Source organism: Atractosteus spatula, chromosome 3, assembly GCF_055471065.1.
Source record: "Atractosteus spatula isolate fAtrSpa1 chromosome 3, fAtrSpa1.hap1, whole genome shotgun sequence".
In the NCBI taxonomy this organism is placed as follows: domain Eukaryota; kingdom Metazoa; phylum Chordata; class Actinopteri; order Semionotiformes; family Lepisosteidae; genus Atractosteus; species Atractosteus spatula.
In genome coordinates this window covers 17,052,563-17,124,651 of record NC_142708.1, presented here as the reverse complement: position 1 = coordinate 17,124,651, position 72,089 = coordinate 17,052,563, and the positions used below count along the sequence as shown (strand labels likewise).

The window sequence follows — 72,089 nt, the reverse complement described above, 5'->3', positions numbered from 1 at the left end:
TTCCTATGTTGAAGCGCTTGACACAATGCTCAATCTAAGATCAAAGGTCTAAAATAATGGGAAAAAAATGTTAACAAGCAGTTCGGCAACAGTTTAAATCCTATGTGGTCTGGGTTTCATTCTGGCAAGGATTTCTTACATGAGCCATACAAATTCTCAATTCTCTCTCAATACAAACTACACTTGGTGAAGCTATTTGTCTAAGGCTTTTAATACCATAGCTAACTGAATACTTCTGAAAAAGCTGTGTGTCTGTGGTCCAGACATGATTGTCCTTCCATGGTTTCAGTTTTACTTACAAAACCTCAAAGAGAAGGTTCTGCCTAATAATAAATCCTCCCCACTCTGTGCTTGTGCTGTGTGGTGTGCTTTGATCTGGTGAGGCAGTTTGTCTCTTTCCCACCTGATCTCTTATGTAGTGGGTCAGCACTTCAGTGGTTGATAAAATACTGTAGGTCCCCAACTATTTGTAAAGAGTTTGGGGATGAAATGCACTGTAATTTGTGCAATTAAATCATGTTAATAACACATTTTAATAAAACAATAACATACTAACATGCTCATCAACTTAGATGATATTACTGGTTTCTTTTACTTTTGATTTTGAATTATCACTGGTATACATAACACGCTGTACCTTTGACGTGTATAAGAATGCACGTCAAATTTTAAAAAAAAATCAATAGGTATAATGTTATATCATTGGATAACTTCAGTTTACACGCAGGTGGAGCCACCCATAGGAGGAAACAAAACTTTGCTATAATAGCGTAACGACTGCAGTATTTTCAGTACTGCTCTGTAGGTGACAACATGTTGAGGTCCAACGAATCCCAAGCAGAGAAGGTGTTCAGAGGGACGTTCGTGCACTCTACACAGAATGAAGCGGTACAAATTCTGGAAGACACTGTCTTGGGTGTCGACAAAGAGGGAAAGGTGCGTATTATCATTAATTAGACAAAAAAAAAACTAATCAGTAGCATTTCACTGCTTCAGAGATAGATATTGATCAAGAGCATAACCTTCTATTCTTTTTTTAATGTAACACCGATTACTAAAATTCTTCTTTCATTCAGTTTCAAGTTTAAAATCGATACACATCAAATGGATAGTACTTCTCGTTGTTTTTTAGAATTTACGATTATTTCCACTATACGTGGATACTTTAAGACAGGTTATTGTTTCAGACTCCTACTCCTTTCACTTCTATACTACGTCTTTCAAACTACTATGCCAAATACGCTATGCCAAGAAAAAAAGCATTAGCATTGTTAAGCATTAAAACTGGATCATATTTTTTTCTTTAATTATACAGTCGGTTTCTTCGTGTGATTATTGGGGTTCTGTATTTGGCAAAAACTTTTTTCTCTTATGAAACATAATTTATGTTTATAGTTACAGAAAAAAAAAGAAAATTACAACACAGAAGAGGTATTTTGTTTCAAGAATATTTAATGAGATCGTGTAAAAGATGTTCATCAAGGAAAGATCATTTGAATAATAAAGAAATTATACTAATACACCTGGATACTAATACATGCTTGTTAGAATATAAATTCTGCTTTAACTCACCCTACGAAACATAGGATGTTTGTGTCGTAAAAGAATAAATCAAAGTTAAAGGGGGAAAACGGAAGCAATTGATCTGTTTGCATTTTTATTTGTTCTAGGAGAACAACCGAATCTCCTATTTTGTGCAACAATTCAGCAGTCTTTATATCTTCCTCATTTATACTAATTTGCTCAATTATTATTTTAGTAAATTCCTGAAACGCCCGACCTGTTTAACGTAAAAATAGAACTTACCAGTCCTTCATTTTCCATCAGTAGCTCTTTGGGCGCTCTGTGTAATTTACATTTTTTTAAATGAATAATAATAATGTTGATGGACTGATATTGTTACTTCGTAAAAATACTGAGATCAAGTATATTTAATAGCACCACCTCATTTTATATAATTTGTGTTGAGTTCCTCATTAAGAATCTTAACCATACTCTGCTTGAGTAATGAATATTGTCTTGTTGCTATTGGCATGACAGGAGGCAGCATTTATGGAAATGTTAATAAAAATTATCAGCATGCTTGAAGGGCATGCAAAGGTAACACTGACAGTCAAAACATGAATTTGCATCATCTGTAGGTTAGAGAACATCAGGTGACAGCAGAGAGAATGGTGGAGTGTTTCATTCACCAGTCAATGCTGCTGTGCTCTTGATAAACCCGATGAAATGCAATGAGTGTGGAGACATCATGTAAGCATTACGGAGTCTTTGTTCTAGCAGTGGAAGCGAGATGCTCAGAGGAATTTACTTTAAAACAAGGTTGCACCTAGTGCAGATTGAGGGCAGCCTTACTGTTCAGCCATATGTTAAAAAGTCATTGAGGCTACAGATTTTCCAGCAGGATGATGCAAGATCTGTTAGGTGCTAGGATTGGAAAGACATGACTTCAAGAAAGCCATGTTGAACTCTTGCTGTGGTCGACATTTTCTCCGGGACAGACCGACCAAGGCCGTCCACAAGAGACTCTCAGAAGCAGCTAAAGTTTGGGATGATGGCTCATCCCACAGCAGTCTGTCAGGAGGCTGACCAGGTGCATGAGTGAATGCTGCCTGTGTTAATACACATGGAGGCCACACCTGATACTAACTTCGTAATGTTTCCATTTTGACGGAGTATTTTAATCCCAATAAAAAAACATGACTCTCTGAGCTATACACATTACATTTATAATTCTAATATATTTTGATATACTCACACATCTGCCATAGCTTTGTTCATATTTTGTTGTAAATCAGTTGGATTGAAATATTTGATTAAGCCCATTAGGTGTGTTTTTCTGTTTTTGCAACAGTTTGTCCCAAATGAGAAACATTTTAAGGTAGTTCCACATAAAGACAGTTGAGAATTATACAGTATAGACAACTTCTACAACATATAACATACTTTTCTCAAAACAATTGAATGAGAAGCAGGATATGAATTATTCTTGTGGATATGGGGTTAAATGTATTAATCCACCTTTTGCCTGAATACATTTGTGTACAAATAAGTATGCAGCAGGAATGTATAATATTTCTTTCCTTAGCAACTAAGTGCACACAGCAAATTACTTGCTATTGCTAGTTTGGACAGGAGAATAAGACTAAACCACACCTTTTCTGGTCTGAGCTCAAATCATAGCACTCATGAATCCTTTCTAATCCTCTGAATATTCTATTTCCAAACCAGCATTACCATTAAAACATGTACATAGAGAGGTTGTATATTTTGTACAAGTTTGAAAGGTACTGATTTGGGAATTGTGTAACTGCTGTCATTTATATTTACTGTTATAAGTAGCTGCTTAAAACACTTGTGTTGTTAAGGTTAAGTTGCTCTGTGTTATGATCATTGTTTTGTGTTCTATTTGAAGTTTCCCGTGTTCTCTAGAGAGGACATAGTTTGAATGGAGAGGGGACATGCAGAAAAGGGAACAACAGAACAAACTGAAAGCTTATATGCCTGTAAAGTGAACATGACTGTATAGGTACAGTAGCTAAAGTACACAAGTTCAGTTTTGGCTATGTCACACTGGCAGCAAGGAGACACTTTGTACAAATGCTTACCAGGTAATCTTCAGTGTTATCCTTTATGAAAAAAAGTTAAGATGTATTTCAATATACAGTATATTTCCGAATGACAATGCATGCAATAAAATACTAATGTTTCTTGAAATATAGTTGACCTATGTTTGCAATATACTATTAGTTGCAACATTATATGTGCGGTAAAAAGAGAGGAGGAGGGCTAGCAGTGTTTGTGAGTAACAGATGGTGTAACTGTAATCATATAACTGTAAAAGAACAGCTCTGCACTCTGGACATTGAGCTACTAGCAGTTAGCCTGCGGCCATATTACCTACCTAGGGAGTTCTCGCAGGTTATTGTTGTGCTGGTATATGTCCCGCCCTCTGCCGACGCAGCCTCAGCGTGTGACGTCATACACACTGTTACAGCCGGACTACAGACTCGTCACCCACAAGCTATGTTCTTGATAACTGGCGATTTTAATCATGTTTCGCTCTCCTCTACCCTGCCTACTTTTAGTCAGTTTGTTAAATGCCCTACTAGAGATAACAAGACTTTGGACTTGCTGTATGCTAATGTCAAGAATGCCTACAGCTCCACATCACTCCCCCCCCTTGGCAGATCTGACCACAACCTTGTTCACCTCCTATCTCTGTACAAGCCTCTTGTACTACAGCAACCAGTAACCACCAGGACAGTGAGGAGATGGTCAGCTGAGGCTAATGATGCACTGATGGACTGTTTTGAAACAACGGACTGGGAGATACTCTGTGAGCCTTATGGAGATGACATTGATGACATTGATGGTCTTACCCACTGCATCACTGACTACATAAACTTCTGTGTTGACAGTGCAGTGCCCACCAGGAAAGTGCGCTGCTTCTCCAATAATAAACCCTGGGTCACCAGTGATCTGAAGGCCATCCTAAATAGGAAAAAGAGGGCTTTCCAGGCAGGGGACAAGGAGGAGCTGAAGCGAGCACAGAAAGAGCTGAAGGTGAGAGTTAGGGAGAGCAAGGTGGCTTATGGGAGGAAAATGGAGGGCAGGCTGAGGGAGAGCAATGTGAGAGAAGTGTGGAATGGCATGAGGAAGATCTCCGGATACAAGTTGTCCGGCGGCCAACAGAGTGAGGGAGGCCTGGAGAGGGCCAATGAGCTGAATCTTTTCTTTAACAGATTCGATACAGGGTCCACTGTCCATTCACCTCACAGGCCTTCACCCCAGACACCCTCTTCATGTCCTCAGTCTCCCCATCATGTGATCCCTCCTACTCCATCTTCCCCTGCCCTCCTCGGCCTATCCATCACAGTTGACCAGGTCAGAAGGGAGTTGAGGAGACTCCATGCAGGGAAGGCAGCGGGTCCTGATGGTGTCAGCTCCAGGGTGCTAAAGATCTGTGCGGACCAACTGGGTTCAGTGCTACAGTACATCTTCAACCTCAGCCTGAGATTAGAAAAGGTTTCGATGCTCTGGAAAACATCTTGCCTGGTGCCAGTACCCAAAAAGGGGCACCCTAAAGTCTTGAATGACTATAGACCAGTGGCACTGACATCACACCTAATGAAAACTCTGGAAAGGCTTGTACTGGACCACCTCAGAACCCTGGTGAGTACAGCACTGGACCCCCTGCAGTTCGCCTACCGGTCACACTTGGGAGTGAAGGATGCAGTCATCTATCTGCTACACAGAACTAACTCTCACCTGGAGAAGATGGGGAGCATTGTGAGAGTTGTGTTATTTGACTTCTCCAGTGCCTTTAACACCATCCATCCACCTTTACTGAGAGATAAGCTAAGGGCGGCGCAGGTGGACACTCCCCTGCTGTCCTGGATTATAGACTATCTGACCTGCAGGCCACAGTATGTACAGCTACACAGCTGTGTGTCCGAACAGATTGTTAGCAGTACTGGGGCTCCACAGGGGACTGTCCTTGCTCCATTCCTGTTCACCTTTTACACCTCTGACTTCAGGTACAACTCTGAGACATGTCATCTGCAGAAGTTTTCGGATGTCTCTACAATTGTGGGGTGTATTAGAGAGGGGAGGGAGGAGGAATATAGGAGCTTGATTACCAATTTTGTGGAGTGGTGTCATCTTAACCATCTCAAGCTTAACACCAGCAAGACCAAAGAAATGATCTTCGGCTTTCGAAGGAATAAGTCTCCGCTGAACCCTGTTTCCATCCAGGGTGAGGACATAGAGGGCGTACATTCCTACAAGTACTTAGGGGTACACCTGGATGATAAGCTGGAGTGGTCTGGTAACACTGACGCCCTGCACAAGAAAGGTCAGAGCCAACTCTATTTTCTTAGGAGACTCAGGTCCTTTGGTGTGTGTGGAACACTGCTACACATTTTTTATGAATCAGTGGTGGCGGCGGCCATCTTCTACGCTGTTGTGTGCTGGGGCAGCAGCATCATGACAAAAGATGCAAATAGGCTCAATAAACTTATCAAGAAGGCTGGCACTGTGTTGGGGATGAGCCTTGACCCCATGGAGGTGGTGGCTGAGAGGAGAATGCTGACCAAGCTCACAGCCATTATGAACAACACCTCTCATCCGCTTCATGGGACTGTTACTGGGCAGCAGAGCACTTTTAGCAACAGACTGCTCCAGCTACGGTGTTCAAGGGAACGTTTCTGCAGGTCTGTCAGGGTGTATAACGCTACCCAAGGCAAGGACTGTTAGCCCTTCATTTGCTCGTCTATGGACAGCATGTTTACTCCATTGTACTTTTTGGACAATCAGTCTGTATAAACCTATGCACATTTTGCACATATTTTATTGTTTTTACAGTGACTATGATCAGCACATTTTGCACACACCTGTGTATTTATTTATTTTTTTTTATTTTGTTGTTTTTTGTTTTATAACTATTCTGATGTCTGTTTTGCTTGTCCTGGGCTGGACTGCTGTAACACATCAATTTCCCTACGGGATTAATAAAGTATTATCTATCTATGATTATTTTGTGGCTTTTATGAAAACTGTTAAATAGCCATTAAATTATGAATGTTACATTTTTCCAGACAATGCATTACATAAAATATTAAAAATACCTCAGCAGATGTGTGAGTATATCAAAATCTATTAGAATTACCAATGTAATGTGTATGTTCATTCAGTTTGAGTGCTTGGGACCTTTACCTAGTGGTGTCAGTGATAGCAGCAACTCAAAAACGGTAAAAACTTTTCTTCTTAACAAAAAGAGAATTAAAGCACATTGAAAAGCATCTGACAATAGTAGTGTCACTGTTAAAGGACAAATTCCCCCCAGAAGAAAGAAAATCTTGTTTGTACAATGTTTTTGTGGAAGTATGAAGAGGGCCCGTTGTGCTAATACATACTAATATTTTAAGCAAACTTGTTATTATATGATTTTTTAATGCAAACTTTTATATGTCATATGCTTTAAATAGCTTTTTGTGTCTGCAACAGAGTAAGAAGTGTTTACCCTTTGTGGCGTGTGGCTATGATGTACAGTAAAGGTTCCAAACACTGTTAATTCATTGGTATTGGAACAAAATGTTAAAATTGAGGGGAGAATTAAACAAATACATTCTAAATTCTGAGGCTGTCCCTTTGTGCCTCTTGTTTTGCTTAGCACCACTTGTTTGTACTTTAAAATGTTTTGCTGGATTTCAAAATTATTTTTCTTCTGTCTTCACATCCTAACGGTGGATCGTATGATTATTTTTCCTTTGTCATGGCTACCTTTCAGTTAAGAGACTTTAAGAATAAATATATTAGTGAACGTTTTTCCAAAGGAGAAACGTGAAAAGGACCGGACTATTACAGCAGCTGCAAGCTGTGTCTGTTTCAGGCTGATGTGTGGATGTGTTCCAGATTTCCTTCCTTGGGCGGGCTGATGAAGTGAAGCAGCTTTCTGAGATGTGGGAATTCCAATTATTGGACATCAGACAACTCAAACAAGGGTAAGTTTTTTGGTTACATTTTGCTTCATTATGCAAATGTTTAACTAAATTAATAGTCTTTGAAGACTGGTACAGTATGTCGGTAGATTTCACATCACCCTAAATTAGCTCATTATCGGCTTCATTCCAACAATTTACCAATAAATGATTTCTCTCGGCACTTTGAGTGCTTTTACTTTGAAGAGACCTGGAAAAGCTTCAGATACAGTGGCCTGCAGGACTCAGATGACTTCAGATTATCATCATAAAATTTGTTTCTGTCAGTAAATGATCCCATTACTGGCATTTGCAGTGAGTGGTGGACTTGTTAACCAATCACATCTTTACAGAGGCAGTCTGATCCATTCTGCTTGCGTTTAGCTGAGACAGGTTATGGAGCATATTGATTTCCCCCAGTTCTGTTTTGCAGGGAGTTCTTCATGCCCGGGATGGTCGATACCCATATTCATGCACCACAGTACAGCTACGCAGGGACTGCTCTTGATCTGCCTCTCCTGCAGTGGCTAAACAAGTACACCTTCCCAGTTGAAAAGCAGTACAGAAATGCCAAGTTTGCAGAAGACACCTACACTAAAGTTGTGGTAAGCTATTCATCAAACAGGAATTGTTTTTTTGTACCAGTGGTGGCCAGCACTGGTTCTGGGGGACCCTGAGTCATTGCTCATTGATGCCTTTGATTGAGCTGCTTGTTCAGACTTTGCGTGTTTGTTTATCAGCCCTTAGTTTAAAAAACACAGCACATAAAGCAAATTTCCAGTTTGTTAGTGTAGTATGTCATGCAGTCTTGTTAAACTGGCTTGTTAAGAGTTTGTATTTCTGTCTAAACAGCTCTTAACAAGTGCTTTAAGATGAACAAACAGAGGTGGGAATGACAGAGTGTCAAACACTCCCACATTTTTTTTCTTCTGCACACCTGAACAGAAGGGAGTTCTGAAACTCACAAATTGTTAAAAATATGAGGTCAAAGATATTTTGTGGGTTTCAAAAAGAACCGGATCACTTTAGGTTTTATATAGCTCATTTGTGTGCTATATGCCTGTGTCTTACTGACAGCTTGGGTAGCAAAATCAGTATGCCAGTGAAAAAGTTTTAAAAATTGATTATATTTATGTGTTGTAATGTAACATAAATACTACCAGCAAGAGCAAAAGCATGTCTATGTTTTGTGTTTGTAGAATAGATCACAGATTACCCTAGTATCCTAAATTTAGTTCTGTGGAAATATTCAATTTTGATTTCTGGCAGTCAATGTCCTTAGTATGTTTTTCTGTCTTTCAGGAGACTCAGGATGCATACATGAAGTTAGGAGCACTCTTGTGACTCAGTCATATTCCTGTTTTATTTCTAATTAAAAGACTGCTCTTTAAAAATAATTGATCAATTTGAATATACGTATTTAGTGCAGTTAATATTACAGGCAAAATAAGATTTTTTTTCGTTTGTTGTAAAGTATGATGAAAAAAGAGCAAGAACCAACACTAATTTTTGGCATACTTAAGCTTTGATTCATTTGGTTAATATTGTAATAGCTGCTTAGCTGATGGGAAGAAAGAAAGAAAGATTTGCTTATGACTCCTAGGTTATTTCAAATAATGTGTTTTAAATAAAGGCATTTCTAGATTTTAAAATTAAATTAAAAGGACTAGTAGAAGATTGGTATATAACCTGATTAATATGTAATGTTCCAGAAAAGAACCCTGAAAAATGGCACTACTACTGCTTGTTACTTTGCAACCATTCACACAGATACATCTTTGCTGCTTGGAGAAATTGCAGGTAAGTTATAATTCTCTATGATGCTTATACATTTCCTTGAAAATCATCATATCTTGTTAAATAGCTGAAATGTGTTATATTAATTAAAAACATTAAAGATATCAATGGACAATTTTTTATGAATTGTAGTAGAAATATTTTAAAAAACACAAAAGCTGAGTGCATTTATTAAATTCAGTGGTTATCATTTTTCCTGTGGAAGAACTGTGGATAAATTGGCTGCTATATCATTTTGTAGGCATATTCTGGAAATTAATTTCAACCTAGGAAATCAGAAAAGTAATTTCATTTTTACATTTTTATTTATTTAATGTCTGTACAAGAAGTAGGATTTGCTTTTATTTTTGCAGAAATGAACAAATACGTGTGTTACATACATGCTTACTGCTAAATAGTTTGTGGGGAAGCACAATTAATGTACTGGAGTATAAACTGTACCTGTTCTGGGCACAAAGATGAATGATCTCTATAAATATGTCTGATAATAAGGTTAGGTTGTGCTGTGACAGTGTTGTTGTGAATTAACAGGAACATTCAATACAGAAGTACTGTTTAATGTTCAGTGAAGGTGTCACAGCTTTGAGGCAAAATGTGTGTTGTTTTTTTTGTTATTTAGATAGGCTTGGGCAGAGAGCTCTAGTGGGTAAAGTTTGTATGGACAGGAATGAAGCGGTGATTGACTACAAAGAGAGCACAGAAGAGTCTGTGAGGGAAACTAAACGGTAGGTGGGTTTATGCAATTTTTTCCTGTGTCTTTTGTCGGGGGCGAGGTTGCGGTTGTTTGCTGTTGAGGATGTGAGAATGTTACAAAAAGTCAATTTCAGCAAGTAAAAAGTGTTCTGGTTCGGCTCCTGGGGTTGGAAACCTTAAATGTGCGAGTCCCCATTTGTCGCTTAATTCATCTACAGTATAACCTGGATTCTCATCATAATCTAACAATCTATTCTTAACATCCCATCCTGTCAGCTGTCAAAGACAAAGTTCTCCAAACCCTTTTGCATTATGCTGGTAGAATGAATCTTACAAAGTTTTACAACGATTCATGCATAAATTTAAGATCTGCTTTCTCACGGATTTGGCTTCTGTGTGATCACACAGCTAGATTTGATCTGAAGCAGTGCAATATAGGTGCTACTACACTGTGGGTGTACTGAACTAAGTACCATACCAAAATGCATATCCGCAACAGTCATAGTGAAACGTATAGACCATGCAGTTTAAAACAGCCAAATTAACAAAAGGGGGCAGAACAGTGTCCTCTCATGTGCCTCTTTAATTATTTCTTCTGCTTTTTGTTTTTTTCCTCTGTAAATTGTCATAGTAACTTACTAGTAACTTAGTAAATTGTTATATTAACTTTTATTCTTGAGCTTCATTTTTAATTGAATGTCATATTCTAAAATATTATCAATTATTCACTTGCTCGCATCAAATCAAAAGTTTATTAAAAATGCTATTTTTAACTAAGGATTGAAATTTCATGGTTTCAATGTCATTAATTGAAGCAGATGTCAAAGACAAACTACATACTGTAGTTCACTTTAAAACAACAGTCCATAATTTGCCATTCTAAATACTTGTAATTATAGCCTATGCAGAAATTTCCCAACCTTCTATTTTAATAAAGGGTTGAGCCAGTAGATTGCAGTGTATGTTTATCACAAAAGAGTAAAGTATTAAGGTGGGATTAGATTGCAAAAACTTAAAGACATAGGATCCTATGGATCCTCAATCTCACTTCGGGATCAATAGTCTTATCTATCTATCTATATTCAAAAGCCAATGGTGGTTTTTGTGCCCAAGTGTTTTGAAAAAGGATTGATAAGACTTAGTACAAGTTGATTTTTTCCAATAGTAGCACATCACTATCGTGTTGTAAAACCTTGTTGTTTATGATTTGCAGGTTTATTTATGAGCTTTTAAAAAGGAAGGTAAGTGATTTTGATTAAAGCTAACAGTAAAACTTTAAAAAGAAGCTCTTGGCTCTTTGATGGGTGTTTCAAGAAGTAGTGTCAAAATGCTGTGGTTTGAAGTGATTCCAAAATGTGCAGTTTTTATTTTGTTACACATTACCTCACATTTTCGAACACCATATAGGACTTGTAGAGAATGTGCTTTATGTCACATCAGTAAAATAGGATCATAAGATATTTGTAAATTGTCTTTAATTCTTTAATTTTTACAAATGAATTCAAAGGTACCTAAGGTTATATGGCAAACTCATGTCAGATGTTCTCCTGTTGAAGTATCCACAGGTAAAGCCCATCATCACTCCTCGCTTTGCACCTTCATGTTCTGAAGAACTCCTGCACAGTCTGGGTCAGATAGCAAAGAGCAATGACTTGCACATTCAGGTACGATTTTCATCACGGACATTGCCACAGAATTATAGTGAATTCACACAGGCACGTCAAATGTCAAATGAGGTCAAATGTTTTTGGCAATTATCAGTTGGCATAGTTTTGATGTGTCTATTAACTTGAATTTTGTTGTATAAATGTTCTCTTCCTCTGATTGTGTTGATCAAATGCCCTAACCCCAGCCCCAACTTAAGTAAGGTGGTGTGAGGGGTCAGACCAACAGTGACTTAAGAACTACAGTGAAGTACAGAAAACCTGCAAAGATATACACACTGGAAAATGCATCTTCCATCTAACACCGTGAGGCCCTCTACATTTCCATGTTCCAGAGTTCACACCCATGTGAGAATGTGCTCTCAAACCCTTCACTAGTTATATAATTCATTTACTTACCACACCCCAGTGTGTCTGTTTACAGTAATAGAGGTGTTTAACACCCTCTACTGACAACTTATTCATAGTAATTCCTCAATGGAAAAACATATCCCTGCATGTTAAATGTGGAATATCATTTTGTGTGTTGTTTTCTTATAAAAGAGAAAAGGCTTTTCATTTTCATATTCTCTTTTTTTGTAGAGTCACATTAGTGAAAACAGAGAAGAGGTGGCACTGGTAAAAAATATGTTTCCTGCCTGCAGCTCGTACACAGATGTGTACAGGGAGTACAACCTTCTGACGAGCAAAGTGAGCAGCCAGAAGTGTCTCTTTTACTGTTCAACCTTTCCCCACAGTGATTTTAAGATGAATCATTATGCAATTAGTTATTCAGTACATTCAGCATGCAGATAGAATGTCCTTCTCCCTACATGACAGCAATTTAATTAATTAGAAAATGTGAATTTGGTGTCAAAACTGTGAGGAGAGCTGTTCTTACTTTTAGACAATACCTAGAGACAGCTGGAGGCAGGAGGGTGTCTGCTACCAGTGATGACAGACTAGATCTCCAGAACCACCTATTATAGGTTAGAGGATTAAGCTACATTATTGAGGAAACACCAGAAAGACAACAGATCATGTCCTCCAATTTGTATACTTTTTGTTTTTCTTATTATTCCTACTTGGATCATTTTCAGTGTGCTAGAAGTTTTAGATCACGTGTGCAGCAATCATAAATTACCTTTTATAATCATGGTTTGCTATGTGGTACAACCTAATGTGTAGAAAGCAAGACTTTGAATTATAAATAATTATTATTATCTGGCATCCACAGCACACTCAAATACAGAAAAAATATTACCAACAGATGTTGTGTAATTTACATCACTTTTGCAGCATTAAAAACATCCATAACAATATGAATATTTAAAATTATGTTTACCATTAGAAACCCACATTCATAATAACAGACAAATAATATTTCCACTAATAAAATTCTATAATGTGTATTACTGGTCCCAGCATATCAAATATTAGATGTGTACATAATATTGCTTACTTTATTGTCTTATTAATTCTGAGTTTTAATTAGCTCAATTTCTTATTGATCCTCACGGTAGAATACTGGATTGTTACTCATGTGATGACCTGGGTAAGACTGGAACTTAGGGACATAGTATAATGATGTCCATTGTCTTAAATTGTATGAAGTTACAGTTTTGACAGAGGCAACAGTTCTTAAAGGTGAAATCAGGTGCGGTGAGTAACTGTTTCATTAACTTTAAACAGCAAGAATGCTGCCTTTTTATGACACTCTTTCTGTACTCTGAGCTGGGCACCTTAACCAGACTGCTCCATAACCAACGCATCAGTGTAAATAAGCCACTTTGGATAAAACCATTATCTAGACAAAAATTGTAAGGAATTTCCTGTACTTCCTCTTGTACAACTAGAGGTTCCAAGTGAAAACTAAATACAAGTTTATTTCTGCAGACAGTGATGGCACATGGCTGTCATCTCACTGATAAGGAGCTGGAGATGTTTAAAACCAGTGGCGCTGCAATTTCTCACTGTCCCAATTCCAATATCTCGTGAGTATCGGAAAATGCTATGGTAAATTGCTTTTGTTTGACTATTTGAGAATCAAGCAGATTGACACACATAAACTATGTTATGAAATGTTTTGGCACAAGTGGTCCAGTTTTTGCTACGTGCAGCATAAAGGATGTGTATGGTAACCCACAACTCATTATAGCCATTATATTTTCCAGCCATGCGGTATAAGAGCAGGCAGTGTTGCAATGTGCACTAATTGTTATTACAGCTCTCGTTTACCTATTGAGATTTATAACTTCCCAAACTCCTCTATGAGTAACATTATAAAGAGCACAATGTTGTGGAACATCCCAAAGTGGACATGCCTGGCAGCCCCTGTTGTACAAGGGTTATAGTGTAAAAACAAATCACGTATTTGTTCTTAAAGCCATCACAAAAGAGATCAAAGACAGGTATGTAAATGAGCCAGTGTGTGTACTATGTGTAGGAAATGATTGCATTTACATGTTATAGCACAGCTGATGATCATGTGTGTGAGTGCACAGAAATAGGTACAAAGCAATAAAGTAATAATTAAGGGGGAGGGATGAGTGATGAGTCCTGCTATTGTGCTTCCAGTAGGAAAGTCTGGGTGTCACGGCAGCCTAGAGAATATTCCCCTCTATAATTCACTGGCCTTGGCAGTTTAGTATGTAGGTGTATTGGTTTGGGTGTGTTCCTCACTGGTGTTTCTAAAACACTGTGACTGTGAACGTTTTTGGAAAACAGTACACTTCACATCATAAACATCCATGGGACAATGGAGTTTAATGAGTAGTGCACTGTTTTCCAAAATGACACAATCCATACTGGCAGTACAGAAATCTGCACTTAACGAAGAATGGGAAAAATAGAGCTCTAAATTACTTAACATGACCAATAAAACTATCTCCTACATGAGTAATATAAAATATGGGGGAAAAAAGAGAAAATGAATAGAGGATCCCTATACAAGGAACAAATGGATCAAAAGAATTTGTTCCCCGGTGGCTCTCTTGTCCACCTTTTCAGTCCCTTTTGAATTTTAATGTAGACTCTAAACAAAGTAGTCTTAATCCATCCCTCCATTATCAGAAACCTGCTCATCCTGGTGAGAATATTAGTAAGACTGTAAGAGTCCTTCTTGGAAGTTCAGTGTGGAGCTGTGTGGATGGGATTATGAGCACATGACTGCTTTCCCTCTGGACAGGACACCAGCCCATCACAGGGGCAGAGAGAGAAGAACAGTTTCGAACAGCCACTCAAACACTCTGTTACCATTATCACTACCACCTCCCTTCTCTGTGGTCAGTCAATCTACAGACACAATTGCCTAATCAGGCTGCCTGCCACTCTTGCAGTTTGATAAACCAAACAGAAATACAGATCCAAATTATTCCAGCTAATAATTTCTCCAGACTTTGTGGTAATATCAGAGAGGACATCAACTGACCAAACTCTTGGGAGGAAGAAGTCTCTCGTTATCCAATTGTCAATCTAAGGTGACTGCATCCAAGGTTAAAGAGATATTTACTGTGAATAGGTTAAAATATAATCAATTCCTGTTATACACACTTTAACAAAACCACAAATTTCAAGGAATATTTCAGTTTGGAATTCAAAGAATATCTGAAAACATGTTCATTTCGAAAAAAAAACTTTTACCACACGTACAGAAAACACATATGCAGACACACAGATGTAGTAAACATCTACAGTAGACAGCAGGCACTGTAGATTGATGAAGACGGATTTTCTTAAAAATAAACATAGAGACCAAAACAGGAATCAGGTCAGTCTTCAAAACTGAAAATAAAAATGAAATGCACCATTCTGTTTAAATGGTGTGGTGGGCACATCGGGCAGGTAATTGACTGATATTCCCCAGCTGTTGAGCAGCCTGTTAAACCAACCTGAGTGGTCATTATATTATTCACTAATGCGTTACATGTGTTTAGCCTCAAGTATTTAGGAATCCAATGATCTTTATATGTTATGTTAAAAATAACCTCCCGACTCGTGCCTGTTTTGCAGGCTTTGCAGTGGGATGTTAGATGTCCGTCGAGTTCTGAAACACAATGTGAAACTGGGACTAGGCACAGGTAAAAAAGGCGCTATTCATTTATGGAAATGCATAATTCAAGACGGCGATTCTGAAAAAAAAAAAAACATTCCTGAAAAAGAGCAAAGTATAATCCTTTCTGGCAAAACCTGTAATGTATTGCACAACTTTATCTTCAGCAATTAACGAGTAAAACATCAGATAATGTGATGAATGTCTAAACCCTGCAGATCTCTGCTGCCTTGTTTCTCTGATTTAGCTGAAGATAATTTATCCAGTATCTGCTATAGTCTTTATCTGTTGCATGCAATGTGAAAATAAGATGATTACAAATGTTTTTTATAGACGTTGCTGGTGGTTACTCACCCTCAATGCTTGACGCTATCAGAAGAGCTCTTGATACATCCAAAGCACTCAAGATCCAAAATCCTGGATATGAAACTGTCTCCTACAAGGAATTCTTCAGGCTGTCTACTCTAGGGGGAAGTCAAGGTGGGCATGAGGGACACTGCAATACTGGAAGACTGCATTTGTGTTACTGATTGCTGCAGACACTTACACTATTGTTGGTGTGGTGTGCTACTGTATGTAAGAACCTTTAACCACATATGTTTAACACACTGGTATATAAGGTTTTCAGCTTAACTCATTAATAGGGTCGCAGTTTATTTTTTCCAGCAAAGCACCCTGAAGGCTTTATACATTTCATTATAAGAAAAGAATGACGCTAACATGTTACTACATGAGCATTTAACAACAGAAAAAAAACCTATGCTGAGCATGGCAGTCAGACATCACAATCATGAACAACCACTTTAACGAGTATTATTTATATATAGTTCAGGTGGGTAGCTGCGTCAGCATGCATAGGCCGAAACGCTGTGTTCTCTTTCTTCTTTTTTTTCAGCATGGAATAAACCTATTACTTGTTCCTTATTTATATATACAGTGCTTCATTGGGGTATAGTTGTCATTAACACTTTTCTGGGCTTCAGGGGTGGTTCAGAATAATAAAATCTTTGCTCTTGTGAAGGGTAATTAGTGAAAATATTTTGATGTTTATTCTTTTATGTTTTGGACTAGATTAGATACAGCCCTTTACTGTGTGACCCCACCATGTTGTTTGAGTTATCACCACTTCTTTTAAGAAACAGGTAGAAATGATAATCGGATCAGTCATCTGCGAGTAGCAACACGAGCTGGATGGAACACATGACCTCTTCTCTTCTTTCTTATTATTTCCTGATGAGCTGTTATAGCAACTCACTCCTGAAAAAATATCTTTTAATAGGTAGCTTTTTTAATATAATAATATACCTTGAAGAATCTTCTTAAACCAGATGCTCTTGATCCTTAGATTTAAAGAATAATGTTTTCACAGCCTTGTCTTTGGATGACACAATTGGAAATTTTGAAGTGGGCAAGGATTTTGATGCTGTTCTAATCAGTCCATCAGTTCCAGACAGTCCTTTTGATGTTTTTGAAAGTGACACAACTGAGGTATTTATGAATTTCTTCATGAGATCAATACTTTTGATGACAATTTTATAACCTAAAAAAAGTAATCAGATTTCGGAGTTGTTTTGTGAAGTATAAATAAGAAAAGCTGAAGATGAAATGTGGCCATAAATACTTTTACAAAAACAGAAGTCTGGAAGGAAATTTAGATCCTAATCTTACCTTGTCTGCTTTCTTATGTATACTGTATATCGTGCCTTCTGAACTTACCTTCTAGCATCCCTCTCGCACCCTTCCACCACCCAATCTTCACCCCTGTAGCAGTTCCCTGGCTCATTCCTCACAAAAGTGAGGTGGAGTTCGGTCAGCCTCATCCTTGCACTCAGGGTGCTGTTTCCTCAGCTAGGCAAGTTAAGCCAAATAACGTTAAATCCATTCATCACAATCACATACATTAGGATCTAAGTGAACTACTGGAATGGATGCTTTTAAACATTAAATCTTTTCCCTATTGTTACAAAACTAACTTACTATGACATGTCATGTCTTTTCAGAACATTCTGGAAAAGTTCCTGAATTTAGGTAAGCAATAAATGTAATAGTAGGTAGGTGATAAATCTTAACTGAACCATGATTTGTCATAACAAAACCTGAAACACAAATGAAAAACCTACACATTGAATATTAGGTAATAACATGCAACATCAACTGAATATAAAAACGATGTGGATGATTCATGGCAATACAATCTGATGTGTACAGTCTGCATTCCTGTAAATTAAAAGACAGAAGGAAATGAAGATCAACACACACTCCTGTCCTGACATATTTTCATTTAATTGTTCTCAGCTGCATGAATGTGGAAAATCTTATGTAAAGTAATGAAAAGTTAAAAAAATACTTAACTGAAGAATGGTGTAAATATAATATTTACATCTTCCTTTTCAGGTGATGACAGAAATATCGTGGAAGTTTATGTGGCCGGAAACAGAGTGGTTCCTTTTGGAAAGTCTGCTTGAGTTAATGCCTTCTCTATAAAGTATTCTCTTTTTACTCGGTGTTTCTTTGTATGCAGAAAAACAATTGGTTGGTGATCATCTACCAGAATTTTGTTTTAAGGTAACAGTTCTGATATATAACAGTTATATTGGTGGAGGCCTTAAGTAACTTTCGAATGCTTATAACAAGGTTATATTTTAAATCCAGTTAATGTCTAGAATGGCTAACACAACTGCATTGTATTGTATGGATTTGCTTAACATTGCATTTTAATATTGTATAAGAAATACAGTGTATTACTGAAATACTTCTATTTTATCTGCCAGCTAATCTCTCATTTAGAATATTTTGGACTGTTAAGGTGGCTTTATGAAGGATCACCACTTATCTTTGTTAGCTATTCCTATAGTGTGTAAGAAACATTAACTATATTGATTTATTAAGTCCCAAAGTTCAAGTTGAAAAGTAAGCTGTTAAGATTGCTGTTGGTGTCCCATCCAGGGTATAGTCCTGCCTTGTGCCGTTTTTTCCAGTTTACAGTATATTCTGGGCTGAAACTGCCCTTCTGAGGAATAAGTATTTATGACATTTGAAGTGTTGTGCTATGTTTAAAAAAGTTAATATTTACTGTACTTTGACAAGTACTTGAAGAAAAGAGAAATTGCACTGCATTGGTCTTTAGCTTATGCAGTATTAGATCATCAAAGCATCTTTGGTGATTTACATCACAAGACACTAGATGTTTATTTATTTATTTTCTCTAGTGCTTTTTCGAGATGTAGCTGTATCACGATAGTATAAAAAAATAGCACTCCTTATTTTATACAGTACAATGCTATAAAAAGTGCAAAATCACACAAAACACAAACCTAGTTTGCTTCAAGCGCTACCTTTCAGTACTGTCTCTATGAATACAGCCAGGCAACTAAAGACCTTGCCACCTCAAAAACAAATACTCTTCTGAACTCTTTTCACAACACACGAGGGAAGTTTGTCAGTCATCATCAGTCAGTCACCTCCATGCCTTCCTCTTCTTGTGATGTAGCGCATCTCGGAGACTCTGCTCTCTTCCTCAACAACAGAACTTGGTGGCCCCAGGAAACCTCCTAGTTATTAAAGGTCTTCTCTAATTGGTTTGGAGGCTGAGGGAATGTGCAATCTAGCACCCTCTTAGAAAGGACAAGTAGAGTCTTTGTTTCCTTCCACTTGATGTCTGTTCTTCTCCACTGACATATACTGTATCTGAAAAGGTTTTTAGGAGGTTTTGTCATTATTTTGGCAGAAAGGATTTTAAAGGTTCCATTAGGTGACAGTGACACAATTTTCTTCACAATAACACCTTTAAAATAAAAAATATGAAGATGGAGTGAATTATTTCACAGCAATGTAATTCAATTCATATCCATACCTTGCAAGTGTCACCTCCACTTCAGAATTGGCAAGGCTTTAAATTTCAAGCACATGGAATAGCAAAACTTAGCTAAGAGAGTCCTCTCATGTAAACATGTGTCCACAGACTTAGCACTGGGTCAACATGGTAACTGGTGAGGTCATTCACCTGCTGTAGGCCTTGGTTAAATAATAAAAAAACAAATGCTGAATTAAGTGGTGATTCCAAAAATATATTCTGTGCTCAATAACAGACTGTATGAATGAGAATTACTAATGTCATCCATGCTGTATATAAACATATGGATAAAAAAGTAGCATTGCAAACTATTTACCCCCTTAGTATTTCACTAGTGTAGCTGGGGATCCGTTCCAGTGTTAGGTCCAGGCTGTGCATAAGAAACCAGATAATTATTAGGTTATGGTGAATATTGGAATTCCCTGATGAGATGCATATCATCTCCCACAAATACTTGTGAAATGGTCAATGCCTTGTAGACTTCAAGTGTGTGTCAGGGCACAAGGCCATTGCAATATCAGTGACTCCTGCATGTTTTCATGACATTTGCTATGGCATAGCCAATCCATAGCAACGCAGACTGTGGTTGTTTCCTCTCATCCTGCTTGATGCATTGATAAACTAAATCTATCGATCTATAAATTTGCCAGATTAACCTTCACAGCCATAAAACAATTTTCACTCACAACATTGCATTTTCACTGTTTATTTCCAAAGAGTTTTAAGCTTTCATTAACCATTAAGAAGATTATGTTCAGTATGATAGGCATATGAAAAACAACGCCAGTCTAGTGGAAATCTTGAGTTTAACTAAAGTGGTCAAAATGTCCATTGCAGATGTAACCTTTTAAAGTAACCTGTGTCAGGACCATATGGAAAAGGATCACTTTTTCCACAGGTGTATGAGACACTTATCCATTCCTAATGTACCCAATGAGCATTTTAAATAAGGGAATATTCATGATTTCAAACATGTTATAATTATGACTATGTTTGATATTTATATTCTGTAATCCACAGACTGCTAATGTGTGGGTATCAAATCATGAAGCTTCTATATGTTGCAAGCTTTTTTGTGATAAAGCTGTCAAATTGTGTTACAAGTTTCAGTATCAATATAAAATGTGTAGTTTAACCCCAATGGAATGTGCTTGCTGAATTTTGGTCTTTGGAAAATGTTTTAAAATCCCCACCAAATCTTGTTAGGTCAGATTACATGTTAAAACAGAAAATTATACAAGATATGCTTTAAACAACAACAGAAAGCAAAAAAAAAACTGGTTTTCCTAGTTCCACTAAATTCATAACAGATAGATCTAATTTCTGTCTACCCACCCTTGGGGAAAATGACTTTATTCTGCACATATTGTCATCATCTAGTGACTTGCTGAAGAGTCATACATAATCTGACACTTATCTTACCATTTGTCATGTTGTCTGGCAGATTCTTTGATTTGTTAAAAAATGCTACACCCTCTTTGTTGCGATAAACAACTGAGCTCTTCACCTCAGTAAACAGCCCCAGTCTTTAAAACAGTCCACAATCCAAAGGCGGGGGGTCCTTATATTCAGCATTTGAAGACTGCAGATACATTTACTTTTTTAGAAGATCATATGTTTCGGGCAGAATGGTGATGCAGCGCTTAGTATTGCTGCCTTGCAGCTTTGGGGCCCTGGGTTTAATTTCTGGGATGCTATCTGTGTGGAGTTTGTGTGTGTTTCCTCTGGGTGTTTGCTGTCCCCCCTTAGTCCAAAGACATACTGGTAGGTTAATTGGCTTCTGGGAAAATTGGTCCTGGTGTGAGTGTGTGTTTACGTCTGTGCGTGTCCTGCGCGAGACTGGCATCCAGTCCAGGGAGTATCCTGCCTTGCACCTGTTGCTTACCAGGATAGGCTCTGGCTCCCCCCCATGAAAACGAGAAATATTACAAACAACAGGAGGCCATTTGGCCCACCTAGCCTGTTTGAATTTCATCTTGGCTCTTTGGAGCCTTATCAAAATAATTGCTTAATTGAACCAGTTTAACAATTTCCCTAAATCATTTTTTAGATTAGTAGATAGAAAATCTGTAATACTTGTTGGACATTGGGTCACATGGACTAAAGCAGAAGTCACAGTCTGCCTCAGGGTTTGTTTTTCTTGCAGGAGTTCCCAATTCTGGGGCTGGGGACACAACACCTTTGCTGGTTTTTGTTACCACGTGAGCACTCAGTTAAATAACTGAATGCATATTAGACTTAATTATACAGTTAATCTGAACTTTTTAATTGTTTTCAGTTCCTACGCCTGTAGGCGGTCACCTTCCCACATCTGAATTTCTTAAGTGACTTCAAATCTCCGGTAGCAACTTTGTTGGTTTGATTAAGGATTTATTTAGGTAAAATGCTCAGCAGCAATAAAACTCAGCAGATGTGTGGGTCCCCAGAACCAGAAATGTAACCCCAGGTTTACACTGAAAAACATCAAGATAGAAATGACATGAGCCACTTATACCAAGCAAAACCACAAGGTGGGGTTCCTGAGTCTCTGACATACTTCAATATCTCAAATATCTTTGATCTCACATGGGCACTTGGGAGGTTTAATGTTGTACTGAATTCAAGTATGTAGAACATAGATGGTTCCTATCTGAGATGTTAAAATAATGCTAGAACGTTTCAATTGGAAGGCTACTGTATCAGTTAAAAAACTTGCAAAAGCAAACCCTACACTTTTGCCTTCAAATTAGATCTTAGATCTAAGTTAAACTGAAAGGATAATTCTAAGCTCTACTGAGAATTTTAATTTAACAGCTTTTAATTCTATAAGTGCTGCAAAATAATACTAATTGTGCAACAATATAGGTAGATGTCTATAGCTGGATGATGCCATTGCACTAACTGTAACAATTACACCTAACCAGCTCTGCCTGTGGTGCTTTAGCTCACAATGACATCGATAGCTAGTTGTGAAACTCCAAACTGATCACTAGTGAACAGAACCAGCCTTGCTTGTACAGAAAAATCATCAAAGAACATAAATGGATCTTGGATGCTTTCTGAGAATGCTTCTGCTTTGATCTGTGGCAGAAAATTATTTTCTTAAGACATTTCAGATGATCTTTCATGCAGACTCTCCCTCTTAGTTTTAACTAGTTGGATTCTCTACAACTGCTTACACGTAACACGTTAGTACTTTAGTAACCTTATGTTCACTGTGTTTAGAGTAAGATGGCTTGAAAGTATTCCATGTTCCTGTCGAACTTTAAGAAACATTTCTTACCATGGAGCAATCCTTGCTGACAAGTTATAATTAAACCCACTGAAACGATCTCCCTGTCTCCTTAAATGCGAGAGTGACTCATGCTGGTAGCTCTTATCTCCCGGGGCTTATGACTCACAGGATTACATGATTTTTTAGAAAGGGTCTGTGTCTGGAACAGTCAACTACTGCAGTAAAATATACAGTATTTACACATACTCTCAAGGCAAATGAGCCATCCTATGTGCAGCATCAACTTACTCAGTGTCTGTCAGCCACAGGATCTGGCTGCGTGCCAGCTGTCTCAGTCATGAGTTGATTTCAAGCTGGGTTTAGAGGTACTATGGGCCACCAGTTAGAGTTCAGGCAGACGTACAATACATCTTAATGACTGTGAGGTCTGCCAAAATTCTCATTGGAAACACATAAAAAAGGCAAGGACAGCCCGATGAAAACAGAACGATTAAATTTGATTCTTCTTCGGGTGTGTCTTCAGTAAAATGTCCAGCTGTAAACGCGTCCACCCCATAATAATAAAATGAAGGCAGAAAACAGAAAGTGGAACCCTTTTCTTATTTAAATAATGAAGCGATGAACAGAGAGACTTTCACACAGAGACAGACTCCGTTATTGCTATACAACTGCTGAATAAGCCTTAAAGACAAAACTGGATTGTTTGCCTTAATGGGGATGGCCTACGCACACAGAAGGCACCGCCAGCACTGTGACGCAATGCATAAGTGAATGCATTAATAAGTGCATTATTACAGCCATGTTCTGTAATAATGAGCCTTATCATTGACTCTTGTCAATGAGAATAAGATCACAGGCTGGATTTTCCTTCCAAAACCGTATACTGGTTTGGTTAGAAATATCAGTATCAAAGAATGACTTAAGAAGGAGATCACAAGAAATCAAAACTATGACATGTTACCATATGTATGTTTTCTTTCACTCACTTTCAGCAGGGGAGAAATAAATCTTACAAATATTTTTATCACGAAACTGAAGACAAAGTAGTTCTGCTCTAGAAGGCTTGTACTCAAGAGCTTATTTTCTCTGACATTTTTCTAAGTCTATGTACAGATGCTTCACCTAAAACTAACCATTTGTGTCAGATTCATACACAACAGCATTACCTGATTTAGATTCTATACTAGACCTATACTAGTTTGATAAAACAGTTAATTCATTGATTTAAATAAAGACCATTCAGTTCCTTATTTAGAAATAATATACGGAGACTCCTTAGTAAGAGACCACTCTTACTAAGATCACTTTAATGCCTTTCATTGTGCCATTGTAACTATATTAAAAATTGAAACAGATATACAATAAGATATCAAAAGTAAACAGGAAGGACTCAAGAACAAAAGAACAGTTTCAAATGAGAGGAGACCATTCAGTTTATCTAGCCTATTTGGTAGTTAGTAACTAACTGATCTAAAGATCTCATCCAGTTGTTTCTTGAAAGAAGTAAGGTCTCAGATTTAATAACATGGCTGAGTATCTTGTTACATACTCCCACAACTCTTTGGATAAAGAAGTGCCCCCTTTTCTCAGTTTTAAATGCACTTCCATATAGTTTCAACATGTGCCCTCTTGTTTGTGTTTTGCTGATATTTCTGAAGAAATTTGTTTGGCTGACTGTCAGTGTCCTTGAGGATTTTGAATAGTGTGAAGTTCTCTCACAATCTTCTCTGTTCAAGAATAAAAAGGTTCTGTTCCATCAGTGTAGGAGAGTAAAGTGAGACCCAGTATCTATCCGGTTGCTCCCCTCTGGACAGACTCTAGAATAGCAATATCTTTTCTATAACATGGTGAGCAAAATTGTACACAACATTCTAAATAAGGCCATAACATACCCATAACAAATACTGTACAATTCTAAATAAGGCCATAACAATTTTACATTTCAAACTGTATATTAGCCATCCTTGACATTTCGGACACCAGTGATTCTGCATGTTAATGTTTTTTTATCAGAATAGACTGCTGGTGTGTGAAAAATCTTGAGATGACAAATTCCCAAAGAACTTAAAATCAGTGGCATTGTAATGAGCAATATATATAGTAAACATGTTCTTATTAATTTTAGGTACAACATTTCCCCAACCAATCAGTGGTATACCCTCTGTTGGAGCGTCTAAGCAAATAATTCCAACAGTGAAATCATTCATAAGTGATTGACGTACAGCATGATAAATGTGTCAGCTGCAGTGTTCCAGGCCTCAACAGAAATCTGGACTGGAGAAAGCTTCATATAAATAATTCCTGGTATGGCCAGGTTCCAGTTACACCAGGGTAGGTGACTGCAGTGAAGTCAGGCAACAAAATTAATTTCTGTTGCTGTGAGAGATCAAGATTGGAGTCATCATTTAAAAGGAATATCAGGAGCATGTAAGGAATTATCCTGTCTGGAAAACAGTAGAAAGAGTCTCAAAAACAGTCACATCCAGATCCTCCCAGAACATGTGTTAAAAAGAGGAATTATTTTTCACACCTGCAGTTTTCAAATCCCTATTCCAAATAGTAACAGCAGCTAAAGGTCTATAAGAAGACTCTTAAAGAAGACAAGTATTTTGTTTGCTTCTAAAGTTAAAATACTTTTGTTATGTAAATATCACTGCCTCCAAGCGGACATCATAAGCACACATCTTTTTTCTTTGCAGATGTAAACAAAAAAAGAAAGAAAAGACGGGTAACATATATTGAGATTGCAAGGCCATCTTCATTACAAGTGTTTGTTGGAATGTGTATACCTTTGTTCCTCCAATGTGGAAACAAGAGATAAAGTTCTATAATTATGAAAAATAGAAATGTTGTTGTGTCTTGAGAAGTTTTTTATGATTTTAAGCAATTCAATTTTATATTGTCTAAGAAGAAAACTCTTTATCCTTTCAGAAAGAAAGGGATTCCGAAGGCTTTTGAAAAAATGTGGCTATTTAAAAAGTTTTTTTGAGGTTATGCAGCCATAGACTGTATGATCTTTTCAACCAAAAGTATGCATAGCCCTTCTGTGCAGAAGGACTAAGAAGAAGCCAGGGATTTTCATTCCTGTGGTTAATTGATGACAGACAATAAAAAACTATCTTTAGAACGTTAAAATGTTTTGGATAATTATTTACTAAGACTTTTCTTGTAATACTTAACACAATATTGCAGAGTTATAATAAAGTTGAAGGTTCGGATAATTTGGTTTATCACCAGTAAATAGAATATCTTTTAGTTTTATTTTTGTATTTATTGTACATAGCTAATTTCCTATTTTAAAACTTTAAAAGTATACTGATACCAAATGTATCAGTTAAAGAAAAAGAAATAGAACCATTTGCTATTGCAATGGTAAAAGGCTTTATTTTACTTTTGACTTTATTAATGCTTATTTGAATGCTGCTTTCCTCTAATATGTGAAAAAGCAACATTTAATTTCACTTTGTTTTATATGCCACCACCAATTGCCAGTAAGTCACACCCTGGTCTTCATTCCAACTGAGCACTCAGTTGCTTAATTGTCACCTTTGCTCAATCAGACACTGGCATCATTATTTTCAGATGAAAACAATTAAAAAGGTCTGTCTTAGCACATCATTACTACAGCTAAGGTGTTGATTAGGTAACTTACAGCTCAGATGGATCAAACCCCCGAAGGCACAGTAGCTCAGAGACATGGACTCATTGGACTGTCTCTTCTTTCATCACTGCATATCTGGAACAGACATAACACAGGCAGGTGTCCCCAAACAGACCCATTGTCCAGCATAGCTGGGCTTCACAAGCAGAGGACGACAAAGCAGAGAACCTCAGGGGGTTGACTAATGTTGTATTGTCAGAGGGACTCAAAGCCACAGCAAGTGTAATGACTGTTAATAGGCTGGATTTAAAACCACTTTGTTCAGGTTATAGAACACATTTTTCACTCTAGGTATTGACTTTTCCTATTTCTTTATACCTGGAAGAGATTCCCCTTATAATGCTTTGCAAATATTCATTCATTCATTTTTGTTCTTGTAACAAATTTGGAATGAACCAGGACTGAAAAAAGTTAAAAGACAATTTGCTGATTTATTTTTTCCCCTCTGTGAACTGCTTTCACAGAATTACATTTCAAATTTACTTGGACATTTTCCTTCACCAATTGTTTTCATTAGTTACCCATACAATACCACTCCGGATGGCATTATCTTTGCGTCTCACGTCCGTCCCCTCCGTCCTCCAGTGTTCTTTTACGCTCCGAGGCATTTATTTTTTTCCACTTGCACGCGTGTGAAGCATCAAACCGATAGAGATCCAGTCAAATCACACAAAACTCACACTTTCTATACCCTGTGAACTATATAAGCACAATCTACAACAATATGATAATCATGCTGACCCAGAGTGGTCCATTGATACAGTGCACCTTTTCACTGTGTTGTCACGAGCACAACAGCTACGGTAGCTGATGACACCGACACGGGTAAAGTATTGTTGTTGTTTAGCCACAATAAATAAACAGAGATCTGTTGTTTGTCCAACCGCTCGTGTCGGGTTTTAATCTACTACACTGTGTTGTAATTACAGATAGTCCAACTTCGGCTGTTTTTCTCGGTTGATTCTCCCATGTTTGAATACGAAACGCAACTGTCGGAGTTGGTGTGGATTGGACGGATGGTCGCTTACGCTGCGCTGACGCCACTTCTGGTGCGAATTCGGGGTTAGACAAAAGTATATTTAACACATCACAATAAGAGAGCTAAAGCTCAAAGTTTTCTTCTCCATTTTTTAACCTTCAATTTTAAGCACACAAGTACACAAGACAGTTTACAGATGAGGGAAGGTCAGTTGGCCCATCCAACTCGTTTGGTTGCTAGTCGCCAATTGGTGAGATGATTTCATCCAGTTTCTTGAAAGAGGCTTGACAATGAGGCTTGGCTGGGGAGCTTCATCCAGACTCACACAAATCTTTATGCAAAAAGTGCCTCCTGCTATGAGTTTATATGCACTTTGCTGTAGTTCCCATGTTAGACCTGTTCGTGTTTCTGTGCTATTTATGAAGAAGACCATTTGATTAATTTTTCTAACCACACTGAAGATTTTGAATAGTCAAATCAGGTTACATTGTAGTCCTTTCTATGTGATACCAAAAGCACGCAAACGTCATCCTTTGCTATTCTTTTGCTGTTGTGATACTGGAAAAATAATTTAACCTACATCCTAATTTTCTTTTGTGACCTTCTCTTTTCTTTTCTAATTTCCTTACTTAACTAGGCCTTTAATTTATCTGACTCTATTTCTTCAACTGCATGGCTCTCTTTACATAATTCCAAGAATTTAAACCCTTTGTTTTATTACACCATTTGGTCCACTGCTTTCTCACCTTTCACTATGTACTCTTAGGATAATGCATGCTTCCGGTAGATTCTAGTTTTAATGTTGCGTTCCATTTTCTACAGATTTCATATGAATGTTTCATTCTAGTTCTCTTAAGCTCTGTTGCATATTTGAAAATGGTAGACTTGTTTTTAACTTGACCTGTATGGTTTCAATATATTTCACTTCATATCGTGTTGTATTCCCTATGCCAGGTTTTCTTTCTTCCCATCTTGATTGTTTGAAAAGATGAATAGTAGTTCTGAAAAAAACAGTGAGGAAACAATTGTTAGCCATGTCGGGTGTTTCCCTGGTGTCCTGGCCAAATTTCCCACTGGCCTTTAACAATCATGGCCTTCTAATGATCATCAATGCTGATTTTTTTCTAACCCCAAAATATAAAAATTCTCAGTTCGCTTTTAAAGTTGCCTCGGTCTTTGTGAGGAAAGTTTCATGTCTCACATAAGTAAGTGGTAATGGTGTTTTGCCCTTACACACACACACCACTGATATAATTAATATGGTTGCGTTATAATTGATAACTACCTGATGGTCTGTAGCATATTCTGAATACAATGCCTTGTGGTTTTTAGTAATCTAACATATATAGTTTCAGAGATCTTTCACATATCTAGGTTTTGTTCCTGTGCCTGAATGTTTGTTTTGTATGTAATGCCACTCCTTCACTTTTTCCATTTCTCCTGTGACTTCATAGTTATCTGTATTCACTTGTAACCTTCACCATTACTCCCTGTTGGGCATATTTCAATGGTTCCATTTCTGTTATCATTTAATGGAATGCAGCAGATACTTCTGCTTTTCTTTTTTTCCCCATGGTCTTCAATTTTGTATGTGTGGAAAGTGTACTGTTGATGATACTAAGGTCCAGATATGAACCACAACAAGGGGGGGCAATGTTGTTGACATGTTCTCTTTGTCTCTTTCTCTTTGGGCAATGTTAGACAACATCTCTAGGGAGACATGATACTGCTTTTGTCTTGCTGTTGCCAAACTCCACTTCTGTCTGTGGGGTTGTCATGTTCTGGGGGGCACTGGCATTGATCAGCATTACTGTAAAAGACTTCATTAACTGTGACAGTGGTGTCCTGATGGCCTCAGCTTTTGAGTTTCCCAATATGATGACGGAATATGAAGTATGAACTAAAAGTAAGCTTTCAAGCTCTGAGGTGAAGGCTTCTTAACAACAAGGAGAATACTTAAAAAGAAGTCTTGGTTCTTATTTATTTTTTAATACAAAGGAAAAGAGTTTGACAGTAACTCAACAGTCCATCTATTTACTATCAGATATTCGCAGAGAATTTGCTGCAATCCAAATTCCAGAACTGCAAAAATGTGGCACAGGATAATGATATAAGATTTCTAGGCAAAGCGTGACTTTCAGTGGACACAGAAACTGATAAATACAGGAAGTAGAATATGAGAATAAATACCTCAGCAGATAATTACCTTGGCTTCACTGCTAAGAGCTTCACAGCAGCACAGGAAGAATGATACCTGTAAAGTATAAAGTATAAAGTAACCTCTGTCAACATTGCCCATCATTTCTCTTGTGAGGCTGTGAGGCTGTAGGTGCTACAGCTGTATTAGACTGGTGGGAGTCAAGATGCAGTCTTCCAGGTGCCTAGCATATTCTTAAGGCCAGTTTTACACCACAGCTCAACCATACCCTGTCTACCTCAAGACAGCCTGATCCCAGAGGGAGTCTTCACTTGGAAACCTGCTGAGAGACTGATTTTCTTTAATACATATGATACAGGTCAATAATTCCCTCACAGAAAAAAAAATGCAGTGAATTCACATTCTTCTCTTTTTTTGGTTGCAATAGTTAATTTCAGTCTTACAGTTTAAACTCTATAAAGATTTTTTTTTCTCACAGAATCTAATAAACTGTGTTTTAATAAGTGTTCTGAACAGCTGGGATAGGCATAGTACATGCAATCACTATGACATGACAGTGTTCTGTGCATATTAATAGTATATTATAAATAGTATGATATACAAGTTTGTACTTGACAAAAGGCTCAGGTTTGTTTTTCCATTGCCGACTTTTGATTCCTACCATACTAGTGGTTTATTAGTTAAGCAGGCAGGCCTCACTCAGAGCAGAGATAATTATTCTAGGTGAAGGCTGAGCTGCGGTGAGCTGTTTTGAATTTAGTGATGCCAATATAAGTACTTAATATCCTACTGCTGGGTCTTCTTAGGTCATTCAGAAACAGGAATCAACAGCCAGGGATCAGCAGCCCTTGTACCTATTTGTGTAGTACTCTGTGAAAAGGGCAAGTACTATTATGGGAAATTCAAATGAGACTGAGCAGTCCAAATTTAACCCACGGTAAATTAATTACTGCCTCGGGTAATGCAGTACAATGGCCTTCCACAGGTTTTTACGCACCTGGTTTAAATCAGGAAACATATGGAGATGATGATTATTCTGAAGAGTTCTATGGAGCCTCCTATTTATTTTTCTTGTGTCTGGTTAGGCCATTTGCATGATGTTTCTTTTTTCGCCTTTGACTTTGATCAACAACCATGTGAGGTACATTGTGTACATCTCTGGAAGGTATTATGTGGTTTGTAAAGTTCTCTGATTTCCTCTGTTGTCTTCTTCACCTTGGGTTGGTGGTTTAAATAAACAAAAATAATTGTTCAAAAAATGTCCATAGTTGACTGCTATTGTGTATCCACTCTTGTATCTTTCTTTTAACTTGCACTGTGCCCTTACACATCCTATGTTTAGTCCCAGAGCATGTTGAGCCCAAGATTAAAAACAGAAGAAAGAACATGAATTTGATGTTGTAATGTAGTCTCTAAATATCTTAATATTAATAATCTTAAATCTGTAGTAGCTTTTCATTTAGTTCTCTTTATATTGTTCAGTTTTATTAACTGTAAGCAGAGTTCATACTACTGTTTATAAGATCTGTTTCTAATTGTCAAAATATTAATCTAAATGTATTTGGAATGGTTATTACATTTTTCCTTCAAGTAGTGGATTCAACACAGTCCATGTTCAGGCTTCATAGACTGAATTTGCTCCCAGACTTTTCAATGCTCTTAGAGGTAGGTGTATTGTCTGAGGCAGATTGAAGATAACAATCCCAGCTTTTCAAAACACTACTGAGTAACTAAATCTAAATTTCTTAAGGTGTTTTTTTTTGTTCTGATAAATAAATTATAAATAATATGTACAATTTAGATTTTTCAACTATGTTCCAAAAATAGTACACATATACACAATTGTCTATTAAGTATAATCTAAAATATGTCTGGAGCTTTTAATGTGTTTTGATTCACTCAAAACATGTCAAAAGCTTCTTGATCTTAATGTTTCCACTGTTGGAAACATTGGTGGAGTGGCTGTTAGCACTGCTGCCCGACAGCTCTTGGGTCCTGTGCTCAGTTCCAAACAGGGGATACTTACGCATCAAGTCTGCCCAGTGTGTTTGCTGGGCACTCCAGTAGGCAGTCTGGGCACCCTCCCACTGAAAACTTGCTGGCTCAGTATCTAACTTGTGTGCTTGTTCATCCTTTGATGCACTAACATCGAATCCAGGGTGCGTTCTTGTCTTGAACCCTGTGCTTCTGGGATATACCCCAGAATGCTGTGATCCTTACCAGGAAGAAGCCCATTTGGCTAGACAGATAAATGTCATATTTATAGATACATAGATATTTAGTTACCAACTGCATTTTCCTAATCTGCAAAAACTGAAAACGTCCACAAAATTGTTTCTCGGCAACTGAGAGCGCCACAGCTGTGGTTCAAGAGCTGTCATTATGTACATGTTAATTCTCATCATGACTCTGTTTTTTACGATGCCTAAATGTGGGTTCTTCAACATAAGGCCTGACATATGATGCCATATTGGTGCAACATTACGAAGGACTGGGTCTCCAGCACTACAGAGTCACTTGCTGTGCCCAGACAATGGGAAGCTTTATTGGCAAGGCTATGGAACACAGCGTCCTGCCAGAACAAACTGGATCAAATGATTTGGAAGAAAAATCGACCAGTGTTTCACACAATTAACACCTGGAGGGTACAGAATCTAAAAATAAGCACAGAACCACAGATCAAATACCACCTACACACAGAGATGCAATACTACTAACTACACACAGAGATCAACAGACTGGCAGCAATAACTATGGAAAAAAGTGTTCGACTAGGATTTGCTACATTAAAAAAAACTTTAAAAACCCCCAAAATACAGGATTAGCAGGATCCATCCACAATTTTCACCTTAATCACCAAATACTACATCCAGCAAGCAGATGAGAGATTATAATAGGAATTAACCTACATGGCTGTTTCTTTTAGTATTTATATATACAGTAGGTAAAAACTGCCTTCCTACATTATAGCTGTCTTTACTCTAATTGCAATATTATCCAAAATGCTTCATATTTATCAATAAGCTACTAAGAACCACGTCTGGGCCAACTAGCTTTTAGTTGTTTGTAACATTTAAATATTTCTATCTTAATAAGAGTTTACTATTAAATTTTATCTTCTTAGCTTCCTGTTTAAACAGTATTATTTTATAGTTCTCTCTGATGGACTGGCATCTCGTCCAGGCTGAATCCTGCTTTGTGCCCATTGCTCGCTGGGATAGGTTCTGGCTTCCCTGTGACCGTGTATTGGATAAAGCTGTCAGAACATGTATGGATGGATTTTACAGCTCAATAAATTGCTTTATTTCTTACACACAGCGAACACATAATGCTTTGTCACTACAGGGGAAGATCTTTCCAATTAAGCACCCACTGATGATGCCCCTAGGCAGCTGCTTATAGGTAAAAATCAGTCTTTTTTTCAAGAGCTTTCTATTGTCTGCAATTTGTATTACTGCACTTTTAGGAATACAGAGGTGAGAGTTTTGACATCTGCCAAGTTCCTCTTGTAATGGGGTTTGGTCTTATGTAGGTTGCTTGAAGATACACAAGCTTAGGGTCATTATTTCATGAGTTATAGTTATGCGTTTTTTTATCAAAACTATATTTATTTGGACTGTATGAAACTGGTTTGAGTCAGCCTCAAAGACTAAGCCTGGTCCAATACTGGATCTGGAGAAAACCAGTCCAGGTTTTCCAATACACTCAAGTACTTTTAGACTAAAGGGTATTCTGATTTTGGTTCCAAATGTTCTCTAAATCACTTGATTTGACAAGTCACCTGTAGAAATTATTTACTTTGATCAGTTCATGTCTTGATTTAGTGGTTACCTAGAACACCTGCTGGACTGAAGGTCTCCAGGACCAGCACTGTAGACCCCTGCTCGAGGTTCATTACACCCTCCCATTAGCTGTGATGACTTGGCTTTTTCATCCCTGTAAGGAAATGTTGAAGATACTACATTAGGTAAGAAGGAATGATAAATGAGACAGATTCAGCTTAGAACGCCACTGAAGAATATAGTTTCAACTGAGTGTTTAAAAAAAAAGAAGCAGAAATAGAAACAGAAAAAAATACAGTAACATACAGCAGCCAAAACAATATAGCCACACGCTGAAAAGAACATATTATTTTAAACCAGTGTTTTTCTGTGCTTGTCCTTTGATAGACCTGTGTCTGCTGGTTTTTGGAACAACTGGGCCCTTAATCAGCAGCGCTAAGTGCAGTCGATAATAGATTTTCTTTAATCACTGGCTGATTTACTTCAGGTTTCTATGTGAGGCCATTTAAAATGCCCTCTTAAAAAGCTAAAAGAGATGTTTAATTGGTATGAAATATGTGCTCATTAGAGAGTGTGACTGCCTTGACTAAGGTGTACTAAATGAAATAACTAATTTGACTTATGCAGGAAAACACTCACTATAGGCATTGTCTGACACTGTGTCATTGCTACATGTGTCCGTTCGTCATCATTTGATCATCTATTAAGAGGTGTTTGGCCCTGTCTAAGGGAGAAAATGCTTCAATAGCAAGGCAAGACTGCATAGAGTTTTGTGTGGGGAAGATGTGGGAAATGAGGCAGTTTAATAAGAATAGTTTTGAAACAGAACAGAAAATGTGTTATAGGCACCAGCTAGCGTTGGTGATTAATGCCCCAGTTGGAACAAAAAGCAGGAGACGGGTTTTCCAGGACCAGGCATGAGAGCTGCTGCAAATGTTTTTCATAATTTTCAATCTTTCCAAATTCACTGGAGAAGTAACCACTCAGGTTGGACAGTTAACATTACAATTCGTTTTATGCGGAAGAATTGATTTCGGCTTGCTTGAGAAGATAGTGATTCATTTTTTCAGAACGTTTCAGAATACTTTGGGTTCTCTGCGTTATCTGCCTCTTAGTATTACACGTACGTGTGCTACAGATGTTATCGGCTCATTCTGCCCTAAATGGAGGTTGAAAAACCGGCAATTCTTCCATTGCTGCCAAAGTAGTCATGTAGCTCTGGCTAGTTCAATGTTAAACTGCAAAGGAAAATGTAGCACTGGTTTGTGAGATTATTATTCCCTTGCAGAGCTATTTGCCTCGATGTCGCAAAATGGCAATTTGTAGAAAAGTTAAAACCAAAGGTGTACAGTAACAGAGCTCACCCAGTCACAAGAAATTCAGAAAATTCAAATTCTGTCCATCCGTCATTGGGACTCCACCCTCATGGTCATCTAATCGTTCACTCAGGTTGGGAAAAAAAGTTGGAATTTGTATTATGCATTCTCTCCAACCATTCAGCATTATGTAACTTATCCAGCTCATATAGGAAATAAGCAGGCTTCTTCTAACCCTTGCAAAAAACTGGTTCAATGACATGCACAACCAACTGAACATTTTTAAATGTAGGTTTTCCCAAGTAGAATAACTTCAGAAATCCAATTGTATATATAGAAAAAACATCTATAGTTTGTTTCAATATTTTACTTCATTTCCACTTTTTTTTGTTCACTTCTCTCATTTTAAGCACAAACAAGCACTTTTCCTGCTTTTGTGTTGTAGTACCAGCTGTCAAAGCAACTGCCCTTCCCTGCTTTTCTGCTGGCAGGGCAGCTGGTGACTCATTACATTGCTGAACTGTTTCCGAAGGGTACATCTGCTCACACCACACTGCCCTGGTTACTGGGTAAAGTCTCCCATCTCTGAAACTAAAGGGGAAGGGAACTATTCCCATAAAAAAAGGAAAGACTATATAATGTGATGTAGATCCAAACAACTTAAATGGTACTCAAAAGCAAATCAAGCTTGCAGCTTGTACACTTAACCAAGCCCTTGCATTTCACTTAACTAAGAACCTGAGGTTCACTAACTTGCAAGTTTGACTTTTTTACCTTGTATTTAAGGTATCTCTGGAATTCCTACTTGCTGAAAAATATCAGTGAAGCCCATAACACACTTGGCACAGGCCTGAAAATGAAACTATGGAAAAACCAACTTAAAATATAATTCACACTAGGCAATGGGGAAATCTGTACAAACCTGAACTCCATCTCATCTAAGGCTAATCTGGGAAACTTTTTTTACATCTTGTACATTTTAAAACATTAAGATTCCTAAATTGCCCTAATAACCATGAATTCTGTAAGACAGAAGTACAAAAAGAACTCATAACTAGTCCAGAATATAAAAATAAAACGGCTTTGATTTACAGTTCTAGGCCTACGGGTCATATAAGTCATAAACTATTCAAAACTTTAAAGATTGAGGGAAGTCAATACAGACCATTTCAGTGTTCATCTCTATTTACAGCAGTTTGTCACATATGACGTTTTGATCTTTAAAATGTAGTCCTCAACTTAGAAGTGACTTGCTTTTCATGGAGAACATTTTTAGAAATTAAGTTACACTGCAAGGGATGAAATTCACACAAGTTTCTCAAAGATCAAGTGAATCGACAAGTAATTTCAATAGTGTGAAATTATGCAAGACGATGTAGAATGACACACTGGAGCTTTGGCTTGGATTACCCTTAAACTCATAAATTTGACCAAACCTGCACACACAAGAGAAACTCGACATAGGTGTTTTCATGTTCCTGCAATGCGATTTTTCTTAGGGAGGGAGACAAATGTGCATATTAATAAAACAGAAGAAGGCAGGAAAACCAACAGGGATTCTGAAAACTTGCAGCTCTCCATCTCCATTCACACTGGAGATGGGGAACTGGGGATTAGACACATGGCTTTGGAAATACAGCCAAAAATGGAAGAAATCACTTATCGGTTACTTTTGCTTGACAATACCACACAGTATGGAAAAACACAGATACAGGGGAAAATGTTTCTTTAAAAAAAGTGATACAGAAAAGCTTTATAACATCTCTCTGTACATAATTTTATTTACATGATACAATTTTGCATTAATGCTGAGTAACAGGATTATATGCAATACATAAATATGAACACACTTTGTACAAATCTGCATAACTAAAGTTAAAATCCAATGGATACATAAAATTCTTTAAAGCAAAACCTCACATCCCTACAGGAAAAACAGTGCGGATCAGCCAAAAAAAAAGTTAAAACTTAAAAGAATACAGTTTATTTACAAGAATGTTACCATACTGCTAATTTAGACTATATAAGTATACATATATACAGGGGTCCAAATTAAGATTTGCTGCATTAGTCAGGAAATGTAAAAGCTCCAGCTCACACCTAAAGTGGAATTCAAAGCAACTTAAGTTTAAAAAGACCTGTTTAAAACAGAATTTGAATCAAAAATCTCCACTTCTAATGTCACATCTTTGAATTCTTTATTGATTGTGTGAGATTAAAGAATTCTCCAAGTAAGACACCAGGCAAGCTGCTGAAGAGGCTACTCTTTGGGCAGCATTTCACATGACCCCTGTATGCACGTAGGTATGTGTGTGTATACATAGCGCGTCTCACATACCCAGTAGGTACACATACACATTATATATGTAAATATCAGCACGATCTCTAGACATTACAAAAACCTTTCATTATAGAGGTGAAAACATTGAACAAGCATTAGTGAAGTATATTGCCATTTCTACAATTCAGATATTTTACATTATCGTAGATACGCAACCCATGCAATACACCCAATAATACTACACTCCTACACCCAAAGTAAAAACAGAAAAGGGGCAAGCTATTTGGGCATTGCTTCAGGCATCAAGTAACCATCACATTATTACCGACTAAACGTTATAAGCAGCAAACAGTCATTCCCCTACAGTAGGGTAACTAAAGCAAGGAGAATTTAAGACCAAATGAAATAACACTGCAGAAATACTCATTACACTTAATTTTAAGAGATGCATATTAAATGGGTTCAATAAATAAGGATTATTTGATGGAATTTTTAATTTCATATTAAAAACCCTATTGGGAACATCTTTGTCCTGTAGGCCTGCTAGAATCATTCTGCAAGGATCCCATTACATTGATAAACGTATGGCACAAATAAGGTTCTTCTTTTAGTGCAACGTCACAATCAGCAAGAGGAACACTCAAGGTCAATGCTGCAATTCACAAGATATTGCAATAGGAGCCACGAAAGGCATAGGACATGCAGAAGAGTTCTGTCAGGGTAAAAGGCTCATCAGATCTTGTTACGCTTCACTACAACTGTGAATGGACAGGAGCTGGTACTGAACGGGATGTGTGTGCAGGGGTTCTAAGCTACAGTAATAAAATTATTCTTTGCCTATTCCATTTAATGCTTTGGACAGCGAGTGCAATAGCATGACAGCTACCATCAAGAGTCTCAGTAAACAGTGCAGTAATAAAGACTTGCCCCCTCCTCCATGCATCCAACAGTGTTTTAGAAGAAGCCAAACTCTTACCAATCTTTCAGGACAAAGACGACATATAGACATTCAAATACTCATTACCCACTTTTTTATTTAAAAATAATACGAATGAAAAAACCTAGAGAAGAAAATGTCGGGATTACTAATACTTAAGGTTTGACCCTCATAAGACTGCTGAAGACTCGCAAACAAATTCCTGCTTTCCAAGAATGAAAAAAAAAATTCCAAATCCATTTTTTGGCACAAACAAATCTAGCTAGTGAGGCAGAAAGAGGAAGCTGGAGGACAATATAGAGAAGATATCCTGAAATGATGCCCTGGGCCGCACATATTGTAAAAAAAAAAAACAATACACCACAGGAAAAAAAACAATCGTTCATGCATCTGCTCTGTATAGGTTTCTCAAGATTGTAATAAAAAATTAGTCCTTTATCCACTCTTAACAGTGTTCCGTGTAATAAGGCTGTGTTCCTTATATTCTCTGGATTTTGTCAGCAACAACAACAGGGTTTTCTTTCCTGATTTTTGCAGCAGCTTCTGCTTTGTAATCATAAGGACAGTTGTGCTTGTCTGAATAACGGTGAAGTCCACAAAACAAATTTCCACATCGGCAATCAAAACCTGCCACAAAAGAAGCAAGATCATAATTAATCGTTTTAAGCACAAACCACGGTAGTATTCAGACTTTATCCAGCACATCCACACTAAAGCAGTGATCCTTATTTCTTTTACACCAAAGGTATATGTGAAGCAAATAGCATAACATGCATTTCAACAAGTTACAATCTGAAGCATGTGCCTCAGGGATGCTTTTAGTGAAGATGTCCGCTTTGAGTAAATCACTAGGGAACAGTGAAATTTCCAAGATGTGTGAATATTCCTTTGTTGGTTTTGTTTTTTACTTACCCGTTAGCCCAACCTTCTTCCTGCACATGAAACACCTATTCTTCTTTGTCTTGGGCATTTCAGGTGCCTTTGCCTCATCACTGCCAGGTGCATTTGGATGTGAAGTTGATGCAGTGGGTTGTGTTACAACTGAAAAAAAAAACATTTCCCTTTTTACAAATTTAACTTACTGAACTGGATGCGAGTCATTTTTTTAAATGTATTTAGGACATACAATAGTTTAAACTGAAGGCCTAAATAACAAACAAGTCAACATGTTAATGCTCTCAATTTTTATTGAAAATCCTAGCACACACAGTTGTTATGTTCTAGTGAAACTAAGATACAAAGTGAGTGACTTGGCTGAAACTAAAGCATATAAGTGCCATAAACCTTCTTACCACATTGTAATTTGAGGGAAATGTGCTGAATGCATCTTGATGTCTTATCCTTGTCTAATGCTTTATAGATTAGAAATGTATAATATGACTTATGACTCCATACTGAGGCTGGTGAAAAAGTCAAGGTGGTTTCTTAATCTAGCCTAAAGGTCTCCACTTTGTTTGAAATTGGATTTTTATAATAGCAGTGTTAAAAAATGATGCACAAAAAATGCAAATGATTTTATATAATTTAGCAGGCTAATTTATTCATCAGCAATGTGTGAGCTGTACTTGCTCCGTCTACCAAAAACACATGTACTTGGAAATAAAACTAAAAAACCAGTCTCAGCAAAAGCCCTCAGATGGGGACGCTACAAATATCTAGTGCACACTGCTGTACCAAAGTGGAAATACATTCATCTTTAGACAGAAGATGAACTGAGAAGAAGCAATGATTCCTCCACCCTCAGCTCCTTTAGGTAAATTAAAATAATGTTCTCATTTCTTATTTTCCGACATGGCTGACTCCAATAAGCACAGAGTGATAAAAATAACATTTGTAAACACCCAAAGGGGTCATGGTGTTGGTCGACATTTACTCAAAACAAGGTTCAGTAACACTCAAGATCCATTTCTGGACAACATTACACACTGTTTTAGCTGAATATTTTAGGACAAGTCAAACCCGACACCTTAGATAGTTTCAACAGCATTCTGAAAGTAGATACCGGCAGCAGCCCTGGTGCCATTTTAACCAACTTGCCGTGCTGTTTAAGGCACTGGAGCAGTTAAGGCTCCACCCAAGCAATATCACAACACAGATATACATAAACAACTAGCTGGAAGCAAAACAAAACCCTGCATTTACAGAGACGGCCATTTCAGAAAAGGGCATTGACATTTGCACAAACCCATTACAGTAAGCCTATAAAATATCTGCCACTGCCACTAAACAAATCAACAGTCTATATACAGCGCTGTGACCATTGCACAAATGGTCTTTGAACACTTAAAGGCAGTCAAGCTAGTACTTATTTCATTTAAATCCAAAGTAAGTCTCTTTAAGACTACTTTTTACCCATATTGTTAGAATGACAAATATTCAAATCAAACATTTACTTTACAATCTTAAATTTCTGAATTCTAAAAAACTCACCTGGTTCTGCTGGTTCTGCTTTCGGTGATATGACCTTGTCCTCCCTGGAAATGCTCATTTCTGTCATTTGTTGAGTAACAGGCAAGGAAGCAGCTGGCATACTCCTGTTAAGACCAAGAGTTGATAGGTTAGCATCATTTTGCACCAAGTAGTTATACACCACCATTCCTACCTTCAACCACAAAGCACAATCTATCGCAATGTACTGAGGCATGGATACAGTGTGTATGGTTTATATCAAGAAGATCCTTGTTAAAAGTAAATGTTTCAGTCCATTCTTTTCCCTGCGAAAGTCCAACATCTTGTAGTAAAACTGACCCTCAGGCTCCATAATGGAATGATTGTATAACCTAAACTCCTCTCATTTAAATGAAGAGAGCAAAGTCTGGCTTCTTTAAATCGATCATTTCATTTATGATCCAGATAACATCTACGGAAGGGAGAATACCCTGTTCAAACAAATCTGTTCTAAATGGAATGGAATTTTTTTGTCATGTATTATTGACCTGCGTCTAGAAATACTTTATGAAGCAAGAAGCTGTTGAAAAGAGGATTGGGGCAGTGCAGGGACCGGCTCTTCAGCACTGCTGCGGCTGCTAAAACAGAGGTCTTAATACCAACAGGGAGTGCTACTCACCTTGATGTGTCAGCTGCGCTAACAGAAGAGACATCGGAGTTACTTAAACTAGCTTCTATTCTCTGGATTGCGGAGGCTTCTGAAGTAGGACTACTGGATGTGCTGCCAGCACCTACAAAACATTGCCAAGGCGAATTCTTAGTCTAGTTTCAGGCGGCTATAATGCTTTTTATAAATGGCTAAAAAGTAACAGCAGTAATTGTTTGTAATAAAAACATTGTAAAACAGCACTCGAAACTTTTCGGATATCTAAATGTTTACCCTATTTTAGCTTTATACATTAACTTCCTGTAGCTCTCACTAAGGCACACACTCAAAATGGGACAATATCCTATTTCATCAGGAATATTCTGAAAGTCATTTTTATGTTCATTTTTCTTTTTACAACCTGTGGGAAAGGTAAGGCTACTTAATTCCAGTGAACCAGTATAAATACAGAAAAACCTATATAAAATATATATATATAAATACTCAAACAGTATTTTAGTTCATAATATAGAATGGTTCAAAATATCTCAATATTTAATTTTAATCTTTTACAACCAGCATTTTTAATCCACTATTTAGACAGGTAAACCAATTGAAAAACTCACTAATAATAATGACCCAAGGCAAACCTTTGTACAGCGGGGCATTTCGTAAACCAATCTGAGTGAGGGACAACTGCAGAGTCCAAGTAAGGATTTTGACACAAGCTCTCGGGTCCAGAACACTATTACTTCACAAAATGTATCCTTAATATATAGTACATCTCTTTAAAAGAGAAACATTTAAAATGCCTCCCTGTCATTAAGAACATTAGATGGTGAAGAAAATGTTCATTGTTCTTGACTTAAGAATTAGTGACAGTTGAATCTAACACTCGGTAAACGGCCAGATTAAAAAGCCTCAGAACTGGTTGCAAAAACTGCCTGAAAGCATGTTCTAACAACTTTAAATCCATAAGTAAATACACAGAAGAAAACTGAATTAAAACTACTTTTGAAGGTGAAAATCTTTTTCTATAAATAAAAAACGTAGCAGATATGTAGAAAGTCTCAGAAAAAGCTATATTTAAACAGGCAAACTACATTAGTACCATATGTTATAAAGGGGTCTATAAAAGATTTCGAAATCAAGGTACCACACTGACTACATGTTCTACTAAAAATAATTTTCAATAACTATTTTTCTGCCTTAAAAACAGAAAGCCGGAGTGATGACTAAATGTGCCTCTCACTTGGCACCTGTGATTTCATCTAAACAAGACCCTTTACCAGTTACTTCAATTTGTTCATTTCCTCATTAGATTAGCCCAAGATAGAGAACATTCAAAAATATTAATAAAACCAAACAAAGAAGGGCTTATTAAGTTGCTTCAGCAACTCATTTTTAACATCTATAATGGGTAAAAAAAAAAAACTATCCAACCTGATGTGCATATTACATGGACAAAACCCACTGACTTCAACTTCAGGCAGAATACAGCAACGATCACAAAGGTCTAGCTAGAATTAACCATTTGAATGAAAAATGGGTCTAAAAACTGAAGCATCATGTGCATTCCTTAAAAACCCTAAGATAACAATCATGCACTGGTTTTTGGAAATTAACAACCATCAACAAAAGAAAATGACTAGTGTTATAAGGAGTAGATGGTTTTATTCTTACCAATTGGGCTGATTGGACTCATTCTGCCACTGCTTTGCTGCCTTGTCAGGTATTCTTTGTAGCACACAGAGCACATTCCATTTGTCCTAGGATTCCCATAAAAGCCACAGCCTGTCGTACACAGCATGGGCACTGGGCTCTGGTTCGTCTCTTGGGCCATATCTGTTTTTCTAGATGCTGTAAAAGAAACCAGAAAGAGCCATTATGATTTGGAACATACACAGAATCAATTGGGGACTTACAGTATCTGATCCGCCTCATTCAGTATCGTTGCCTTTCTGAAAAACAAACGCTCTAAGCTATCCTGATGCGTGGAGAAAGAAATCACATTGATATAATCCTGTTACATGTTTTTTTGGGTCAACATACTCCTTGAGGTGATACAATACTGCAATTTTTTAAAGTTCAGATCCTCATACTAGAAAAATGAAGACGTATCATATTACAATTAACACAGACAGCTGTACCAAAAGAACAGCCCATCCATTTGCAGTACCATTGTCTTGGCATCACGCACTGTGGCACACCGTCAAGTGCAGAACCCTTTCTAAACGTTCCTGGATATGTGGATACACAGTGGGGAAAATCCATTAATTCCACCTCTCTTTGGGAGTGGGTGGATTTAGGACAAGAACTCGGCACCTTGATGGAGACATTTAAGACTTTGGCTTTCATTAAAATCTAAATATAATGTAACAAACGTTTTTCACACAATTCGCCAGTCCTTTGTTTTCTTACCCAAAAGGCTCACCGTGACATGATAATCTGCTTATTTGTACATGACAACACAGCACACAAAAAAAAAACCTCAGGCATGAAAAAAATCAATAAGTATAATCCATTATCGTGAAACCTTGTTTGACTAGGCAGAGAATGAGTTTAAATAACTAAACGTCAGGATTATTCAAATCTGAGATGCAACTTTAAGATTAGGTTTAAAAACCTTAATGGGACATTACATCATAATAAAGTACATGGTTAAAACTTACCTTGACAATAGGCACTTGGCCAGGGAAGATATAAGACTGTTTTTGTAGACCTCTTTTGCCAGTTGATTTCCTAGTGTACTGAATCCCCTTAAGATGTCATTAAATCCAGAACTAGAAGAATTGGTACCAATGTGCTCCTGATGCAGACTGTATAACAGATGGCCCATTTGATTTTTTGTTGACCATACTAGAAAGGGTCTACTGTACTCAAACTGTATCCAGCAAAGCAAGCTTCAATGGTACAACACAGAGCATGTTCTCAAGTCTTTATTTTCACCACTTCCTGGGTGTAGATTTCACACCAAAGTTACAAGCTTTCGTCCATGTGAATCTGATTTTGATTTGTATCCAATAATGTTTCCTGTAATCCAATTAGGGAATCTTGTTTAAACACGAACTTTCTGGTAGGGTTGCTGTCCAATTAATTGCAAGAGGAATGCCAATCTGACAACAGCCTCTAAATTGTGCCAAGGCTCTCAGATCCAGGCTGAAAACACAACTGTTTCCCCAAGAGGCATCTATGCAATAGGCCACTATTATCCTACTGTAAGAAAAAAAAGTACCTACAGTTCCGTGGGGATAAATTTAGTGCAGCATTAATTGACAGAGGCTATTTTTGATCCTATTACTCACTTTACATTTCTCCCACTTTCCAAAAGGGAAACGTGTAGCTCTACAGCCTACCATTAAAAAAAAGCAATTGAAACTTCAGTAAGTGCTCAACAATGAATTCATCTGCACATTATGTGGGTGTACCACGGCTCAGAACGGATGAGTAATTTCAGCGAGCTCTGTTGATGTTGGACCTTGCCGACATTGAATGATAAAGCCAAATAGAGCTGCTGTTGTCCGAAAACAGTATCGGGAACTCCCAAAATGTAACAAGCCAAGCACTTAGAATAAGCTCTACCCGAGCACACGCGTCGCGACACATGGAGACAAAACCAGTCCAGTAACCACCAACCTTAAAAGATTTCTGTAAACGGGTTTTACTAATCGTGATTTTAAAGCTCTACAGTTCCATTCCTTAAGCCTACTTAATTAGCACTTTTGCACATTTACATCCACGTGGTAAGTAAAAAAAAATAATCCGGGCGCCGGCCATGCAGCGCACTCGCAGGTGAGAAGACCATCTCTGCCCGAAGAGGAAAACACTACTGGCGCCCACCAAGCACATCAAACAGCCCTCGGCGGGGGACAGGGTTTACGAAAACGAGATCGCGCCAGGTGAAACTTCCATTACATAATGCACATTCATCTAGCTGCCGACACGTTTGGAAACGAGGCATTAAAAAGAAGCAAAAAGCTCCTGTCTTGGCTACATCTACTGCCATCACTTCTAATTCCTGCGCATAACAAAAGGGGGCCGCCATTAATGGAGAACGACTCTTGCCCTTCGACGTGGATGACCAAAGAATCGGAATGAATGGGAGGGCGCTTGCGTAACACCGCGCAGCTCGTTCTGCGAGGCCTGTCCCCGAATGGTAAAGGGCAAACAGGTCTGGCCAGTGCCATCTCTCTCTCTCACACACACACACACGACACGGTTTTATCCGGTGCGTCAACAGGTTTTCCCCGGAAAGCCAATCCCCGCTGCCGTCACGTGCGCGCCCGCTGACTGCGAGCGCCCTCTCTGCGGCTCGCCGTCACGTGGGGCGCCGGCTTCCGCCTGTCACACGGGCGCGATGTGACGCGCAGATACGGAGAACCTCACCGGCAGCGGCTCTGAAATCAGCGGCTATTTTTATCCCGGCGGCTGGTGTAGCTCCTACACAGAGCCGCAGCCCCGTCTCACCCGAGAGTCCGCCCCCGACACGCACACAAGGGAGGAAGAACCGATCTAGCGCCGGGGTTTTCTGGCGAAAGACGAAGGCAAGTGTGCGAGCAGCGTTTCTGTGGGAGGACAAACATACCCCTAAGCCGAATGTCCCATCGAAACTGGACTTTCGTGTGCCACCCCCCCCCCCCAAAAAAGCATAAGACTGCAGAACAAAAAAAAACAAAACTACAATATGGCTCTCCCGCTAGTCATTTCTCAAAACAAGACAAGGGGATTTGAAAGTTACACAACGGCGCCTGGTTCTGCAGATCCTGTTTCCTCTAAATAGACAAACAATTACGTTGTAAACTGAAATGAATTTTCTCTCGACTCACCTCACCTTATCTTCGATGAGCGTCACAACTCATTTTTTAAAAGTGTCTTAAAATAAGTCTTAAAATACACGAGATAAGCACTTAAAATGCAATTTCCTTTCTAAATGACGCCATAATCCGAATAATCTAAAAATGTCACAAGACAAACAAGCGCAAATCCACGGGATATTGCGTCAAAGTTGTCCCCCCTTTGCCGTCTGACCCTAATTCTTTATCCCTAGAAAAAAAACATCGGTAATCTCTTCCACTACTTTAGTTCTGATCTTATCATTACCTTAAAAACGTACAAAGTATAAATAAGAGCCACCAGCCACGTATAAGACTGCTGCCTTTTAAAAAAGAAAGTGGGTAGAGGGTAGGGGGTAGGGGGGAGACAAGTCTGTACACGTTTTCGTGTTTCCTCTTCGGCTCCGTCTTTTATGAACCAGCGAGTCACTTTCCGGGGAACTAGGATTGTGAAATTTAAAAATGATAAAACGTACGTAAAAACAAAACTAACGTAATTCCTGTAGGGTGGGAGAGACGTCCGAAATACCCCACTGAAGGAACAGGGAAGGCTGGCGCATTGTGACCAGACAGGCCGCAAACGGGTCCCCTTCAAAAACACTGAGTCATGCTAAGGAACGCACAATAGCTCGATTTGCTCGAAAATACCAAGGTTTTTACCATCCCCAGATGTTCAGACGCTTGCACCCCCTAAACCCACACCCCGTGGAGTCACTCTGCGCTAAAAACGGCGGCTAAATGACTGGGTTTCGCATTTAATTGAATTCGGGGGACTGTGGGCTTTGTCTCCTTTCTTTGTTTCCTGCCTTGACAGCGTTACCAACACACACGCCTGCGGTACTGGTCCGATCTGGTCCCAGATCAGCAACTCGCTGTTCCAAGTCCTCCCATAGGACATAAACCCCGACAAAGTTTTATTAAATGCTGAATAATAGTCTCAACGATGGAAGCTCATTTATTACAGTACCTACTTACATAAGCTGTAGTACTAAGGGAAAACATCTGCTCCTTTGTTTCGAGTTTGACACGCACCGCACTACAATTTAGGCTGTCCTTGTCATTAAATACGGATTTTTTTAAAGTGAAATAATAAAGAAAATCGCATTCTCGTTATTTTTCGCTACTTTCCTGTTCTCTTTGTTCCTTTCAGCTCCGTCCACATTTAAAGGTCTATGTCACACGCGTTTAAGCCAAAACAAAATCCAAAACCTCGATTCTTGAACTCACTTTTCAACACCGAGTAGAAAAAATCCACCATTTCAGACTGCAATAACCCCCACTTTCCAAACACACACACCACGAGCACCCTTCCCCCATTCCTGCTTTTAAAATTTCGGTTTTCGGTATTCCTTTCTTCTGTTTAGTGTAATGGTGGGGGGGGGGGGGAAACTAAATCGACATTTCTTTTCTTCATCTTACCTGTTTGTTAAAAGTCCGACTATAAAATAGGTGGTTTTGCTTTCCTCAGAGGAAACAGCCCTTTTCTGGTCTTTTTTTGTATCAGCTGCTCCTGTTTCTCTGCGCTCCCCCTTTTGCCTGTGTCTGTCTCTGGTTGCTACAATGTTAATCCAGCGTCTCTCTCTCTCTCGCTGTTTGTTTCCTTCTTTAGTAAAGAGGAGTGGCACCGGCGTCACAGCAAGGGGAGCCCTCCTGATTGGACGGACAAAAAGCGACACGGAGTTAACCGGTACAGTACGTTCAGCGTTGTCGGGGTGGGGTGGTAGGGTAAGCCAAAGGTGCTCGAGGAAAACGTCAGCGTCACCACGACCACCAGTCATCACCCAGGCCCCGAGGGGATCAGGCTGAGGGATAAGTGATAAGTGTGCATTAATCCTCGGCGATTGAGAAATACCCGTGTGCCCTGTTCGCATTGCATAATGTTTCGAGTCTAGAAAAAACGGCAACACATTCGAGCGTACAAACAAACAAGCAAACAAACACCGTATAGCCCTTTAGATATACCTTTGCATATTATTGATTTTTTTTTTTTAAACAGGGAGCTCTGTTTGTGAAAACCAATTATTAAAATAAAATGTAGTAATCTGATTATGAACCAGTTTGGGTCTTTTTTGCTCTTTTCTGAAATGTTACATTGGAAACAAGTCTATTTATCATATTATCAGGCGAATTAACACAAACGTGAGAACGTTTGTATTTTTTAAAATTCAATTCTTAGAATTCAGGTTTACTTTGTTGTTACAGTTATAATGGTAGGCTATTTTCTTGCTAAATTTACATTTCTCACAGTATACAGTATATTTTTACCATGAAAAGAAAGAGTCTTTAGATAGACACTTCTAGAGTTGCTAACTTACTATTTGTCTTACCTATGTCTTTTTTGTCTATTCTTAGCATAAGCCTCCATTTTGTAACAGTTATATTCTGCTTTCCAGTGAGAGTGACACTTTTCTCAGTACTACTCATAAGACACGGAAGCAAAGAATAAAGAACTAACTGAAACTGATTCAGTGTTGCAAAACACTCCTCTTGCTTCTTGGGTGGAGAAGTGAGACCTTATAATACAATATAGAGTACAAAACATACTGACACATGTGGGATGTTCAGAGAGTATGCAATTCATGTATACTAGGCTCATTTAGTTTGAACCTGTTTATGGTAATCTAGGAAACCCGTGGTCTGTTTGTGGCTTGTGTGCAGCTCATTTCCAGCTGGGAATCAACCCCTCCCAGCCTGAAATCACACAACTCCTCCTCCAAAGTGTAGTTAACTGCCCTGCGCCACATGGCCAGCTTTCGGTCACACTGAAGAATTTAAAGATATTGGGTGTCATATGGTGATTGTGTCACCGTAAGAGGCTCATTGTGATTGATGCCTTTTATATGTGTAAAAAAATAAGTTTCAAACATCTGGAAGAAGGTTTTAATGAATGCCAAAATGCTCACCGATAATGATTTGAAATGCTTTCAACAGATATTTCAGCATCTTGAAAATTCTGCAGCCCTATGTTGATGATAAAAGCTTAAAAAAGGATGCAAACTAGAAAAAGCCATTCTGATCATCTTGCTCATTTGGTTGCTAATAGGAAAGTGATGTGAGGCTCATATCCAGCAGCTTCTCAAAGAAGCCAGGGTGTCAGCTTCAGCAGCATTGCTGGGTAGCTCATTCCAGACACCCACATACCTCTGTGTAAAAAGTACCTACAGTTCTCACTTCTCAATTCATTTCACTATAGTTTCCACTTGTGTCCTCTACTCTGTGCCTCACTGTTGTCTCTGGAGAAGTCTGATGACTTTGTCACTGCCCTTGGCATTTTAAATGCCTGAACCAAAGATTCAGTTCATTGTGGGTGTTAGAGTAGGACATTCCTTTAACTCACAAGATATACAGTATGTGATCCTTTCTGTGGTGAGATCTTACTAGTGTGTGGTATAGGTATACAGTAGTTCAGGTGGGTAGCTGTGTCAGCATGCGTAGGCTGCAAAGGAACAAGTAATAGGTTTATTCCATGCTGAAAAAAAGAAGAAAGAAAACACAACATTTCGGCCGTGGAGCCTTCTTCAGGTGTGAAGGCTCCACGGCCAAAACGTTGTGTTTTCTTTCTTCTTTTTTTTCAGCATGGAATAAACCTATTACTTGCTCCTAGATATACAGTAGCATGTCCTGATTTCTATTCTGTATTTTAGCTATACATTCTAACATTAGATGTCATCTGCTAGGTGTATGACCATATCATGCTCTTCTCAAATGAGATGGTTTCTGCGCTGGTTGTTTTCAAGAATCATTAAAATCTGGATTCTGCTAGCAAAATCTTGGTTCTCTGCCAAGTGTTAACTCGTTTGCACATTCTGTCATTCTGAAATGTTAGGGAATGTTTCCCTAAAACAGTAACCTTGCATCTGTGGATTTTCTTTGAATCCATACATCTGTGGATACAATCTGATGCCTGCACATTGGCCAAGCTTTGAAAGGTTCATCCTTCAGTGTCCAGGGAAGAAATGAATAGCATTAGTCATTCTCAGATCATCACATTTGGTATCCGTCATCACAGGTGATACGAACATGAAACCAGACATAAATGCAACAGTATATTCTAATGTCAGTAACGCATATCAACTGCATACCAGTCACAGTCTGTAAGGTGCAAAACATCTTGAAATGGCCTTCATAATCTCCATTCACACTCTTTAGTACTTTTCTCTCGAAACATATAAGTTATCACATGTGTAAGGGTGCACAAGAAATGGTGATATTTACTTAACAGAAAATGAACGTGCCACACCATACAGAGGACAATTGTTGGCAATACCTCTTAACAGTTCTTCTGGACTTTCTCTACACTGCAGCGTGAGACTGGAAACTTTCCGTTAAGAATAGTGGATAGAGGACTTGTTATTAAGTCCTGCTCTAGGTTTTAAATAAACAAGGGACAACAAAAGCATTACGACTCACTGGCTCAGGATTCTTTATTAGGGTCACAGTAATCTCATATCTGTAACTATGGGACCTGTAATACATGCTTATTGAAAACGATCTTGAAATGTGTATATATCAGTGATATGGGAATGTATCTGGCAGAAACAGAAAAGAGATCAAACATAAGAGCACGGAGGTTATGATAATGAAAGGGACTCTTTTGCCCAGAACACTGATTTGGAGCATTGGTAACTAACCGATTTCAAGTTGCACCCCAAATAGTTTTGAAGCATTCCAGAATGGGAGCATTAACTGTTTTGCTGGGCAGTTCTCATTTACTGGGCAGTGCTCAGGGCTTTTTTACATAAAGAAGCACCTCATAATTTCAGTTCTTGCACTGCTCTTAGTGGGCATGCTCTGAATTTCTCCTTGATTTGGATTTGGTGTTGTCTTCCTGGGTTAACATCAAAGCTTTTCAGGATTTTCAATGTTTAAATCAAATTACCTTGCAATCGTTTATTCAAGAGGTACAGATTCAAAGATAAATATTTGTACTAAACTATAGAGACACTGTATGTGTTGAAGTTTCTGGGTTATGTCTGCTTCAGTAGTTTATCTCCTGAGCTAAAGGCCGTGTTGCTATTTCCATTGGGGAATAATTAGTAAACCTGTTAAATTTGTTCCTAATGAAAAAGACAGAGGAATCATTTGCTATGTTTAGAACTGCTGAGATTCAGATAAAATGCAGCAAAAAAGACAGATATCTTACATAAGGACCATGTGACAATAATTTTCTCTTTGTGAAATATCTTTATGTCTGGTTAAAGTATGGAAGTACAATTATGCCTTAAACCTATCACTGTACCCATAAAACCTACTCTGGTTAAATACAGTGCTATTGGCTGTTTATGAAAGGTGGTTTGAAATTTATGCAATTTCTACTCAGCATGGTATTAGGTTTTCACAGCAATACTGCGTAAGCATTAATATGAAGATTGTCAAATTAGTTAATCAGCTGTGTTATAGTAAGCACATACTGATTCAATTAGAAATGTCATCTACAACTCTGATAAACCTTTATGTTTTGATTAATAAATTGTATGTACATTGTGATTAAATTAGACCAAAAAATTGCTCTCCTTGTGTGGCAGGGTGGCATTTTGAAAAGACGTTTGCAGGGTTTAATTTGTTTTCTGGGCCTTGATGATTAACATGTTTTAGATAGTAATCATCAATATTTGTTAATTATTTACATTTTAAAAAACACTGCAAAGGCTGAGGGGCATTTTGAGGAAGATTACAGCCCTACCACATTTTGCGTGATTGATTTGGTATAAGAAATCAGACTTAGTATTTTATTAGGGAATCAGATTTTATTAGTTTTCAATTAAAAATAAAACAATATAGGAACATAATATAATATAACACACACAAAGGGTGGTCCCCCTCTTGAGATTTCTGCCAAAGAAGTGTTCTGCAATAAGGTTTTAAAGAGTACCCGCAGTCCCAATTTCTCAGACTGGTTATTAAATCTAGTTAAACAAATAAATTCATTGATGTTATAAAAAGTGACATTGATATTTTTATATATATTGACAGTGATATTTTTATTGGATTACAAGAGATGAGTGCACAAATCTGCTTATTCACAATGTAATAGGGCTGCATCGTGTCACCGGAAGTTTTGTTGCCTCATCTCTGAATTGCAGAACATGGTGCAGCACATACCTGGAAAGTTTGTCTATTTTACAAGTTACCGTGTACATTTTACTTCTATTGTGGCACGAAATGCACCCTTCGATGCCGATTCTTTCTAACCCTGAAATCCAAACATAGTGGTCCAGTTCCCCTTTAACTGGGTCAGCTGCAGGCCCTAAGACTTTCTCACCCTTTTCCTACGCAGCTCCACTGGTGCGGTAGCAAGTTCTGAATAAAAGGTTATCTAGCAACCACTTGAGGTCAATGACCCGAATAAACTCCTTTTATAATGTTACCTAATCACTCTTGTTCCTGCTGGGATAGAATAGGTTTAAAGAAACTCTCATTTAATTCAAAACCACACCCACATAGTACCATGGTGGGGGTGGGGGCCCATAGTGGGTACCTGAAAACTTATCAGCTAGTACAAATTGGTGGAAGCTGGCATGGTGACTTGATAGCTACAAGAGTAGTCAATATTGGAGTACAATGCATGTCCAACAAGAAAAAAGTGGATTTTGTGTCTAGTTCTCCTGGTCATGTGACTGATGGATACTATTTTATTTCCATCAATCCTACCACAGCATTAAATGGCCATACAGAAATCTACTAATTAATTGCCTCAGTTATTTGCTAATTCATTGTCCCACTTTTATGTCTTGCTCCTACGAATTTGTCATGGAAAAGTGGATTCAAGATTCAAGTTTCTGGGGGAGAGACAGTCTCAGTTTACATAATCAGACCTGGCTAACTTGTGTACAACTAGGATTAAAATGTTTTAAAAACTGATTCATCCATTTTTACTGTGTCCTTTAAAAATACCTTTAGGTTTTGTAGTTCTGAAAATTAAACACATTTCTATCATGGGAATTAACCACATAACATCCAAGTTTATATGCTGTCTCTTGTTGCAATAACATTGTCCAGCCAGCTTTTTTTAATAAAATCTGAACATTTTTAACTTCTTGAGTTTTGCCTTAATTGCCTTAATTTTGCTTAGTTGTAATTTTGGGTAAAGTGAAAAAAGTGGGCGAAATGCATTTTAATCAGACTCGCAGGATCATACGGAAAATTCAGAGAAAAACACTACTGATCTTGGGTGACATCATCCTAAACTGATTTTAGGGAACTTTCATTCTATGTGATGCTTCCTTCTTTTTTTGAGTTATTTTTCAGTTGTGTTCCTTTTCAGCTTTATGTAAGCTGATTCCTTCCAAAATTGAAATTTTAAAACCACTGATGCACTAAAACATGCACATTATTAGACATTCATGTCTTCGCTGCACTTGAACAAGAAAACAGGTTACATCCTTCAAGGGTGCATTGGAAATGAGTTTTCATTTTCATATTCAAAGTGTTGTTTCTCTCACAGAGAAACAGAGAAGTCTTACAGACTCCCCTCTTTGTGGAAGAGTGCTTTGCCTTTAGGGCCTGAGAAGCAAACACAGCATTGTTCCTTTTCTTGAGAACACAATGGTCTGATCTTCTGGCTCTTGTAGAGAACAGTTCTGATGTGGACACATGGAAAAACTATTTGCCTTGGGCCACTGAAACTTTCAGGGGTGGGTGAGTGGGTGGGTTTAGCGACTTAGTCCTATGTATTTGTCTCTTCCTTGTGCAAAGATTGTATTGTCTTTGCGAAAACAAGGCTTGATGATAAATCAATTTCTTTGAGTTTCTAGACTTTTGTAGTGAAATATTTTTGGTTCATTTTTTTCTTATGAAAGAATTATTCTGAATAACACTTTCACGTAATTGGAAAGCAACCTTTAGAATACACACTGCTTATGGAGGTACTGTATGTTTTAATAGCACCACTCTTGAATATGTATGATATGTGAAATGCAGAATTCAAATGATGAAGTATTCATTAGAATATTCAATGTTAATTTATTTGCATAAGTACTTATTTGGTCAAATTCACTTCATTTTTTTATTTACATAAGCCTGTATAAAGCCAGAGCAGACAAGCAAATATCGCACCTGGAAATAATTTATTTTGTAGAAATAGCTTTAACTGAAAACAAAATGTGGAGAAAGAAGAAAAGGGAGAGCATTTTGCAGGTCATGTGTATTAAATATTTTAGCCAAAGCTCTCTTACTTATTTTTTCTAGACAGCGGAGGTAATGTATAAGATCTGGGACTTGGTTCTTTTTGTAGGACTCTTTATAACCAACACTGAAAATGCTATTCCTTCCACAAAACATGTGATGCAAAGAGAAAGCCCTCCAGCAGGTAAAGAACAAGCATTGCGCATAGTATCTAGTCTGCTTATCATACTCACCACCCGTTCAATTTAAAACAAGGCCAGAAAATTACAACATTTTCTATTAGAGGTTTCTCTCTTATTATTTCCATATCTTGTGGCAGATCACCCCAGTTGGGTTGGATTTAGAGGTTGCCATGACAATAGGGTGATGGCCAGAGGCCACCAACTGACTAGCCAAGGAAGATAGTGTAAATAGATTAATCATTCTTGTTTGCTGTTCAATGGAATGGCTTAATGCGCATGTAAGGAATTGTTAATTGAGAAGCAGGCAACTATACATGTGTTTGTAAGAAGTAGCATCTTCTGTAGGTGTGAGTAGTTGGTTTTGTATGGAGTAAAGAAAGTTGTTGCTGCTGGTAGCTACAGTTTGCATTTGTTTGTTTGGTGCTAGAATTGTTTTGTTTAGTTGAGTCTGGTGTAAGATGTGTTTATGTTCTTCTGTAGGCCCTTTGTTTTGTTTCGTGATTCGAACCCACCATCTTAAATCCAGGAATCGACATGAAACGTCATTTTTCATCTGTTGAAGTGTTTTATGTGTGGAGGTCTTCATCAGCGATCCATCCTGTAGAGATGGTATTCCACAGTACATACTCTTCTTTGTTGATTGTATATACGTATGTAATGGCAATACAGAAGATAATACTACATTTCCAATGAAAGAATTAGGTTTATGGGAGAGAAATGCATTAGGGTTCTTTGATGTTAAATAACAGAAAAGACAGTATACATATTTCTTTAATGCAGTTATATGCCGGGTTAGGCTCTGGCTCTCCTGCAACCTGAATTGGATGTAGCTGTTTGGATTGATCGTGCTCATTTTCAGGAACCAGTACTTTTATTTTTTGGAGACATTATTTTGCAGACACTGAAACGTTCTCTCTTCTACATCCAGCTAGGTGTGGTTTGCTTAACCGATTGACAGAACAGATTACGCAGAAAGGATGGGAGTTTACATTCGATTTGAACCTCTTGTTGGTGGACATCAAAACCAGGATGTCTTACGTGTTTTTCTTCTTTTGCTTGAGTTGTCGAGTCTTTGGTCGAGGCAAATCTTTGACGTTTCCCCCCTTCCGACAATTCTCTGACTTTCCTCATGATGGCATGGTAACTGATTGCTTTGCTTTTGTGTTCAACTGCCTTTAAAAGCCATGTCAAGGCAACCTTTAAAAGCTGCTCTAACTATTCGGAGGCTTTGTGAAACAACTAAAGACTAAAACATTACAGAATTACATTTAAAATATTTTAAGCATATTCACAGTGGGACAAAGATGGTTTGGGCAGTATCTTTACTTAGAAGCCAAATTTGAACGAGCACGAAATAGAAGAGATGTATTGCTAGTAAGGCACTCCTGATCACACCACAAGGTAGGAATATAAAAGATACCAGAAATTTCCAACTACAAAATCAATAGGCCCGTGTGAAACACAACAGACCTCGCGAGATTATAAAAAAAAATCTATAGAAGTCATGGAGGTGAGCACAGTATGAATAAACTAAGAATAAATGTGAACATTATGTGCAAATCTTTTTTCTTGTTATTGATACATGTATTACTCCAAAATCAAATTTTGTTCATCACGGGTATAAACACATTTGGAGCAAATTTGTTTATGAAAAGTTGACAAATCTGCAGCCAGTCTTGTGTCGCATGAACATTTTCTTAAACAATTAAACAAGACTTTCTTTGTTCTTATCAAAAGATCTAGAGAAACTGCTGCTTAATTCTAATTTCTCGGGTTAATTTATGATTTGTTTAAACATGAATGTTTAGGTGTACTTCACTTCCCCTCTAAATTAAGAGCAAATTATAACTAACTTAAGCTTGCATTCACATTCTTGAATGTTCTATGGCCAAGTAGATACAATTACTTTGTTTGCTTTTTGTATCATTGGCTTGGTTAGAGTTGAAAAGTGAGTTTAACTCCACACAGAAAACCAATATCAGAAGATCAGTTGCTTAAAGCAATTTGCTATCTATTTCATTTAATTTTGAAAAACAGGCTGTGCATTTGTTTTGACATAAAGCTTTTAATTTTGCAGCACGCTTTGATCAGAGTGTACATTCTTTATACAAGTGACTTAAATATTTTGGGAGAAGAACAGCTGCTCAGTAGACTTGGTATTTTTAGGAGCACAGAAGCTAATTTGCAATAATGTAAACTGTGACATAAGTAAAAGATAAATTGGAAGTTTTTAGTACTTTGCAATGCATTTTCATAAGATCTGTTTAATGTCACGCCCTCTGCAGCCAGAGGGCGCTCCCACTCTGTCCTGTCCCTAGTTTCCTCTGCTTTGCTATCCTTCCGGTGTCTCTCCCTCTGGGGCTATATATTTCCGGGTCACTCATTCACCTTCGGTCAGCATTGACATTCGGATGACCTGAAACCCACCTAGCATCCAGGTCGCCCCACGTCTGCTGCCTGAGGGCATAGGTTTCTATACGACTCCTGAACTGCTGAGCCCGGGCTAACCCCCGTCCCGCCGCTACGCACAGGGTCTTTTTCCGCTCTCCTGCCATTCCACGGTTCGTCCCTTCCGACTAGACATTTAAAGTTGGAAATGAAAGAACAAGGATGATAGGTGTAATCAAAGGGATGAAATGAGTAAAGGGACAAAGGGAGGTACTGTAGCACAAGCTGATAGGACAGAAACAGTAACCGAGAGAACAGAATCAGTAACTGAGAGGAGAACAAATCTGTAGAATCAGTAACCAAGTGGAGAACAGACTCAGTAACTGAGAGGAAGACTGAGACAGCCTGAAGGAGAGAGAATGAGCCACACAAATCATAATATTCTGTAATTATCCAGAATGTCTGTAAATGCTTAGTAATTGTATTGCTTTGGCAACACTGCAATTAATTGGTCGTGTCAATGAAGTGTACAGTGTGAAGCTGGAGGACAAAGCAGTAATTCTAGAGGGAAGAAGTGTCAGGAGAAGGTTTCTGAAACATGCAGAAGGCATGAACAGTTTGGAAAAGAGAAGGAAGGAACTAGGGAAAAGAGTAGTGTCGGTGAGACAGGATATGAAAGGGAACACAGCAAAGATGATAGATTGTGAGACGCATGCAGGAAGGGATTTGAAACCACAAGCAGTTCAAGCACAAGCAGAGAGTATTGTGTAGTGTTGAGTAGAGTGTTGTAAGAGTATTGAGCTCCAGGTGGTTGTTAGCACATCATAATACCAACCGAACTCCCTCCTGTACATGGTCTCGTCATCATTAGTCATGAGACCTACAAGGGTGATGTCATCAGCAAACTTAATTAGTTTGATGGAGGACTCACTGGAGGTGCTGTCGTTGATGTACAAGGAATAGACTAGTGAGAGAATCAGTCTAATTAAATGCAATTTATATTCTTAGATATTTATATTTGTTTGTTTTTTGTTTCTATATGTTTTATTGTAATTGCACATCAAAGATGATGGATACTATGAATAAACTTGTCTCTCTTGAGTTCTGAGTATCCCTGAAAAATGTATTGAATATTCAAGTATAGACACATCTGAAATGTATCTTTTATAAGACTTCCTGTGCATTCTGGACCATTGTTTAATTTGTTAGAGTGGGGCAATTTGTCATTTCACTTTTGAAATTACACTGGTGTTTTCTTTTAAAATGTTAAAAGTGAAAAACCCACTATATATGCTAATTAATGTGCGTCCTTAATATTGGAAACTTTACCCAACAGTAGTTCTGTAATGGCTTGTATGTACTGTATATACACCCCATTTATAATATAAAAAGCCATTATCGTTATATTTTAGATGTTAACAATTTGAAATCATCAGCTGGTAAGCAGCCTGGCCCGTTGCTATAACTGTAACATTGACCAGTCCTGGGCTGTGAGACCCACAGTGTTGTACAGGACAGTTAGTACTGGCTGGGTGATTGAGACATCTCTCTGACAACACTGCAAGACTGCAGGAGCTTGGCCAGTCACAGGGGTAAGTAATATTGTGAGGCAGGTTGAACAAGACTGTAGGAATTCATTCCCACTCCACCTTGTTGGAACTCGGCCATTCCCATCTGTCTGAGGGGTCAGTCAACTCAAGTAGTTTCCACTCGTGGAGTCTGAACTGTGTGGCTCCACCTGTGCAGCCAGTGAATCTTCAATGGGTTTACCATGAGGGAACCCTTTGGTTTGGTTTAAAGTCAGTGGAAGATGTGAAGATACTTTGCTGTTGTTTGAATGTTCATGTTTGAGCTGAGATGATAATTACACTATTGAGCAAATTTAGATTCAATTTGCAAGCTTCAAAAGCTCGGAACGAAATTAGTGTTTGCAAGTCTTTGTTCCTTACAGTCTTTGATTCATGTGTATGGGGTTTAATGAACAGATGAGTGATTAGAATATGTAACAGTCATACCAGTCCTTTACTCAACAATTCAGTGACTTGAGAAATAAGAAACACTGTTCTCTCATGGGTCGAACAAAGAGCTCTTTCTATGCAGGATTATAATCACTTGTCTGAACTTGAATCTTTTTAAAAATAGGGTAAACTGGGATCAGCATATTGACTTATTTCAGGCTAATGGACTTCCCATGACAAAAATTTGCATATTATCCGTCTTTATATATCAGTACACATGCATGCATGTAAACCTTTTATGTTTTGTTATTGTGTTTTAATTATCCATTGTGGCTCATCAATCATTTTTGAACAAAAAATTCTAGGATATAATATTCTAATGAGCAGCTAGAAGAAGAACAAGCAAACAGCAGTTCAAACCAAAAGTAGACTTTAATGAAGAAAAGAAACCAGACACCTGGAGGTGAAGGCAGAAGCAGTGAACTGCAGCACTTTCACAGGTTCAAGAGAAGACTGTTACACTGGCTTGTGAGGTACTTTATTTATAGCAGAACCCTGAAGGCCATGTTTATGTATACAAGGGACATAACGTTTAAAGCAAAAAGCCGGATAGATATTAGATACTGACTACAGAGAACAGATCAATTCTTGGAGAGGGCGACTTGGAAGCCCAATGTCAGCACCAGGTGAAATGGTCCAGAGAGCAGCTTTTGTACTGCAGCACTAAGAAATAGCAGTGCTTGACTCCAGCCTGTCTGCATATAAACCAGAAAGCTCTGTGCTGCTCCCAGAGCAGGCCTGATCCCAGGGAGCAGCCTGGTAGATAATCCAATTCACTTAATATGATATTTAAATAAAAGCACAGTGGGGATTATCTCTTTAAATTCTTAAAAAAAAATAGAAACATAGAAAACCCCATAGCGTTTTGTGTATGTTTTTTCCCCTTTATTTTAGACTTTTTTGATCAATGTTTTCTGAGATACAAGTAATTATAGAAAGGGATAACTGTGACTAAAACATAATTGACAGGATCCAAAATGTACAGTTAAATGACTGACCTACGTGCTTGGTTAAAAGTATGCTGTAAGGGAAAGAACAGTAAGGACATCCACTGAACAGACAAATGAATGTACTGACTAGATATTCTAAATTTTAATGTTCAAACGTGAATAATATCGATAAATGAATGGCATATTTTGCCTGTGAATTGTTCGATTGTTAATGTACAGTCTAGGTTTTTATGCGTTATGCTGTTTAAGACGGGTCGAGTTACTTTGTTTTGAAAGCACCCTTCGCATTTCCCCAGGCACATCCCATACATAGCTTGCTAAACGTGTTAAATATAGCTCAGTAATCTGACCTATGACTCTGTACTCCTCGGCGAGAAATATTTGAATCAGTACTATGTGTTTTTCAATTATTTTTAACTCGTTGTTCTAGTTCCATAGCTTACACCTTGTTTACTCCCTGTATTTAATCATCCCAGAATAATTTGCTTATGAGAGCAAAATCAAAACATATGCTTTGTTATTGTGGACGACTTGTTCTCCTCCACACAAAAACAACTGCGAGGTGCCTCGATCTGTTATCCATTACGGTAAGCAGCCAAGCTTTTTACCAGCGTTTAAACGTTTCTGCCCCCTTGTGGCTAACTGCAACAGTACTTGTTTATTGTTTTATTAAAGGTTATATTGGATTACATAATATGGAAATGTATACGCCAACCCACATGCTATAATCTTCTTTATTGGTGGGAATTTTTCATTGATACCCATTTAATTTAACAGTGTTAACTTCAATTAACTAAATTTCAATGCAACTGAAACCCAACAGCAGTTGAAAACAGCTTCCCCCATCTAAATAACAATACATTTACATTTGTGAGAAAGTGCATCTCTGTAAATGTTCACCTTCAGGGATGATTATAGCGTAATCTGGGACCCCCCCCCCCCCCCAAAAATGTGAAAAATACTTGACTTCACATACTTATGTATTTTATAAATATTTGAATTTTGATTAACAGCATTTTTCGGCAGCCCAGTCTTGCTGAAGCTTAATCTTGTCATCATTCAGAAGCTAAACAAGTGCCTTGTTCAGTGAAGAACCTCTATGGTAGGATACTTGTGAGAAAAACTAAGCCCCTGATTTCACTGGTTTTACGTGACAAGTAGACACTCAACCATCCGTTTTAACTGCTCTATCCGTTTTAACTGCTCTATCCAGTACAGAGTTGTGGGGGATGCAGGAGCCAGTTCCAGTAAGATGCACCCTGGACAGGATGCTAATTCATCACAATGCTCATACAGATATGACACCCACACAGTGACAGCAAGGCTCTCTTTCCCTGAGGCCAATTAAACTACCAGTAAGGCTTTGGACTATTGGAGGAAACCGGAGAACCCAGAGGAAACCCATGTGAACATGGGGAGAACATGCAAAGTCCACACAGATAGACCCCTTGGAGTTGAACCCAGGGCCCTAGAGCTGTGATTCAACAATGCTAACCACTGTTCCACCATGCCAGCCATGACAATCTTCCATATGGAGCAAGACAATGCCCCAATTAGGCGACAGTGTGCTCCGTTATGTTGGCGGTTTTGTCTTTCAGATGAGATATTAAACCAAAGGATGTGACTATGGCCTAAATATAGCCCCATTTTAAAAAAGCAGGTTGCCGACCTGTCAGTATTAAACATTAGACTTTTCTGTCTAGCCAATACAAATATCCTTTGGTTACATAATTGCTTGGGTACTACTTTTATTCTCCTGTCTTCAGTACAGTGATCCCATGGGACAAATGGTGGCCTTGTGCTGCCATGGACAGAGGAACACTACAATGATGGATATAAACACTACCTTCCAGTTAGCAATCTGGGATCCACTAAGAACAATAGTGTTACATAAATACAATACATTACTATAGAACAATATTATTCTATAGCATTTTAGTGATGTGTTTTTCTAACATTCACTGTGGTAGCCAGGTGCAGTACACATAATAGAAACAGACTGAGCAGGATAGCGAAGGTAGCCAACACAGTCACAGTGCACAACAGCCACAGCTGACAGACATGTACAGTATATCACAGAAATAATGTGGAAGGCCAATATAATCATTAACTGTCATGACCAGCCCTTGCAAAGTGAATTTGAGCTTCTTCCACTAGGGCATCAATTTAGACTACCCAAATTTAATAGTAATAGATCTTAGTTATCTTCATTCCCACACCACAGCTATTAACCTGCTTAATTTCTAAGCGTGATTATATATTTAACTTTTTACTTATTTTTTCATCCAGCATGTATCTTATGTATCTCAAAAACTGATGGCCCAATTTCTTTTTTTTCTGAATTGCAGAGATTTCTTAAGCTGCTAACATGTTTTTGTCATCTTATGCATGCATGTTTCTTATCGGTAATGAGGTTCATGTTGTGTTAAAAGTTGAGTATTCTGTGTTTTGTCTTGTACCTGCGTGCAATGCAAATTTCCCACCTGGCACAATTAAGGAAGTTAGTACATTATGATGATTATCATCTATCATTTAAAAACAACACATTGCGTTAATTTGTAAAAACTTTATATGCTGCTTCTGTCTTGTCTGCAATAATTTTGAAAAGAAAGCAGAAATCAATTAGTTCTGATGACGTGTATTAAATATCAGCTGGGCCAGTCTCATCATACAACTAATACCCTAGAATTGTGTTGGGACATGAACATCTTTTCTCCAGTACTTCAATGCTTATTGTACTCATGCTGGGCAACAATTAGAAACAAGGAAATTTAATATGGAAGAGGGTGGAGCATCCAATGCACTGCATCTGGGGTAGGGATGGTGAACAGCTACAACATCAGGAGATTCTGTCTTGTCAGTGGAAAAGAGGAAGATCTTCCCTTCAATAGGGATTCTGCTAAAGAAAGCAAGTGGTGGAATTGACAGGTTTTGTGTGTTTGTTCTGTAGCACTATTTACATCGACAGTGTGCGCATTAACTGAAACTCTTTCTCGAAATAGGAAAGTCTGATCTTCCTCTTCTACCATCATTGAAAGCCAGTTTTTCAAAGATAGTGGAAGAATAAGAATGCCTATTTTGAACAAAGCAAACCAGCACTAATGCTGTCCAAGTTCCATTGAAAAGTGCAAAATGTGCTTATTGTTAAACATTCCACATTTATTTCATTGTTTCACTGTAAACATACATATTATTCAAGGGGACAACATTTTAAAATTGATTCATTTTATATTTCACCTGACATAAAATAGTTTTTTTTACTGACAGTCCAAAAGGACAGGAATAAAGAAAAAGCAAATCTAAAAAGTTGGTAAATCTTACAATGTACAGGGTTTTCATTCTGCCCCATGCTGTCTAATTTGGAGTTATGGTATTATTGTAAGAAGCATTCATATATTTATCAATACCACAAAGTGTTAGTTCCCAGGTAGACACAGATAGAATTGTTGATTACAGAGCTTTTTTATACATCACTGAGAGAGATTAACATTCTAGCTTAACATCATATACATTATCATTATTTTGGCAAGAGCTTCTAAACCCCAAAAAGGAAGCTCAACCTTCATAAAAAATTTAGCAGTAGTGAAATTCATTCCTTCTAATGTTTCACTCAGTGTTGTTCTTGCATTAGTTCAGTGAAAGGCAGGTAAAAGTGAGCAGCTCCAGTGAAATTCTAATCATCCAGTCCAAAGGAGGCCACTCACCCTACACACTGTTTCTCCTCTGGGAAGTGGAGGAACTTGTCCTGAACAGCAGACATGCCACGGCACCAGAAACTGGTCACCAACGAAAGTGATGGTAATTGCGTTTGTTCACTTAACTTCTGTTTTCCATTGCATTTTTTAGTTTGTGTGATAGGCCAGTTTCAGCTGTTTGGAAAGGAACTGCTGTAGTCATGTTAATGTCCATACTGATTATTTGTTTTTACTCAAAACATACATTAGAAATGTAAGAAAACATGAAAATACAGTTGACAAGGATTCCCTATAATCATCATACATGAAGTATGAGTAAGGTACATATTTTTATTGAATTAATTATTTTATAAGCTTTGTATGTTTTTGAATTAATCCAATTTTACATGCAGTCTATTAGTAATTTGTGAAACTGAAGATATTAATAGTATACTGTATTTTGCTTTTTTGTAAGTGTGTGGGTGCAACACCAATGATACCTACCATATATTAATATCTCATGTCTTATATTCACCTATAATGCCTGAAAACAGTCTTAGTTTCAGTTTGTTTTTCTTTTATGTAAAATAATTAAAACCCAAAAAATCCTAAGCTTTAAAGATAATTTCTTCTTATTATATTGAATAGTAATTAGCTGTTGTAAAGGAATGTGCTCATTTGACCTACTGTATTAAAATATACTTTTATATAATTAAATCTCAAAGACAGTAAAGTGGTGAAAAATAATCGTAATTGTTTATTTCAGGTGATACTTTGGAAGATATAAGTATGTGTTACAGGCCTTCTAAATGAAAGAAAATTGTCTGGGTATTTGTAAAAAAGGTCGGAGTACTGAATAATCCATCATTCATGTTTTTGAATGAGGCCATTATGCTAGTCGTAAAAGAATTATTACCTGCCTTATAACATATATTGCTCTTAAAATTGTATTACATTCTTTTATGTAATTTCTCAGCAATTTGATAATTACTAGAATTCCATATTAATTATAATGAGTATGAAAATGAAATTCATTCAGAATATTCTCCTATACATAGTTTATTAATAATGAACACAAAAATATTAGAAATGAAAATATGAATATACTATATGACTTATAGTTTTCCATGTATATTTAAAAATTCCAAAGTGTATTCTATATGACATTTTTTTTAGAAGAAACAAAATGGTAAGAAGTGACCATAACATTAAAATTATTTTAGATTTTTTCACGACAACCAATTAAATTTCAGGTTTATATGCTTGACTTTCATACCCTATCATCATTTTACAAATAATTAATTTTCACAAGTAAATAAAGCCAAATGAGAACTCAATCATCAAATGATGATTCCTTAATCACCTTTAATATTTTCTTGTGGCAGCTGTAGTATTTAATTTTAAATATTGAGCACAATGTGAGATACGCAAGACTGAGAGTTGGTAGTCATTTGAGATCGGTGACTGAGATCCTTATAAAAGTTATATAAGCTTTACAGTAAAACAATGAAAGGAAATAGATTTACATGAGCTTTGTTTGTCTCGTGAAGCTGAGTTTCATTTAGGATTGGGAGTGAAAATGTACCCACCCTAACTGATTTTATTCTACTTTAGTTATATTCAAAGGAAAATGTCTGAGACATGTGGAGTATGTTCTGCATAGCCTTTTAGGAAAATTCTTCTTAAGAACTTAATTCTTTTAATTACCTTTCTAAATGTACAGATCTCAATTACATTATGTATAATGTTTATACTGTACCTTGACTTTGCGTATTGTTGATAAATGGTTTGGTTTACCAAAGCATTCATTGGTTAGGGTACTGTTAGTTTTGATATGCACAAATATCCAGTCAAATTTCATGAAACAGGGACTGCAGCACTTTCTAGAAAGGTTATTATATTTTGAACAAGCTGTGTTATCAATGTGATAAGCACATAAGAAAGGTTACAAAGGAGAGAAGGCTAGTTGGCTTATCTTGTTCATTTGGTAGTTGGCTAATTGATCCAAGCGTCTCCTCCTGCCATTCCTTGAAAAAAGCCAGATTTCAACAACTTGCCTTTTTAATACTCCCACAATCCTTTGCATGAAGAGGTGTCTCCTGTTCTCAGTTTTAAACGCACTACCATGTAGTTTCCACTTGTGTCCTCTGGTTCACGTTTCCAGAGCAACAATACAGTATATTTTCCATAACGTGGTGACTGAAACTGCACACAATATTTTAAATAATAATAATAATTGCTTACACTTATATAGTGCTTTTCTGGACACTCCACTCAAAGCGCTTTACAGGTAATGGGGACTCCCCTCCACCACCACCAATGTGCAGCATCCACCTGGATGATGCGACGGCAGCCATAGTGCGCCAGAACGCTCACCACACATCAGGGGAGGGGAGGAGAGCAGAGTAATTAAGCCAATTCATTGATGGGGATTATTAGGAGGCCATGATTGGTAAGGCCCAATGGGAAATGTGGCCAGGACACCGGGGTTACACCCCTACTCTTTTCGAGAAATGCCCTGGGATTTTTAAATGAGGCCTTCCTAATGATCTACAATTTTTACATACTGTAGCATCCCTTAATTTTAATTGTACATATTTAACTACAGTAAATGCCCTACCATTTTGCCTTTTTAATTGATTCCTCACATTATCCACAAGAGGTAAATGATCTATCAGCATTAACACAGTCTTTTTCATAAATAAACTGTATATTTCTCAGGCAAGCATTGTGATCTTTGTTGCTGATGAAGGTCTGGGATGTCGGGAGACTAGTACAATGGTGCACCTTCGCAGTACTGTGGTTTTGCTAGTGGAATTTGAAACTTTTTAAATAGAATTCCATAACACATTTTGTAAAGGTTGCAATGGGTAACGCCATCTGAGCTTGCTAATTTAGATGCTTGAGTTGTAAGTATGATTATGTACTATTTTATTTCTTGGCTTAAAAAAACACTTGTATTTGGTACTGGGAATAACCATGCAGTGGGTTTGTTAGTGTCACATGCCTGTTATGTGTAGGACAAGAACCTGTTTTTAACTCTAGAATTGTATGTTAAAATAAGCCTCCCCATTTGTTACTTGATGCATCAACACTTTTCTTCAAATGTACAGAATGTAACATATTTTCTTTCATCTCTACCACTTCGAAAGTCACAGTTTTATTTTCCAGTTCATTTTGATATTCCTTGTCTTGGCTAATGTTAGCCTGGCATATCTAAAGCTGTCTTTCCACCAGCTCAGACCTATTGTCTCTCTGTTAGAGAGGGAGACAGCAAAATAACTTTCCCTGTTTTTCTAAATTAAGTGATCTCTATTCAAGATGTTTCAACATTCTTGCAAGTGTGCCGATATGAACTGAATGTGAACAAATCAATAAATTACATTGTTCAAAAGCAATTCTGTAATATTTAGAAATCAATGTAAATTGAAGTATAAACAGAGTGGAGTATCACGGGCTCTCTATTTCTGATATGAACAATTACTGCTACTAAATAATGTCAGATTATCTAATTGACTCAATCATTCCTCTTATATTCCTTTGCACAGGGCTCTATGTCCCAATTGTTAGACATACAGTACTTATCATGGCCCCGATGTCATTGAAAGGTCATTTTGTTATCCTAGATGAAAAGCTGAGACAATCGGTACTTGCATAAGTGGATCGTCAGAACTGGAAATTATCTAATTTGCTGGATCATAAAATATTCCATTATAAAGGCTGGTAGAGCACTTTGTGCCCAAGGATAAATCTTAATATGTTTATGTTTCAATAATCTGGTAATGCAATTCTATATTATGAATTTTATTACCATACATTATAATTAAGTCCTGTTGACCTTTTAAATGAATATATACACAATAGAAAGAATGTTTCCTACTTGTATGTTTGATCAAAATTGCTGATGTATTCCCATGTAACATTTGCATTGTTAGCCATGTCTCTATTTAGAGAGTGATACACGCCCGTGAATGTCCCAGTTCATTACTAGCTTGGCCGCACAGAAAATAGAAACAAAGGTGCTTCTGTGCTGCTCTCTTGCCTCAATCTGCGCCACTCCCTCACGAAAGGTCTCTGATGGTACAGAAAGGTGCTTCATTAATGGCCCCTTTGTGTTCTTTGTAGAACATTACTCTCCATGTAATGATGCATGTAAGTTTCAGATCGAGTTACACAAAGAAACAAATGTGAAGTCTATAAACACATATTCATTATTTAATGGGCTCCTTTGTTACCACACTTAACCGACTATGACAAACCAGATTAAGGGAATTTACTCATTTTAAGCCTTCTTTTATTTTTTTGCATTAACACATTGCCAAGATTATTAAAAAATATTGCACAAGAAAATTTAAAAGCTGGCCGTTTCTGGAAGAAATACATTGAATGGTTTTCAAAGAAATTGTGAAAAGAACATTGCAAAATAGAAAAATCTGACAAAAACTGAAAATATAGAATACTGTGTGTAAAAAACAATTCAATTACAGTAATATTTATCTGCGAGATTTACTAGACTCTTGCCAAGGTGGACTTTGGTAAAATTTTTGCCTATCAGTATATTTTGATTGGAGGCTTTCAGCACAGTTTGATTTTAGAGTTCTGTCAGGAATTGTGTGAAGCTTTAATTAAACATGCTATTGAACTTTGTTCTGCCACTATTTATTATTGGAAATTAGTCTCTTATAAACTCCAAGAATATATACTGTTATGTTTCATTTTCCTCTTGACTTCCCTGATCTTGGTTTCAGCGAACAGTTAGAATAAAAATCTTTAAGAGAAAAATCATTTAAAAATGGCAAATTCCCTTGCTTCATAACATTTTCTTTTTCAAGTATATTGCAGATGGCATTCATAAAATGATTGCGATAAAAAATTGAATTTTATCAACCTCTCACCAATATTTTAAGCTTTTTTTTCTCTTTAGCCATGTTGTGTATGAGATCTCAAAAGTGCTATCTTGCTTTTAATTTTATATTTCTTTTTCCAACAGTCAGCATTGAAATAGATATTGAAGACGATGAGGAAACATCAGGTGGGAATTATGGTTGAAATTGTATTCCTTTTATTTTGTTTTGTCTTGTTTCTGAGACTTCGACTTCAGCACATTTGGGAATACTGAATATTGATGACTTGAATTTTTCCATCTTAAACTTTCAAAAAGAATGTATAGTATAGTAGTATTATACATTCTGTACCATATGTTACTTCTGACTTCTTTTCTATTCCTGATGAATTTTCATAAATCTAGTAAAATCACTTTCAAAATGTATGTTCTCTTTCAGCAGAGCAAATATGTTTCCAGTCAAGGCTGCTGGTTGTCTGATGTAATACCGTGTTACTTAGTAAATGTCTGTCTTCAGTGAGAATGTAGGCTCATCACAGTCAGTGATATCAGTGATGTAATATTAGTAGAGGAATACTACTAGAGGTGGACTTGTAGACAATGGTTCCCTATAACTTAGGGCTCTGCAGTCCTGGTCTTCTAAGGCTGCTCTGCCTGCAGGAGTTCTAGGCTTATTAAGAGCTGTGAGAACCTGCACAATTAAGCCAATGATAACTGATTTGGGTCATTAAGACTAACCAGCAGACAAACCCACCTAACAGTACCAGGACTGGACACTTGTCCCATTCTCTTACCCACATTCAATTTATCCTTAATACCCTGTTTTCTCAGGTAAAACCCAAGTCAAAACCCAGCCTCATAATCAAATCTGGTGAGCTGTTAATTTGACCCTGCATGTATTAAATGGAAAATGTTTCAGAGGATGAAAAATGAAGAGATATTTCCAGATACAGTGTAGCCACACACAGCAGTTTAGAATGCTATGAGCAAAAGGGTTGGCTGATGACTGATGTGTATACTGCTGTGAAAAGGGAGACGCACAACTTAATGTAAACTACAGTATACTGCATATCAGGTCACTCATTATGTGCTTTACAACTATTTGGCGACACAATCTTTAGACAATTTCAGCTTCTAACATCTACCCAGTTTTATTTCTTGCATCTGATATTTGGGAATGGTTGTACAGAACGTTTTGCATATGTTCACCATACATTCAATAAAACAATAAGAACATGGAATACATGCTATCAGGCTGTTTTAATTACTGCTTTGTATGCATACTACATAATGTACTGTATATATTGTGTTGATTCTTCAAAAGAAAAAGTTTAATTCTTTAATTCTTATGATTGTCGTTGTGTTGTACCTACACAATTGTTCCTTGTAATTTAAGTAAAATAAAAGTCATACATATACTGTATATGGAGACGAAAATGAGTTATGCTGTATACAAAATGTTTAAATTTAGAAAATAATGTGTTTCAAGATGCTTTGGACAAAAGCCCTTCGTCAACTGGTGAGAAAAATGTAACCATAGTGCTATTCAAAACAAGCAGTCAAAATTATTTGCTTAGTAGATATACTGTAGCCTACTATATATTAAATAATGTGACAAATCCCTTCTTTTTAGTAACATGACTTTAGCAGCATGAGGTTCTACACCCAGGACAAAAGCCTTAATGGGTTTTAAAAACAGACCTTTAAAATAAAATAATTTAGTGATGAGAAACCTGTTTATCGATACTGAAACGAATCTTTTTATCTAAGCTGTGTTACTCAGATAGCTATTACCCTACCACCATGAGACCCCTTTTTGTACTAAATAAACTTCTAATTTAAAAAATGTGAGAATGCGGTTCAAACTCTTCTCAAGTTATACCATCTTTGCACAGCATGTTAGTGTTTGCCATGACAGCCGGCCACTCACCTGGCTCACTGCCGGTTACCTTGGAAACGTGTACCGACAGGAAATCTGCATCACCAGTGGGCAATTTATATCAGTGCCCGCTTGAGGTGCTGCAGAGTATTTTAGGACGCTCTGACACAGCACAAGGCTCGGTTTTAGAGTTTCATCTCTGCGCTCCTCAAGCCCTATTTTCCGTTTCCCTACTTTTGCCTGCTTGGAATCCTGACCTCTGTAGTATTTTCTACTTCGATCAGGGATCACCCCTGGCTTGTTTACTATTCCGTATTAACACAGCCTTGACCCTGCTTGTGATTATGACAACGTCTTTTGAATCTTTATGCTTTGAAATGAGTCACATTCCCTGCTTTCAACGACCGCTTGCTCGACCACGGATATGACCCGAATTACTTGCCTGCTCTCGACTGTGCTACCGTGCTGCGTCACTGACCCCCTAGCTACCTCTGCAGCACCACACCGCCTATGTGCTCAGTTCCGGCACTATTGCTAGCACAGCCTGCACTTTATCTCATTGTGTGCGGACTTTCTGCTCAGCCCGGTCCCCGTGTACGCACTCCGCTGCTCGCAGCGTCCCTGGTACTGTCAGCTGTCTCGTCCAGCACCTGGGTTAATCCCCTACACCCGCCATTAGTCCCCGTCAGTAGCGGGATCTGACACAATGACTATACTGATATAGTCTGACGGACGTAAGTGTTAGAAACACCGCCCCTCTCTTTGCCGACCTTTAGTCCTTAGACCTTTAGTACAGGCAGTATAGTGAGGTACTTTGCGTAGTGAGATAAACAGCAAATTGCAATAGATAGTAAACTGGGTAATAATTCATAACAATAATTAATAATAACAACAATTAATTATTATTGACCATTTGTTTATAGAGTAAAAATGTCAAACAACCAGTTTAACTTTGATTTTTACATATAATTCTTTTAAAAAATACTTTGCTTTCTACTGAAAGTAGAACATGAACATTTCCTTGCTTTTATACAGCACTTTCCTAATCCCAGTGGATGAAATAAGAGTGCTTTACAAATAGAAGGGGGGCCACTTCAATCACTTTATTCTTAATTGGAGCATCCATTTGGGTGATGCACAGCACTATGTCTTAGTTGCTCCACAAAACAGGAGACCTGCTAGAAAAACGACAACCTATTTCACTAATTTGATCAATTTTAGGTAGGTCAGATTGTGCAAGACGAGAGTGGAATTTAGCTCTGACATTGAGAGTAGCACGTTAACTCTCTTATGAATGATGCCATGGAATTGACCAAAGCAGTCTGGACCTCAGTTACAGATCTCCCATGAAGAATGGTACCTCTTATATCGCAGAATCCCCACTCATCCTGGTGGGACATTAATTGAGAAATTCAAGAGAGCAGAGTGCCTGGTTCACCAACATCGTTCACGATGACTTTCCTAAGTGATCTGCTGTTCCAGTACTGTCTTAGAGAAAGGTGTTGTATCCAAATCTCTAACCACCTCTTTAAAATGATATGCTAGAGACATTACAGTTTGGGTATTGATGTGATCATAGTGCTGATGATACACAAATCTGCACATAAACTTCCAGCCCAAACTGAAATGACAGTGTCCTCAAGAAATGTCTATCTGACATCCAGTCATTGATGGCCTCTAAGCGGTTAAAAATAAACTCATATAATACAGTTACAAGTGATTGATCCTAAAATACATTTTTAAAAATCTCACAAAATCTAACTGTTTAAAGATAGTATTTGACAGCAATTCTCTATGTAATTTGACATTTAAAACTTTAAAATACATGGCATCTAAAAGGCTCACTGAAAGTAAAAGGACCAAAAATCTGATGTGTCTATGGGCACAGGACGCAGGCCTTTTCCACATCATTGTCTACACTCCACTAACATTAATCTTTTTTTCACCTTTTACATGAAAACATTAGGTGTACATTAACATTTATTTTACAGAGTAACTTTTAGTGGGCGTTTTAAGGAAATTAGTTTTACTTTGAGTTACTTTCAGGAACTCCGCTGAGGTGTAAATTGAGCTCTGCCTTCATCACCATGCTGTAACTGTTTTGAATACTCAAGACTGACAGAACTCTTTGAGAGGTTTCACATGAATGGTGTAAAAATGAGATTATTTGTAAAGCACTCTAAATTGGAAGACTTTTTGCAGACAGTAAGACAGACAGTACGTTATACACATATACTGTACATGTGTGTACATGTATATTTCTGACATGTGTGTATGTACTGTATGTGTGAAAAAGAAGAGAGACTGCTATCCCCCCAC

The 72,089-nt window shown here is 37.6% G+C and overlaps 2 protein-coding genes across 3 annotated transcripts; one reads left to right on the top strand and one right to left on the bottom strand.

Moving 5' to 3' along the window:
• The first annotated feature begins 799 nt into the window (after positions 1 to 799).
• gda (guanine deaminase) lies at positions 800 to 20,659 on the top strand. The gene is made up of 14 exons (XM_088912408.1): positions 800 to 936; positions 7,417 to 7,505; positions 7,915 to 8,086; positions 9,194 to 9,281; positions 9,898 to 10,003; positions 11,185 to 11,212; positions 11,528 to 11,635; positions 12,218 to 12,325; positions 13,511 to 13,608; positions 15,626 to 15,693; positions 15,999 to 16,145; positions 17,035 to 17,153; positions 17,666 to 17,693; positions 18,060 to 20,659. Exons 1-14 carry the CDS (start codon positions 814 to 816, stop codon positions 18,128 to 18,130), a joined length of 1,353 nt encoding a protein of 450 aa, XP_088768534.1. The 5' UTR covers positions 800 to 813; the 3' UTR covers positions 18,131 to 20,659.
• Positions 20,660 to 36,380: 15,721 nt separating this feature from the next.
• zfand5a (zinc finger, AN1-type domain 5a) lies at positions 36,381 to 47,326 on the bottom strand. 2 transcript variants are annotated; one of them, XM_088910165.1, is made up of 6 exons: positions 47,132 to 47,326; positions 42,564 to 42,740; positions 40,914 to 41,025; positions 40,277 to 40,380; positions 38,759 to 38,887; positions 36,381 to 38,473 (listed from the first exon to the last, which is right to left on the bottom strand). In XM_088910165.1, exons 2-6 carry the CDS (start codon positions 42,721 to 42,723, stop codon positions 38,325 to 38,327), a joined length of 654 nt encoding a protein of 217 aa, XP_088766291.1. In that variant the 5' UTR covers positions 42,724 to 42,740; positions 47,132 to 47,326; the 3' UTR covers positions 36,381 to 38,324. The 2 variants fall into 2 exon arrangements, with proteins under 2 accessions (XP_088766291.1, XP_088766293.1); XM_088910167.1 differs by having other exon boundaries at positions 43,553 to 47,246.
• Positions 47,327 to 72,089: the final 24,763 nt, after the last annotated feature.

Excerpts from the sequence above, each read along its gene's own strand:
- gda (XM_088912408.1), top strand. The coding sequence starts at position 814 with ATGTTGAGGTCCAACGAATCCCAAGCAGAGAAGGTGTTCAGAGGGACG. Across the intron at positions 937-7,416 it reads GTGTCGACAAAGAGGGAAAG|ATTTCCTTCCTTGGGCGGGC; the intron begins GTGCGTATTATC and ends GATGTGTTCCAG. Across the intron at positions 15,694-15,998 it reads GAAACTGGGACTAGGCACAG|ACGTTGCTGGTGGTTACTCA; the intron begins GTAAAAAAGGCG and ends TGTTTTTTATAG.
- zfand5a (XM_088910165.1), bottom strand. The coding sequence starts at position 42,723 with ATGGCCCAAGAGACGAACCAGAGCCCAGTGCCCATGCTGTGTACGACA. Across the intron at positions 41,026-42,563 it reads GAGTCCAATCAGCCCAATTG|GTGCTGGCAGCACATCCAGT; the intron begins GTAAGAATAAAA and ends AATGTTTTGTAG. Across the intron at positions 40,381-40,913 it reads AGCGCAGCTGACACATCAAG|GAGTATGCCAGCTGCTTCCT; the intron begins GTGAGTAGCACT and ends TGGTCTTAACAG.